A 72,089-nucleotide genomic window follows, 5' to 3' on the forward strand; every position below is an offset into this window, starting at 1 on the left:
GTTGCGGCGCGCAACCCGATCCACAAATATCATCCAATGCACGGCATCACCCTTCGTGCTTTAACACTCTTCCTTACCCAATAAAAAATCACAAACAAGGGTAAGGGAAATAATAAAACAAGAATAGAAGCCCTGGCAAGGGTACACAAACCAACAAATAAAAACCCGGTAAGGGTACAACATCAATAATCACAACGTCCCGGCAAGGGAATAAATCATTAACCCTTCTCTTTCTTTCACTTTCAACTCATTTTTCACTTTATCACTTGAGCCCAAGCTCCATGGAGTTACTTATCTCATATACCTTCACAATTTTTATTTCAAGCCGAGCCAACGCTCCACGAAGTTCCAAGATTACAATTTCTTTCACAAGGTTTTTACAACATATAGGAGTCATCAATTAAACATGAAAGGCATAACAACAACCAAACTATCCGCAAATAAGGACTCACGGTCATGCTAGACACCAATGTATAGATACTCATCACCATGCCTATACATCGTACTCGATCAATTAGCAAGTAGCAAACAAGACTCAACTCCTATTCCCTCAAGTTAGGGTTAAACCAAACACTTACCTCAACTTCCACGGCCAAATCAATCCACAACAACCGCTTTCCCTCTCGAATTCGGCTCCAACTCAATCAAATCTATACAATAATGACTTCATAATATCAAAATATGCTAAACAAATCAAACCCAATGTCTAATTATAGATTTCCAAGCTTTCTTTCCAAAAATCCCAAAATCGCCCCCGGGTCCGCTTGGTCTAAACACAAGGTTCGGACCAAAATCAAATCCCCCATTCACGCACGAGCCCGAATATATAATTTGTTCTCAAATTCGATCCCAAAACGAGGTCTAAATCAAGAAAAAGTAAAAAGCCTTAACTCTACCCATTTTCCCCAATTTCTACCCTAAATTACATGTTTTAGGCTTAGGAATTCATTAGATATTGATGAAAAATGAAGAAAACGAGTGGAAATTTACTAACCCAAGAAGTGTTGGTGAAAGAGAGCTTTCAATGGATGCCTAAGGACCTTGGAGAAGAAGGAGCTCGTGTGAAACTTATGAAAATCCCGTCACTGTTCTGTTTTGGAATTAAATATAACTGGGCAAAAATTGCCCTTCGCGTTCGCGGAAAGAGGGCCGCGTTCGCGAAGGGTAAACTTGGCAAGGCATCACGTTCGCGATGGGAAGGATGCGAACGCGAAGAGGAAAGGCTGGGAGTCCAGAAATTTGGTCTACGCGAACGCGTGGGACCACACGCGATCGCGATGAAGGGAGGCTGGGAAACTACGCGAACGCGGTCCAGTGTATGCGAACGCGATGAAAAAAATACTCAAGGCTTCGCGAACGCGGAAGAGGCATCGCGAACGCGAAGAAGAATTTGTCTGCAACAGCTGAAGCTCATTTTCTGCAATTTTTCTAAGTCAAAAACCATCCCGAAACACCTCCGAAATACTCCCGCCCTCGGGGCTCCTAACCAAACACGCACACTAACTCAACAACCTCCTACGAACTTAACCGTGCGATCAAATCGCCAAAATAACATCAAAAACAATGGAATCAAACCTCAAAATCAATAGTTTTTCTTCAAAACTTCATAAACTTTCAAATTTAGAACTTATAGTCCGAAACACGTCAAACGACGTCCAATTTCAACCAAACTTCACAGGAAAATTCTTAAAATCACATATAAGACCTGTACCGAGCACTGAAACCAAAATACCGGCCCGATACCAACACGTTCTAATCAATTTTCATTTCAATTTTCCTTAATAATTTCCAGAAAACATTTTCACACCAAAATTCATTCCTCGGGCTTGGGACCTCAGAATTCGATTCCGGACATACGCCCAAGTCCCATATTTTCCTATGGACCCTCCGGGACCGTCAAATCACGGTCCGGTCCGTTTGCCCAAAATATTGACCGAAGTCGAATTTAATCAATTTAATATAAAATTTAGCCACTTTTCTCACAGAATTCATATTTAAGCTTTCCGGCTACGCGCCGGACTGCGCACGCAAATCGAGGTAACCCTAAATGAGGTTTTCAAGGCCTTTGGAAGCACGGAATTAAATAAGAAACAGGTGATGACCTTTGGGTCGTCACATTCTCCACCTCTAAAACAACCGTTCACTCCTCGAACGGACAAAAGAAAGAAGTACCTGAGTCGGGGAAAAGATGGGATAAAGGCTCGCATATCAGACTTGGACTTCCCAGGTCGATGCCTCAGGAGGCTGACCTCTCACTGAACACGAACAGAAGGGAAAACTCTTGGATCTCAACTGACGAACCTGTCGGTCCAGAATAGCTACCGGCTCCTCCTCATAAGACAAATCCTTGTCCAACTAGACAGTGCTGAAATCTAGCACGTGTGATGGATCGCCGTGATACCTCCGAAGCATGGATACATGAAAAACTGGATGCACGGCTGATAAACTAGGCGGCAATGCAAGTCTATAAGCCACCTTCTCCCACTCGATCAAGAATATCAAACGGACCAATGAATCTACGGCTAAGCTTGCCCTTCCTCCCAAACCTCATCACGCCCTTCATAGGCGATACTCGGAGCAATACCCGCCTCACCAACCAGAAAGCTACATCTCGAACCTTACGATCTGCATAGCTCTTTTGCCTAGACTGCGCTGAACGAAGCCTATCCCGAATGATCTGACCTTGTCCAAGGCCTCCTGAACCAAATCCGTACCTATCAACCGAGCCTCTCCCGGCTCGAACCATTCAATCGGAGACCGACACCGCCTACCATATAAAGCCTCATAAGGAGCCATCTGGATGCTCGACTGGTAGCTGTTGTTGTAGGCAAACTCCGCTAAAGGCAAGAACTGATCCCACGAACCTCCAAAGTCAATAACACAAGCTCGGAGCATATCCTCCAAAATCTGAATAGTCCGCTCGGACTGGCCGTCCGCCTGGGGATGAAATGCTGTGCTCAACTCAACCCGTGTGCCCAACTCTCACTGAACTACTCTCCAGAAGCGCGAGGTAAACTGCGTACCCCGGTCCGAAATGATAGATACCGGCACACCATGAAGGCGAACAATCTCCCGGATATAGATCTCAGCTAACCTCTCGGATGAATAGGAGACTGCCACAGGAATGAAATGCGCTGACTTGGTCAGCCTATCAACAATGACCCAAACTGCATCGAACTTCTTCCGGGTCAACGGAAGTCCAGTAACGAAGTCCATAGTGATCCTCTCCCACTTCCACTCGGGAAGCTCAATCCTCTGAAATAAACCACCAGGCCTCTGATGCTCATACTTAACCTGCTGACAATTCAAACACCGCGTTACATATACCACAATATCCTTCTTCATTCTTCGCCACCAATAATGCTGCCGCAAATCCTGATACATCTTCGGGGCGCCCGGATGAATAGAGTACCTGGAGCTATGGGCCTCCTCTAAAATCAACTCTCGAAGCCCATCCACATTAGGCACACAAACTCGCCCCTGCAATCTCAAAACTCCATCCATATCTAAGGTAACCTGCTTGACACCTCCTCGCTGCACCGTGTCTCTAAGGACATACAAATGGGGACCATCAAACTGCCGATCACGGATACGCCCCAATAATGAAGAACGTGCGACCGTGCAAGCTAATACTCGGCTAGGCTCAGAAATATCCAGCCTCACAAATCGATTGGCCAAAGCCTGAACATCCAAAGCAAGCGGCCTCTGATTGACCGGAATATAAGCAAGACTGCCCATACTGGCTGACTTCCTACTCAAAGCATCGGCCACCACATTGGTCTTCCCCGGATGATATAAAATGGTGACATCATAGTCCTTCAACAAATCCAACCATCTCCTCTGCCTCAAATTCAACTCATTTTGCTTGAACAAGTACTGAAGACTCTTATGATCAGTGAACACCTCACACGCCACGCCATACAAATAATGCCTCCAAATCTTCAATGCATGAACTACGGCTGCCAACTCCAAATCATGCACTGGATAATTCTTCTCATGAATCTTCAACTGCCTCGAAGCATAGGCAATGACCTTGCCATCCTGCATCGACACTGCACCAAGCCCAATACAGGAAGCATCACAATAAACTGTATAAGGCCCTGATCCTATGGGCAAAACCAACACCGGTGCCGTAGTCAGAGCTGTCTTGAGCTTATGAAAGCTCGCCTCACACTCATCCGACCATCTGAACTGGGCACCCCTTCTGGGTCAACCTGCTCATCGGGGCTGCAATAGATGAAAACCACTCCACGAACCAACGATAGTAGCCTGTCAATCCCAAGAAACTCCGAATCTCTGTAGCTGATGCTGGTCTAGGCCAGTTCTCGACCGCCTCAATCTTCTTTGGGTTCACCTGAATACCCTCTGCTGATACGACATGACCCAGAAATGTAACTGAACTCAACCATAACTCACACTTCGAAAACTTGGCGTATAACTGACTATCCCTCAAAGTCTGAAGAACCACTCTAAGATGCTGCTCGAGATCCTCCTGGCTGCGGGAGTATATCAATATATCATCAATGAACACTACCACTAATGAATCCAAATAAGGCCTGAACACTCGGTTCATCAAGTCCATGAAAGCTGCTGGGGCATTTGTCAACCCAAATGACATAACCAAGAACTCATAATGCCCATACCGAGTGCGGAAAGCTGTCTTAGGGACATCGGATGCCCTAATCCTCAACTGATGGTAGCCAGATCGCAAGTCAATCTTGGAGAATACCCTGGCACCCTGAAGCTGGTCGAACAAATCATCAATCCTCGGCAGTGGATACTTATTCTTAATCGTTACCTTATTCAATTGCAGGTAATCTATGCACATCCTCATCAATCCGTCCTTCTTCTTGACAAATAACACTGGCGCGCCCCAAGGTGAAACACTGGGTCTAATAAAACCCTTCTCTAGCAAATCCTGCAACTGGTCCTTTAACTCCTTCAGCTCCGGCGGGGCCATACGATATGGCGGGATAGAAATGGGTTGGGTGCCCGGAGCCAAATCAATACAGAAATCAATTGTCCCTGTCGGGTGGCATACCCGGCAGGTCTGAAGGGAAAACATCTGGAAACTCCCGGACAATAGGCACAGAATCTATAGGAGGAACCTCAACACTGGAATCATGAACATAGGCCAAATAGGCCAGACACCCCTTCCCGACCATACGTCGAGCCTTCACGTACGAAATGACACTGCGGGTAGAATAACCTGGAGTGCCTCTCCACTCTAAATGAGGCATACCTGGCAACGCTAAGGTCACAGTCTTGGCATGGCAGTCCAAGATAGCGTGATACGGTGATAACCAGTCCATCCTTAATATAATGTCGAAGTCAACTATGTCCAACAGCAACAAATCTACTCGAATCTCAAGACCTCCAATCACCCCAATACAAGAACGATGGGCTCGATCGACCATAATAGAATCACCCAATGGTGCAGACACATAAACAGGAACACTCAATAAATCACTAGGCATGACCAGATGCGGCGCAAAATAAAACTGAAGCTTCTCTACCACAAACCAGAACAGTACCTGCACCTCCACCTCTAATACCTTTACCTCCACAAAACCTCCGAAAACGTAGCTGATCTATCACCGGTTCGCTGCTGCTCGGCTGAAGAAGCGGTACATGACCTCGCCATTCACGAAAGGACAAGAGTGGAGGTTTCAATTTAGCATTAAGAGAACAAAATCGCACGACAGGGAAGAATAGAACAAATGTGAAACTTTTCCTAACTCGGTAGCCTCTGGGGATAAATACAGACGTCTCCGCACCGATCCCTTAGACTCTACTAAGCTTGTCTGTGAACTGTGGGACATATGTAACCTAGTGCTCTGATACCAACTTGTCACGACCCGGATTTTCCACCCTCGGGAGTCGTGATGGCGCCTACTCGTAGAAGCTAGGCAAGCCAAACTTAATTACTTTTCGCTAAAAAAAAATAATATAATTTTCCCTTTTTAACAATTTATGGCAACAATATAAAACAACGAATTTAAATAATAGCGGAAGTCTAAATTATGGAAACTGAATAAAAACACGAGATAGTCAATACAAGCCTCTACCCAAGACTGGTGTCACAATACTCACGAACTGCTAAGAAATACTAAATACAAATGTTTGAAAGAACACATAAGCTGTTTGTCTCGAATACAAGGAGGCAACAGACTAAAAAGAGAGAATAAGGGAGACGCCGGGTCTACGGACGCCTGCAAGGCTACCCGGGTCTCGCTGGACTGAAGGCCTGCTCCCGTACTAATGCTGCTGCAGCTGCTGCTCGAAACCTGGACCTGTGCAAATAGCACAGAGTGAAGCATCAGCACAACTGACCCCATGTGCTGGTAAGTGTCTAGCCTAACTCCGGCGAAGTAGTGACGAGGCCATATATACAGCGGAATCGAAAATACAAGACAAGTAAACAATATGGGAGGGGAGCATGCTGTTGGGAGATAACAATATTAATAGTAAATCCAGAATAACAATCTAAGGGCAGCTTGGAATTTTACAGCGAACAAGAAACCAATCCCCAAGATAAACACACTTGTATCAATAATTGTTGCGGCGCGCAACCCGATCCCAATATATAACAACACTGTTGCGGCGTGCAACCTGAACCATAAATATTATTATTGTGGCGTGCAACCCGATCCATATCATTTAACATTGTTGCGGCGCGTAATCCGATCCATAAATATCATCCAATGCATGGCATCACCCTTCGTGCTTTAACACTCTTCCTCACCCAATAAACAATCACAAACAAGGGTAAGGGAAATAATAAAACAAGAATAGAAGCCCCGGCAAGGGTACACAAACCAACAAATAAAAACCCGGCAAGGGTACAACATCAATAATCACAACGTCCCGGCATGGGAATAAATCATTAACCCTTCTCTTTCTTTCACTTTATCACTTGAGCCCAAGCTCCAAGGAGTTACTTATCTCATATACCTTCACAATTTGTATTTCAAGCCGAGCCAACGCTCCACGAAGTTCCAAGATTATAATTTCTTTCACAAGGTTTTTACAACATATAGGAGTCATCAATTAAACATGAAAGGCATAACAACAACCAAACTATCCGCAAATAAGGACTCACGGTCATGCTAGACACCAATGTATAGATACTCGTCACCATGCCTATACATCGTACTCGATCAATTAGCAAGTAGCAAACAAGACTCAACTCCTATTCCCTCAAGCTAGGGTTAAACCAAACACTTACCTCAACTTCCACGGCCAAATCAATCCACAACAACCGCTTTTCCTCTCGAATTCGGCTCCAACTCAATCAAATTTATACAATAATGACTTCATAATATCAATATATGCTAAACAAATCAAACCCAATGTCTAATTATAGATTTTCAAGCTTTCTTTCCAAAAATCCCAAAATCGCCCCCGGGCCCGCTTGGTCAAACCAAAATCAAATCCCCCATTCACCCACGAGCCCGAATATATAATTTATTCTCAAATTCGACCCCAAAACGAGGTCTATATCAAGAAAAAGTAAAAAGCCCTAACTCTACCCATTTTCCCCAATTTCTACCCTAAATTACATGTTTTAGGCTTAGGAATTCATTGGATATTGATGAAAAATGAAGAAAACAAGTGGAAATTTACTAACCAAGAAGTGTTGGTGAAAGAGAGCTTTCAATGGATGCCTAAGGACCTTGGAGAAGAAGGAGCTCGTGTGAAACATATGAAAATCCCGTCACTGTTCTGTTTTGGAATTAAATATAACTGGGCAAAAATTGCCCTTCGTGTTCGCGGAAAGAGGGCCGCGTTCGCGGAGGGTAAACTTGGCAAGGCATCGCGTTCGCGATGGGAAGGATGCGAACGCGAAGAGGAAAGGCTGGGAGTCCAGAAATTTGGTCTACGCGAACGCGTGGGACCACACGCGATCGCGATGAAGGGAGGCTGGGAAACTACGCGAACGCGGTCCAGTATATGAGAACGCAATGAAGAAAATACTCAAGGCTTCGCGAACGCGGAAGAGGCGTCGCGAACGCGAAGAAGAATTTGTCTGCAACAGCTGAAGCTCATTTCTGCAATTTTTCTAAGTCAAAAACCATCCCGAAACACTCTCGAGCCCTCGGGGCTCCTAACCAAACACGCACACTAACTCAACAACCTCCTACAAACTTAACCGTGCGATCAAATCGCCAAAATAACATAAAAAACAATGAATCAAACCTCAAAATCAATAGTTTTTCTTCAAACTTCATAAACTTTCAAATTTAGAACTTATAGTCCAAAACACGTCAAACGACGTCCGATTTCAACCAAACTTTACAGAAATATCTTAAATAACATATAAGACCTGTACCGAGTGCCGGAATCAAAATACGGGCCCGATACCAACTCGTTCTAATCAATTTTCATTTCAATTTTCCTTAATAATTTCAAGAAAACAATTTCACACAAAAATTCATTCCCCGGGCTTAGGACCTCGGAATTCAATTCCGGACATACGCCCAAGTCCCATATTTTCCTACGGACCCTCCGGAACCGTCAAATCACGGGTCCGAGTCCGTTCGCCCAAAATGTTGACCGAAGTCAAATTTAATCAATTTAATATCAAAATTTAGCATTTTTCTCACAGAATTCATATTTAAGCTTTCCAGCTACGCGCCCGGACTGCGCACGCAAAGTGAAGCAACCCTAAATGAGGTTTTCAAGGCCTCGAAAGCACGGAATAAATAAGAAAACAGGTGATGACCCTTTGGGTCGTCACAATTATTGGATGCTATACTACAGTTAGGGCACTATTGGAAAGAGAAGAGAGTGATAAAAGGAAAAGGGTGCAACTGAATTCCATTATTTAGGGCACTAATAATTGATTGTATATAAAGAGAGGTGACAAAGAATAGGAAAAGAGGAGATGAGAGAAAAAAGAAAATGGTGTAACTGAATCTACTAATTTAAGGCACTAATAATGGATTGTATATAAATCGTAAGTAATCATTGTTTAGGGCGGGTGATATACAAAATTAAGACAATTTTGATAAATAGTTTTCAAATATTGTATAAGAACGAAAAAATCTATTTTCCTTATTAGTTCGTTTAAAAAAGATTGGTACATTTTTATATTTTCTTAATGAGAATCTTTATAGCCACACAAATATTATGACTTATTCCATATAATAAATTTAATAGTTTTATAATCACATAAATATTATGGCATATTTAAGCCCCCAAATTTCAAAAATCTTTCTTTCTTAATTAAACTTTATGCTAAGTTAAATTAAGACAAACAATTTGAAACATAGGGATTACATTTTAGCTTCGAAATAATCTTAACTCATAAGGAAAAATTTACTTTGAAAGGTTCCTCTATACGGCAAATTATGTATGACAGAGCAAATAAAAAAAAAATCTTAATAATAAATACTTTGAATTTTTCTCCACCCTCTATAGCTCTAACTGACTCTCTCTTTTCCAACCATACTAAAAATAACTTTTGACTTTCTCTAATATCGAAATTTATTGCAAAAGTTTGATTATTCAACAGCTTATGCATCGTCAGCACAGACGACATAACCAAATCCACTCTTTTAAAGTCGTACAAGTGATCTACCTGACTACCTTTTACATAAGCCTCTTTGACCTTGGTTTTGTGATTGTCTATCTGGTCCAAAAGAGAAACAATATTGAACCTGGCCCAACATAATAGCTACTTTGGACAGAAGAGATACATATTCGTATAAACTCAAACTGATTAAGACAAGCATCCATAGGTCATTTTCTTTACCTAGACATCTACTAGAATATCTACTTCTTCCTTTTTCTATTCAGGTTTTCATGTGATGTACTAATCATGTAAAGAAATTTTACATTATATATAAAATCACTTAAAATATAATTACAGTTAATTATTCATTATAAGTAAAATTAGTTACTTGAAAGATTAAGATAAACAAATTGATATAGCATGTGAAATTACACTTATAATATAAAACTTATTTATACTGTTGATATATATATATAATAAATTATTTCTATTTTTTATAATATTTCAAGAGCAATCTTAAACAAGGTTAGAACGTCTTTATACTGTGTACACAAGCAGTTAGATATTGAAAAGGGTGTTCGGGCAGTTCGGGTTGAATATGATAATTTAGATTAGGCTTTTCGGCTTCAGATTGAATAAATTGAAATTCAAATCCAATCCAAATAATTGGATTTAATTTTTTGAATTTAATTTCGGATTAATCGGATTGAATATTTCAAATTTTTGGTTTTGAGTCGATAAGTTGAGTTTCTTCTTTTGGTTATAAAATATAAACATTCAAGTAAAGTATTCATGTCAAATTGTCTTAGTGAGCGTTTGGGCATAAGAATTGTAAAATTTCAAAACAGGATGAAAAAAAATTTCAAGTGAAAATGATATTTGAAATTTAGCTAGCGTTTGGCTATAGATTCCCAAATTTGTTTTGAAAAATCTAATTTGAGTGAAGTTTGGTTTGAAGATGAAAATATGTTTGGACAGCAGTTTTCAAAATATATTTTTCAAATTTATTTTAGAAAAACATGAAACATGACTTTTCCCAAAAGTTCTAAAAACTATCACAAATATACCCAACAATACCATTATCAATAACATTGATTATATTATAGCAAATCACAGTCCTCAACATGAATAGATTTGGTACAAAAATATCTTTGTAATAAACTACATAATACACTATCGGATGACCGAGAATGCGAAGCAACCCCTGTATAGCTTCTTAGATTTCTCGATAAAGAGCAATATGACCAACAGTGGTTCGAATGTATATAAAAAGGATTTGTTTTTTTAGACTTCTTACTATTACAAAATAATAAATGGTGTGCTCTTTTATAAGCAATAAAAGTTTGGGGCAATTTTAAAAAAAAAAATATAATAGTGATATTTTGGCCCAGAACCAGCTATTGAGCTGGTTCTAGGATATGGGATTTGGAATTTTGCCAAAATGTAGGCAAAATCTATGGCCAAACATGTGTGCCAAATAAAACCCAAATTTATTTTGGCAAAATCTATGGCCAAACGGGTCCTTAGAGTTGTGTTTTGACATGAATATAATTTTGGGTTATTTTTTAAGTCTTGTGAGTAATTTGAGTGAAAATTTTGAAAAACAGTTTTTTGGAGTTTATCAATTTTTTGAAAATTTTCAAAATACATTTTCAAGTGAAAATTAGAAATTTTATGAACAAACGCTGATTTTGAAAAAAAATGAAAAAATTTTGAAAAAAAAATGAAAAATTTTCTTATGTCCAAACGGCGCTTTAATAGTTCCTCATTTCCCCACCATAATCCAAATAGAGTATCCATGCAAGCAATGGACAATGGAACCATTATTAAGAAAATACAATATAATCATTTATAAGGTCCTAAGAATTAACCAGTCCAACATAGTATAACCATGCTAAATATATAGTATTCTGACACTAAAAGAAGAATTGTAACTTCAAACATAGGTGTTCACAAACACAAAAAACAGCAATTGGCATTGCTGAGAAAAAGAAAATCATATATTCGATTGAATAGGGTATCTGATGTTGAACTAAGTAATTAGTACTCCTTATATAAGCTAATGTCTAAAGAGTGGAGTATTGGACATGCATAATAGTATTCACCATATGAGAAATGATTGCCTAATTGGTAAGGCTAATTAAGTTTAAAAATTTAGGATTTTCGATTTTTCAAAAATTTGAAGCTCCAAATCCGAAATCCATTCGAAGTTCCGAAATTCAAAAAATTAAATCCAAATTCAATGTTTAATCCTAAAATCCAAACCAAATATTTAAAATACAAACCAAAAATTTAAAAATATAGATTGTGATTTAAATTTCGAATTTATCCAAATTATGCTCACCCCTAATTAGATAGCTTTCGATTCTCGTCATGGTATTTTAGAGTACCATAAATAAGATTGCATAGTGGCAATTAAGTTTGAAATCCATGAATCATGGCATCATGCCCTAGGGCCTGGATTAATATGTCTTGTCCATTTGACACAATCTAGTGAAGCGATATACCATCCAGCAGGAGTCCGGAACCGAAATGCTAGTATTTTGGACTCAAAATACTTTTTTAGGTGGAAAAAAACTTAGTTACTAAAATATGTAAAACGCGGTTTATTACTGCATTTTATATAAACCGCGCTTTACTTGGAAGCTGATAAGACGTCAATATAAAGCCGGTTCATTAACGTGTTTTATATAAAACGCAGTAATAAACCGCGCTTTACATATATAAATAATCGTCCCCTTCCCTTTCCCCCACGTTCTGGACAGATCCCTTCCCCCCATTGTTTAAAAAATTCCAGCGGTCCCCCCATCCATTTACGACCCAAAAAGCTCGTGTGGACCCCACCCGTCCCGTAAAAAGTAGATATTGCTGGTCCCACATCTTAGTCTAAGCCTTCTCTCGTTGTGGTTGCTCGTTTCGGAGTCAATTTTTCAATTCTTCAACTTTCCGAAAAACATAAATCGAGGTATTCCGATTTAGTTTATGTCGAAACTCCTATAAATAATGCATATTAGTTGTTTTGAATGTGTTCCATGTTGTTTTGTGTTTTTTTTTTTGCGATTAAATTGGTATGTTATTTTTATCCGGACTAAAATATTAATGTTCTAAAAAAATATGTAAAAATTGCGAAATCGTTATTATTTGTTAATATAAATGTTAATAAGTTACTATTCCTGTTTAGATGTATTTTTGTGAATGTTTTGCGATTAAAATGTATTTGTTGTATTTTATCTGGTTTATATTATTTTTGCTTAAAGACTAGTAATATAGTGCCCTTTTAGGGTAGTAAAATGTAGTGTCTTTTAGCGTAGTATAATGTAGTGCCTTTTCGCGTAGTAAAATGTAGTGCCTTTTAGCGTAGTTTCCCTATAGTTTAAGTATCTCTTATACTCAAAAATACGTCAAAATAACCGATAGATCAAACACAAACTCTGTTCAATTATAGTCAACATATAATTGGTGCTACTGCACCGCAAATATCGAGCCTGGAACTCATATATGAATATTTAATAATTAAATATTGTATAATTATAAAAATTAATTATTTTAATTTACAAAAAAACATATAAAATTATAAAACTAACATGTAAAATAATAAAACTAACACATAGAAGAATTCAGGATAAATTGGTGCTACTGGCTCCAAAATTAATTATTTAATTTACAAACTAACATATAAAATTATAATAAAACTAACACATACAAGAATTCAGGATATCTTGTTACTACTGGGCCTCAAATATCGAGCCTGGAACCCATATATGAATATTTAATTATAAAAAATAATTATTTAATTTACAAACTAACATGTAATATAATAAAACTAACACATAAAAGAATTCAGGATATCTTGGTGCTACTGTGCCGCAAATATCGAGCCTGAAACCCATATATGAATATTTAATTGTAAAAAATAATTACTTAATTTACAAACTAACATGTAAAATAATAAAACTAACACATAGAAGAATTCAACATAAATTGGTGCTACTAGGCCGCAAATATCGAGCCTGAAACCTATATGTGAACTTTTAATAACATTGTACAATTATAAAAATTAATTATTTTAATTTACAAACTAACATATAAAATTATAAAACTAACATGTAATTAATGTTGTTTAATTTACAGTAGACGACATGGAGGTGCCGCCTATTCATCCCGGACCTTCCAGCGATGAGCTATTGTCTTTACAGGGCGATCATAGGTCCGCTCACATATGGGAGGGAGAGTTACTGACCCAGACTCTCCACGTCAGGAGAGTGGGCGACATGTGGGACTTTCTGCATGACAGAGTTCTCCATGCTCGTGTAGTCACACGCCTGTAGGAGACGGGTTTCTACAGGATTTTGGAGATCGGGCGGCTGCAGCTCGATTGCTCTTTGGTCACGGCCTTGATAGAGCGGTGGCGACCGGAGACGCACACATTCCACCTGCCCCATTGGCGAGGACACCATCACACTGCAGGACGTGGAGGTTTTATATGGGCTGCCCGTTGATGGACACCCCGTTGCTCTGCCGCCTGGCATAAGAGATATGACACGTGTGCAGTACCTGGACATGCTGCAGTGACTCACTGCTTTCCGGCTAGAGGATGAGAATGTATTTGCTGGGACCAGTCAGTTTCTATTGACGACTATTCAAAAGTGTTTGGAGGCATTGCATCCTGAGAGCAATAGCAATACACCGGATTATCATGTTGACCGGTATACGAGGTTGCTGCTACTCCTTATGTTTGGAGGGGTCTTGTTCCCGAATACTTCGGGGAACCTAGTCAGCTTGAGATTTCTTCATCATCTTGAGCTGCTAGATGATTTACCCCAGTACAGCTGGGGTGGTGCTTCTCGGCTACTTGTACAAGCAGATGTGCCGGGCGAGCATGGGCACCCAGCGTGACGTTGCTGGATTTTTGCCGCTACTATAAGTGAAAACATATTCGAATACTCTATTTATTTTTAACATACCTAGTAAGAATATATCTTGAATTTTACGTCAACTTTTTATGTTAGGTTTGGGCCTGGGAGCGGTTCCTGTAGTTGCAGCCACCTCTACCACCATTAGATCCGGATGTACCACCTCCGTTTCTCCCTATAGCTAGGAGGTGGGTTCTCCGGCGGGGATATATGCGCGAGTATGAGGCTCGGCATAATCTCTCCTTGTTTAGGGATATATTGGATTTGCTGGATGGCGCACAAGTCAATGTATATCTAATTTTACTTGTCATAGCTTCAAACACAAGTTGCGTATACTGATGTTTTCTGTTCTTACTTAATAGTTCATCTGGACGCCATACAATAACGAGTTGATAGCTGGCTTGTCCTGTTATTGCTGAAAACACATGACATGGGAAACATAAAGATAAACTACTACACTCAACACATACATGTCATTGTTTAGTCACCACCGCCTAGTATTCTCTGCTCCAACCACTTAAATTTTTCTTCCAGCTTATTTTTTCTTCTTCCACCTCTTTGACTTTCTCCTTCAACTCCGCAATTTCTCGTTTATATTCTCGTTCATATTCCCACTATTTTTTGGTCAAGTCATGAAGATATTGCAAAGATCGTTTGTAGCATTCCTGCTCACAGGGTTCATCAATCCATACCTCAAAATTGCAAAAATTTTCGTTGTTGCCTCCAAACCTGTTCACACACATCCAGTATCTGCGCCCAACTTGACCATCATCCCAGTAGTCCGCTGATAACTTGGGATTTTGACGCGTTTCATGCTCCTTCTTACTTATGCTTTGATTATAAATTCTTATAAAATAGTCCCAAAAGGCTCATAAGTTGTGCTTGATTGCAGGTTTGATCGACAAAGTGACGAAATGTCAAACATCAGCTCAAAAGGAGTGAAACCTGCTCAAGTACCTAAGACAAGGCAAAACTCAGGAGAACAGGCCTAGTGCGGCCGTACTACTCTTTGTGCGGTCCGCACTAAAGAGATTCAGAGAGTCAGAAATTAAGGCTTCAAGCAACGCGACCGCACTCCATTATGTGCGGTCCGCGGTGAAGGCTCCGCGTCCGCACTACCATTTTGTGCGTTCCGCGAAAGAGAAGTTCAGAGAGGTGAAAATTGCCATGGTTCAAGCTGCGCGGTCCGCGGTCATATTTGTGTGGACCGCATTAGAGACCTCCGCGGCCGCGGTCCATTCTGCGCGGTCCGCGGAGCCTGAGTTCAGAGAGCCAAGACTTCAAGATCAAGAGCCTAGTGCGGCCGCAGTCCATTTTGTGCGGCCCGCACTGACCCTGCAGGGGTATTTTTGTCCAGTTTTTCCAGCTCAGTATAAATAGAACCTTTTTCCATTTTTAGGGCAACCAGTTATTTTATTTTAGCAGTTGCGCTCGTAAGAACATCATCTTTAGCCATTTTTGGCATCTTAGCTTAGTTTTAACAATAGATTCTTGTGTTCAACTTTAGTGTTTAATTAATATGTCTTCTTCTTCATCTATTTCTCTATTTTCTTGTTCAAGCATGAGTAACTAAACCCATTAGCTAGGGTTGTGGCTCAACCCTAGTGTGGGTAATTGATGGGTGTTGTGATTTAAGGCCAGATTGATTATGGGTATTTGTTATTTGGGTCAATTTTATAGTTTAATTTATGAATTGGTGGTTGCAAACACTGGTTTGTGCTAAGTGGACTTGGCTCTTCTTGAGAGAGAGAGCCTAAGTCTCCAAAATCGACCCAACAAGGAATTGGGATGGACTCAAGAGAATTGATAGTCCCAATTAAAGGGTTAAATCTCGAGAGAGTAATTACCCGACTTGAACCCTAGTTGTTGAGCTAATTTGCCTACCCATTTGGTCTCGAGAGAGTCAATTGGGCAAAATCACTCTCTCGACCGAGAGGTGTGAGAGTGGACAAAATTGTGCAACGGTTATACATATTTCCCCAATCATGTCAATCAAGCTTTAGAAGCAATTACCCGTCAATTAGCCACCTAGGTGAAAGTCACTACCCTAGTGCCCCTTAATCTATTAGATACAACTTGTAGCAATTTACTCTTAGCTTAATCTAGTTGCATTTTCAATTAGTAGTTTAATTATAGTAGAATATAAAGAAAACTCCAAAAATTATGAGAAGATCAATTAAGAACACATACGCAATTCTAAGTTAAATAGATACTCAACTTCAATCCTAGCTCTCTGTGGATTCGATCCCGACCCAAAATCGGGTAAAAGCTATTGCGACCCTCTCTCGCTACTTTTTAGTGGTGCGGAGTTGGAAGCGATCATCTGCCATCATATAGCGTTTGCCACATTGGCACATTGGTACATACATGCTGTCAGACATTTGTTAAAGCGAAAAAAAAACCCCTGCTTTTAGGGAAAGTTTTGCTATTTGTTATGGTTAAGCGCAGAAAATAACTAGAATGCGCCCGTTATTTATAGGCAAGGCAACACACATAACATAGTATTTAACCGCGCTATATATATTCACACAAAATATATTTTTTAACAGTGCTATGCTTCGCATGTCAAAGATTCTTTCTGATACAAAACAACTTTTTTGCAGTCGGACAGCTTTTCAGATCGACAAGACAACACACATAAAGTAGTATTTAACCGCGCTATATATATTCACACAAAACGTGTTTTTTAACCGCGCTATGCTTCGCGTGTTGAAGATTCTTTCTGATACAAAATAGCTTTTTTGCAGTCGGGCAACATTTCAGATCGACAAGACAACACACATAATGTAGTATTTAACCACGCTATATATTCACACAAAACGTAGTATTTAATCGTGCTATGCTTCGCGTGCTAAAGATTCTTCCTGATACAAAACAGCTTTTTTGCAGTCGGGCATCTTTTCAGATCGACAAGACAACACACATAACATAGTATTTAACCGCGCTATATATATTCACATAAAATGTAGTATTAAACCGCGCTATATATATTCACACAAAACATAGTATTTAACCGCGCTATGCTTCGCGTGCTAAAGATTCTTCCTGATACAAAATAGCTTTTTTGCAGTCGGGCAGCATTTCAGATCGACAAGACAACACACATAATGTAGTATTTAACCACGCTATATATATTCACACAAAACGTAGTATTTAATCGTGCTATGCTTCGCGTGCTAAAGATTCTTCCTGATACAAAACAGCTTTTTCGCAGTCTGGCAACTTTTCAGATCGACAAGACAACACATATAATATATATTTAACTGCGCTATATATATTCACACAAATTATAGTATTTAACCACGCTATATATATTCACACAAAATATAGTATTTAACCGCGCTATGCTTCGCGTGCTAAAGATTCTTCCTGATACAAAACATCTGTTAGTTTATATGAGTCCACCAAACTATAGAGTACCTGGTCCTCTATGACATGATGCTTAGAATGCCTGTAAAGACTGAAAGTAAAGAAGGCAAGAGGTTTTTACGTGGAAACATCCCACAGAAGGGGATTAAAAAACCACGACCTACTCTTGTTGGCTTTTAACTCCACTAACTTGCAATCTCCCTATTACAAGCCACTTTGCAAAATCCTATTGCAAAGACTTCACTAACTTGTAAAAACCCTATTACAAGCCACTTTGAAAAATCCTATTGCAAAGACTTCAACTAACTTGTGATGCACCTACCACAAGCCACTCTATAACTATCCTAGTTACAAAGGCTTTAAACTTATGACTATCCCTAGTCACAACATAAACTCAGAAGTTTACGAATTTTGGTTTGTTCCTAAGATAACGCTTCTAAGAAAGCAAACTAAGAATTACAATGACGGACAAATAACAGGATTATAACTCAACTACGGATGTACATAAACTCATTAAGAAACTGATCCTTAGTGGAGTTGTCTTCTTGTTCTTGACACACCAGTGACTTCAATGCCGGATGATTACTGTTGTTTCTTGAGAGAATAACACTGAATGCGCAAAGAATGGTGTGTCTTGCACCAGGTTATTTTATCACAAAAGATAACACAGTGGATAGTGATGTCAACTCTTGGTGTACGCTTCTTCCCAATGAGAGGTGACTGATGTACTGTCTGCACAGCCACTTCTGGGCAGTTGCGTTCCAGCTGGATAGTGGACTTTGTACTTCTTGTCAGGATATACCAACGAACCAGGTCCTAGTTGTGTTTCTCTTCTGTGATAGTTGCTAGATGGTCACATTCTTCTGCTACGTTACAGCTGTGCATTTGACTTGTACTTCTGTCAGAGAACCCTAAGGGAACAGGTTACCAGGTCCCTGTTGTATTCCTCCCTGTGGTTGTTCATCCATTTGCTGATTTTCAGATTTGGACCAGTACAGTTGAAATGTGGATCAGGTTCTCTATCTGGTTCTTCACAATAAGTTTGTTAGATCATCAAAACATCAGAAGCATAAGGCCAAGACATTGATAATCTATCAATTTCCTCCTTTTTGATGATGACAAACTTAGACATGGACAGTATTAGTTTAGAGCAGAAATAACTAGATGAGATGCCAGAACTACACGAAGTTCCCCCTTAGTCTCAGATCTCCCTCCTTTGTGTTGATAGTTCCCCCTTAACCTCAGACTTGATTTTCCCTCACTTACATACACAAAGCATATTACATATTACCCCTCACCTCTCACCTACACACTTCTTTTCCCCCTTTTGGCATCATTAAAACGAACAGGTAATTAGCAAAAAGAAGAGCACAAGCAGGTAATAAGCATAAAGAAGTCTAACACAACTAGCTCATGCCACATATGTGCACACAATATGAAAGAAAAGAGAAGCCAGAGGAACACAGTATTGTACAGGCAAAGAAGGAGAGCTGTTTTATTAATGTTTACATTGGACTGAGCAAGTCAGGAGCAGTAATGGTTAAGTTCACATGCCATCACAAAAACAAGTAAACAGCAGCCATAGGATTTTGGAGCAAAAATAGCTGGACACTAAGAGGATCCTAGGGGACACTAAAGGAAGGAGGCTTGGAGGAAGAGACAACAATGGTTTTGAGAACCAGGTCCAGTCTAGCATTTGCAGACAGTTGTTCTTCAAGTAATTGAGCCCGAAGTCTATCATTTTCCTTTGTCAGTCGTGCAACTTCCTCATTGACAGAATCAGGTCCTTTAGCTGCTTGACTGAGCTGAGTTTCCAGTATGGAATTTCGAGCCCTCAACCTTTTGATTTCCTTAGAAGCTACATTTTGAGCGTTGATCAACTGAGAAATAGTTGAGATGCTTCCACCAACTCTTTCTACACATTCACATTCTTCTAGAGTGGTCTTAGAGAAGGTCTACTTGTGTGTGCCTACTCTGGGATTCCCCAATGGGACCTTGTAGAATCTGAACACCTGAGTGAGGAGAAAGCCATAAGGTAACCCATGATTCCCACCCTTAAAGTTTGCCACCTTTTGCATATGATCTATCATGATTGTTGGCAAATTGATTGGGACAAACTCATCAAGCGCTTCCATTAGGACCATATCCGATTTTGTAGCAATAGATCGCCTCTCAGAACGAGGTAAGAGCACTTTATTGATCAGTTCAAAGAGAAGCTGATACTCAGGAAGCAATACCTTCTTATGCACCTGTTCCCCCTGTTGAATAGCTTGCTCTTTCATGATAGCTCTCCTAAAGTTCACCCCGCAGACACCCTTAACTGAGGACATACCTTCACATGAAATTTTGATAACCTTTCCCAATGTTGAAGCATCGAGTACAATGGCTACTCCATTTACAAGCGAACAAATGTGATCCCCCTCAACAGTGAAAAGAGATGCGTAAAATTTTTGTACTACATCTTCGTACACTAGAGGCATGATTCCTTCAAACAAGTGTTCCCATTGTTGAAATTCCACAATCTCCAGAATTTGTCTCATGCCTGCCATCTCGAAATTGCTGGATCAAATGTACGACCCCACAACACTTTTTGAGTTCTTAATCTCTGCTGCCAAAGACCCCCATCACAGGGCATGGACCTCAGCGAACCAAGTTCTTTAACAGGTTCCCGTTTTTATTTTCTAGGCCCTTCGGCAGACTTTCCTTTCCAAATTGCTATTCCCACAGTATTGTTCTCAGACACGGCTAGCTTAGTTTGGCACCGTTTAGACTTGCTGCTGTACTTCACGGATGACCCTTTCTGTTCCTCAATAGTTTCATCGGATGCCTTTTTCATAGACTTTTGAACTTTCATAGAGTGTTGTACTAAGGAACCAGGTTCCCTGGGAGCATCTTTGTCTAACTGGTTTACTGACACACTCTTATTAGTGGCAAAATCCTTTGGATTTATTTTCCTCCTTTTCCTTGACTTGACACTCCTCTTACTTTTCTGCAATATGGATTCAAAACTCTCTTGCTGCTGTGACCTGATAGTGGGTGATTTGGAGGAAGACTCTACAAGCTTGGAGTGATCAGGAGGTGCAGGAGCGAGTTTGCATGGAAGATAATCAGGTTCATCAGAAGGTTTTTCTGAGAATATCTCATGAGTCAAGGACTCGAGGAGTGCTATGGTTCTTACATCTTCTAGGAATGGAATTTCTTCCCCCTAGTACTCAGACGAGAGATATGCTCCTTCATTCACCAGACTCTCACAGCTATAGCCGTGATTTTATGTGCTGCTTCCTTTTCTGGTGACTCCTTGAGAGTCACTTAGTCCAACATGGAGGAGTTCAGATACTGATCAGGATCATCCTCAGGGGCTTCTAACACTTGAGGAGTAAAACTTCCTGAGTGTTCTTTGATGAGATCATAGGAGTGACTAGACATAGGATTCTCAAAATGATGGTAAACAGGGTTTATCAGAAAAGGGAAAACTGTAGGAATGGAGGAGGAGCCAGGAGTGGGTAAGGTGGTAGAAGGTGTGAAATAGTGACGCTCTGGGGATGATTTCAAGGATAATACCGAAGTGGGAGCGGTGTTAATGGTAGGGAAATGAGACGATTGTTCGATCTTCATTAGATGAGTACTTGGTAGACGAGTAGAGAGAGAGAGAGAGAGATGAAGAGAAGGTCCCAGTTGTACAATGTAGATGAAGGTTCATGACTTGCCGTGAGAGAGATAGAAAGTTTTATTGGAAGAAGGGCTAATGATGAGTGGAGAGAAAAACAGGTTCTGAATACGGCGGTAGGTTTGTGGGAAAGTGTTACCATGCAGAGGGGATGAAAGGATTTGAAAGATAAGACATGACACAAAGACTTTGAAAAATCGGATGATGTGGCAGTTGAGTTAATTTTGTTAAACACAGAATTTTTTTTTTGTTTTTGAGAGGGCATGCATAATAAGCATATTACTACTAACCTGAGGTACAGGAACCTGATGCCAGATCAATTTTTTTTGAAAAGGTTTTAGCAGCTCCTCTCTTCGCAGTTCATAACTGTACCTTTAGCTTCTTTGATTGTCATGCGTGTTTACCTACAGCGGTATTGATGTGAGTTAGGCTTGGTCAGAAAACACTTTAGCTACCTTTACCTGACGGTGTCTTACATAGCCAATTGATAGAGGATCAGGTTCTTCATTAGACTCTTGTGACCCTATCTTCACCTTGATTGATCCAGAATATTCTCTACTCGAGGCTTTGATGCAAATATCTGGAATTTGGTCTTCTGTTCTGCAGTACTTTCCACAGATCAATCCCTTCTTCATATTGACCCTTAGAAGATGATCTCATCCTTCAATGTGCTCGATCCTCTTGTTTTTGAAATTCTTCTTCAGTTGTTGGTGAGGCTATTGAGTTTCGCTTCCTTGTCTCCCAAAGAATGAGGCATGAATCATGACAAGTCAACCGTTCCAGAAGTGCTTTTCTTTCCTATAGAAAAACCAGGTTCTTTGTGAGACGTGGAAGATGATGTTGCATTGTCTTTTCGCCAGTCTCCTTCATCTTACTCATTTTATCATCCTCCCTATTTGAAGCCTCAGATATTTCCCAGAGACCAGAGTTGGTTCATCATATTGATCATCACCATTTCTTTCTTGGCAAGAGGAGGTGTCTTGTTGAATACCCCATGAGCACCTCCTACCATTCAGTGTGCCCTTTGTTGGAGACTTTGAGGCCTTGTTTTGTGGATTGTACCCCAGAAGGATTCCTTCGCTCATCTTTTTGCATTGAGCATCCCAAGCTGATCCTTCCGGTTGTCAAGAACATGGCATTTTCTTCCATTTGGCAACTCATGGTGGGTTTTGATTCAGGAGGGACCTAATCAGACACCTGTTCTCCAAGTAGAAAGCAGTATTTACTTCTTTTGCCCAGAATTTCTTGGCGATTCCATAGTCCATGAGCATTGTCTATGCAGCATTTTCCAGGTCCGTTCTTTCTTTCAGCAATACCATTTTGCTGTGGAGTCCTTGGTGTTGAGAAATTGTGCGTGATCCCTTCTTCCCCCTCCCCTTTTTTGTTTCGCTTGAATCCTTTTGGCAAGAACCACTAACTCTCGAAAGTCTCCTCCTTTGTTTTGTGAACTCATGTCCAGGTGACACTTGAGTTTGGTAGGCTACGGACCAGGTTCTGCTGAGTTAATTTATTCGGAGGTGAGAAGCTTGCATATACCAATCCTTCATGCCAAGGTTCCGACTTCACTCATCTCATACCACCAGCTTGTGGATATTCATAATTAATCGGAGTGGATGTTCTTGTTTCCTTTGTCCACTGCGACCACTTATCCAGTTATCAGATTGGTGACAGTACTTTTCAGGCCATTCACATAGTACATGTTCCCACTTGAGTGCCAAAAGAACCTTTCCACCTTTTAATTCACTGAGAATGTACCCTTTACTTCCTTCTTAAGGATACATTCCCTTCCTGCAGGGCTTTTAGTGAGAAGAGATTCATGATGTTTTCAGCTTCGTGCTTTTAAGCATCCGTGGTCCATAGTCTATCGCAGTCCGCTTCCTCTCACTGTTCCCTGCTCATGCAATTCACCGGTTAGATTTAGGAACCCAAACTAGTTCGGGTCCCTTGTTATGATAGAAAGGATGAATGAGGGCTTTCCTAGTCCATGTAGGCAACATCCGCTTTTTGCGAGTGGTACCTGGTCCTTTGTTAGTAGTCACTTCATCAGTAAACACTTTCTTTTTCTGAGCAGACTGAACCCTAGTCTGGCAATTTTCTTTAAAATGCCCATTGTTCCCACAGTGGGTACATAGCCAGTTATCAGATACAGTGACATACTTGCTGTGAGGGTTGTAGGGAGTTTTCTCCCTTTGGAACCCGATGTGCTGCTTGTTCTCACTATTGCTGAGATACATGGCAGTGACATCATCTGATGACCAAGTCCACTTTAGAGATTTCTCAAGATCATTTCTTACTTTCTCCAATTCAGCTTGAAGTTGCTGATTCTTCTCGAGTTCTCTACAGAGACTGGTTTTCACAATAGTTAATTCCTTTTCAAGCATGATGTGCGTCTCACTGGCTACTTCCTTTCATTTGCCAAGACTTACATTCCTAGCTCTCTGTTGAGTCCCTCAATGGTTTCCTCTAGAGGAGTGCATATTACTTACAGGTCATCCCTTTCTTCTTCAGTAGATACAACTTTTTCTTCTAAGGTCTGTTTCTCATTGTTAAGGCCTTCTATTGTTTCTTTTAGATCAACAACTACTACCATCAGATCTTCTCTCTCATTTTCCACACTAGTTATTTTTTCATTCAAGGCTTCCTTTTCTTTTTCAAGATTAGCTATGGTCTCATTTAAGTCCACTACACAGACCACTAGATCATCTCTAAATTGTTCGGCCTCTCCTAGTTCTATGGTCAGGATCTCTTTATCGTTTATAAGGCTATAATAGGCATCAATTAGGACATTAGATAAATACTGTAGCTTCTTAGAAGAGTAGGATTTCAGATTTCTCTGAACATCCCTGAAGTTTACCTCATCGTCTTCATCTTCTTCTTCATCATCATCTGACTGAGCCAAAGCGCGAACAGTGAATCGTACTTTGTTGCTTCAGTTTCCGTTGCCATCATGGAACTGTTTTCTGCATCTGATTCCCTTTCAGATTCACTCAAGGAGTCTCCCCAAGCAGCAAGAGCCTGCTTAACAATATTGTCGGCAGCACTTTTTCGATTGAATCTTTTATCTGGAACCAGGTTCCTTTTTCCTGCTTTGTCAGGATTTTGCTTGTATTGCTCCTATTTCGCGAGTGGACAGTCTTTGATGAAATGCCCTGGCTTTCCACATCTGTGACAGAGATCGTTGTTCCTTGCTTTACTTGAACTGCCCCACTTTGGTATACCACCATTTCTTGGAACCATCTTTTGAAATCTCTTAGTAAGATAGGCCATATCAATATCTTCATCACTTGAGTCACTGCTTTCCGCTTTGAGTACCAGGTTCTTCTCCTTCTTAGGCTCTCTTCTTTCGCTGTCTTTCTTTCTTTTCATCTTGTATGTCTTTAGATTACCAATCAACTCATCCATGGTCAGAGTTTGTAGATCTTTAGCTTCAGTGATGGCATTTACCTTACTTCTCCAAGACCCAGGTAGGGCACTGAGGATTTTCCTTACAAGCTTATTTCTGGGAATGACATCTCCAAGCGAATGAAGCTCATTTATGATGGAGGTGAATCTAGTGTGCATATCTTGTATAGATTCATCATCCTTCATCCTAAAGAGCTCATATTCTGTGGTGAGCATGTCAATCTTGGATTGTTTGACCTGAGTGGTTCCTTCATGAGCGGTTTGCAATGCCTCCCATATTTCTTTGGCAATGTCACAAGCTGAGACTCTGTTGTACTAATCAAGTCCTATGCCACACATCAAGATTTTCTTGGCACGATAGTTCTTTTCTACAACTTTTCTGTCAATGTCGTTGTACTCTTTTCTGCTTTTTGGCACCATTTGTCCTGTTTCTTCAATCTTCTTCATGGGAACATGTGGACCATTATAAATAATGTCCCATAGTTCTGAATCTTCTGCCATTGTAAAATCATGCATGCGGGTCTTCCACCAGCCATAGTATTGACCGTTGAATCTGGGAGGTCTATAGGTTGATTGTCCTTCTTCAAAGTTTGGTGGAGCAGCCATTGAGGATCCTTCCTAGGTGTTAGCCTGATAGGAGAAAACCTGCTCTGATATCAATTGTTAGTTTATATGAGTCCACCAAACTATAGAGTACCTGGTCCTATATGAGATGATGCTTAGAATGCTGTAAAGATTGAAAGTAAATAAGGCAAGATATTTTTACGTGGAAAAATCCCACACAAGGGGATCAAAAAACCACGACCTACTCTTGTAGGCTTTTAACTCCACTAACTTGCAATCTCCCTATTACAAGCCACTTTGCAAAATCCTATTGCAAAGACTTCAACTAACTTGTGATGCACCCACCACAAGACACTCTATAACTATCCTAGTTACAAAGGCTTTAAACTTATGACTATCCCTAGTCAACTCAGAAGTTTATGAATTTTGGTTTGTTCCTAAGACAACGCTTCTAAGAAAGCAAACTAGGAATTACAATGACGAACAAATAACAAGATTATAACTCAACTACGTATGTACATAAACTCATTAAGAAACTAATCCTTAGTGGAGTTGTCTTCTTGTTCTTGACACACCGGTGACTTCAATGCCAGATGAATACTGTTGTTGCTTGAGAGAATATCACTGAATGCGCAAAAGATGGTGTGTCTTGCACCAGGTTGTTTTATCACAAAAGATAACACAGTGGATAGTGATGTCAAATCTTGGTGTACGCTTCTTCCCAATGATAGGTGACTGCTGTACTGTCTGCACAGCCACTTCTGGGCAGTTGCGTTCCAGCTGGATAGTGGGCTTTGTACTTCTTGTCAGGACACACCAACGAACCAGGTCCTAGTTGTGTTTCTCTTCTGTGATAGTTACTAGATGGTCACTTTCTTCTGCTACGTTCCAGCTGTGCATTTGACTTGTACTTCTGTCAGAGAACCCTAAGGGAACAGGTTATCAGGTCCATGTTGTGTTCCTCCCTGTGGTTGTTCATCCATTTGCTGATTTATAGATTTGGACCAGTATAGTTGAAATGTGGATCGGGTTCTCTATCTGGTTCTTCACAACAAGTTTGTTAGATCATCAAAACATCAGAAGCATAAGGCCAAGACATTGAAAACCCATCAACAGCTTTTTCGCAATCGGGCAGCTTTTCAGATCGACAAGACAACACGCATAACGTAGTATTTAACCGCACTATATATATTCACTTATTTATCAAACGTCTTCCCCCTCTGACAGTGTAGTTTTCTAATAATTTTAGAGTGAAACTCGAAAGTGAATGTAAAAGTTTTCCGTTTTTAATCTAATACTATTTTTTTATTACATGAATGAGAGGGAGAAATTCATTAATTTACACAACTAAAGTTTTTTAAATATCAGTAAGGTGTAACGACAATGAAAACATAATTTTATTTGATACATTTTGCAACATAAACAAGTACACACTTATTACAAAAAATATTACGAAAACAAAACACTATGTGTATCCTTGATAGTTGGGCACATTAGATGAACTTGCACCAGGAGCTGGATTACCTCTACCATCCAAACCAGCTGAAGGACATTTACGACGGCCGTGTCCTGTTTGCGAGCATATGCCAGATTTACGCGCATAAACGGTATCACCAACATCCATTTGGTTCCGTATACGCCTTCTCTTTTGCACTTGTAGCTTGCGTAAATAGTCCTTGTTACACAGCATTTTAAATGTTTCTGGCAGCCAATAAAGCTCAGCACCCACTGGCTGCAACTGCCCACTATATGTGTTTAAGTATGCAACAACACTGTATTGCCTATCAACATAGTTGGTTGCCCATAAAACTGTATGTTGAAAGCACTTCATGGCATGTGAGCACGAAATTTGGTAGATGGTCCATTTCCCACATGAACACAACCTGCTGGCTTCATTTACGGTTTGTATATTATTTCCCCGGTGTTGATGGATAGCGGTGCAAACTTCAAAAACTCCCCGATCGTGATCATACTGTAAATATGAATGCCAATGTGCTCGCCTCCTGTATTTCTCAAATCTTTTCATCGGTATTGGCATAAATTTAACACCCATATCCATCAATTCTGATGCACCTCTATGCCTTTCAATAAACCTCTCCGTCATTTGTTTGAATGTCATCCGGACCATGGCAGTGACAGGCAATCCACGTGTAGACTTCAATAACCCGTTGAAAGACTCCGACACATTGTGGGTTCCGCATAGTCTGCCACCATCAGCATGCAATGTCCACTTGTGAAGCTCATGTCGCATAAACCAATTATAGGCTCTTTCATCTAAGTGTCGGGTCGATTCCATGCGCCTCCTGAATTTGCACTATTGGTGATCAGTTGCAACCATCCACATTATATCATGCAAGTCCTTGTTGGGATATTTCTTCTGGAAATTGGCCATCAAGTGCCTCACACCGTAACGGCGGTATGCATCGGGTTTCTTCCATTCAGGCAAATGCTCTACAGAACTTAATATACCATCATGCCGATAAGATGTTAGACAAATACTGAACGTTGTTTGACAACGTGCTGCTTCAAGTGGTTCAAAAATAGCGTCCACGTCTCTTGGCTTTCATTGGCACAGATGGCAAAAGCTAGCGGAAATATTTGTCCATTGGCATCTACTGCAACGGCGATCAACAACTTAATATCATACTTTCTGTGAGCACGTGATTTTTGCCCTAAGCAATAATTCCCAAAATTTCAAACAAAACAATTTTTCTAGTATTTTATAAATTCTTGTGAATTTTGTGGCGTTCTTTGGTAATTGTTGCATTTTTATTTGTGCATTTTAATTCATATGAAAAATATAAAAATACATTCCGCATTTGTTTTAGGTTCTAATTTCACATTTTAGAATTAATTAGTAAAGAAGAAAATAACAAAAATTGTTCTTTTGCATTTATACTTTTAATTTGTCTTATTTTACTTTTGAATTAGGAATTAGTGTAATCTTGGAGTTAATTTGGGGTTTTTACTTTTAATTTTGCATTTAACAAATTTCAAAAAATATATAAATGAACAAAAATCAAAAGAAATAAAATGAAATTGACTTGAGCTTAAATAAAAGAAAAATCAGGCCACCAAGATTGGGCCACTGTCAAATTAATCCCAGCCCAATGCCCCAAGTCTTTGCCCAGACCAGCCCAAATCATCAACCCACGCCCAATTCACCCCGATCCAGTCCGGTCCGAGAGGAGCCCTAACGACGTCGTTTGGACCTAGTCAATCCTGGCCGTCGAGGTTTCATGATCTAACGGCCAGGAAGCTAGGATCAATTAATATATATATGTCCAAACACACCCCCCTACCCCCCTCTCCACACCTCTCTCACCCCCATCCCTCAGAGACGCATATAGCCGCCGGCACAACACCACCGTGGCCCCGCCTTCCTCCGCCGTCCTCCGCCCTAGCGCCGCCGGCCGGAAATCGCCGCCGCCGGCGGCGATACTCCGTTGACCTCCAAAATTACACCATCGGTCCTCCTCGCTCCCCTCTTTCCATCCCTGCCCTTAGTTTCCCTCGAATCTCGCCGGAGCTCGTCGAATATCCCGACAAAATTTTCCGGCCAAGTCGCCGGTTATGCCAAACGGACCCAAAGCTACACCATGGAATCCCCGTCCCCTCCTCTTCCCAAATCCCCAAATCCCATCCCTCAAATCCCAACCCAGCCTTTCGAATTTCAGATCACAAATCCGGTGAAAACCCTAACCCACCCAAACTGGCCTAAATTCGTACCATAGGTCCCTCATCCCTCCCTCGTCATTAAGCCATACCCAGAAACCTTCGAATTGGCCCGGAACATTACAGATTTTGAATCTCAATTCCGGCAGAACCCTAGCTCAGAAAATCTTGGGGATTTTAGACCGTAATTTCCCTAATCATGTGTGTTCTCTTGAAAACACACGATTAGGGATGTTACGTGTCAAGAATCCCGGCGGATTCAAACAACAAATGGCCAGTCGGAGTTCGTCTCATAGTCAGTCAAATGATCAGTAAGTTTGATCCTGTCTTTGACTATGTGTATAATTTCATCTTGTTCTTGTTCAGATTTAGTTAATTTTGTTGGTTCAAATTAATCTTGTTAGTTTTAATTTCTGTTCGTTCTGAATTTGCCCTGTTAAGTGCTTAGTTTATGATTCATTAGTCATCTTGATCAATTTTGTTAGGATTTGTTGGTTGTAATTTTGTTCTTGTTTGAGTTAATCTGGTCAGCTAATCCCGTTTAGTCAGCTGTCATTAGTAATGCCTTAAGTCAGTGTTTAGAATTGTAAGGTTTTTAGTTTAGGATGGTCTGGTTTAGCTCAGTAATTTCAGGAAGTTCAAAGGGTAGTTTAGGCATAGGAAAAGGGTACTTTTATCAGATTTGGTAATTTTTTGAAGAGGGGTAAGGATAAAATAGTGATTGTAACAGGCATAGAACTTTCTAGGAGGGACTATAGTGTAAGTCCTAATAAACTTAAGGTAGTTACTTGTGACACAAATCAGAAAATAAGAAGAAAGGTCATAAAATCAGGGACCTAAGGGGTAAATTAAAATCTGAAAGGTTGCCCTATTAGCTTGCCTATAAAGGCACTCTTTCTTGCCTTAGAAGGGGGGAGAAAAAAAAAAGAAGAAAAAAAAAATCCAAAAAACGATCCTGATATAGAATCTGATCTGCTACCTTGAGTTCCAAGTCAGAAATTTCAAAATTCCTCATTCTAAATCTCAGTCTTCTACAGAAAAACCAAAAATAATAGAAGATCTAATAGAAAAACCAAAAAGTTACTATTCCATTAGAATTTCCATTTTAATTTCCAGTATTCCTAAAGTTCAAGGTCTGGAAGTAGTATCTACTGATTTCGAATGGTTTTAAGTCTGATTGAGCTAGATTTCGATTGAGTTTGGGTTTGACTGGAAGTTGTGACCACTTGCTGAGTAATTGTCAAGGTCATCTGGTCTATTTCGAATTGGATCTCTCAGTCTGTCTGGTTTCAAACTTCCTCCCGGGCTATGTTTTTTTTTTTTGAGCTGAACACTATTGCTGCTTGCTTTGTGAGTGCTGATCTGCTAAGGACTGACCGCTGTTGCTAACTTACTCTTTGCCTTCATTGTTCTTCAACTTCCAGGTACATTTTTGTACATCTTTGGCCATTGGAATGAAATGAAACATGATCCAAGTCTCTGTTGCTGCTTAAATGTTGATAGCTAGTGTTTTAGTTTCATTCAACTAATTACTGCCTAGTTGTTATTTTCAATGGTTTTGAGTTGTAGTGGACAGAGATTTGCTTAATTAGAATTATGTTCAGTTAATGTAAACTTCCTAAAAACTGGATTGATAAATTTACGCATAGGTTGTTCATGTGGTTGTTAATTAAGTGATAGTGCATTATATTCCTGTATGTGATAGAAGCAGAAGACTATTAGGTGGATATTTGTCTTTCAGCAATGTTATAGCATAATCTCGATTGGTATAGTTTATTTTGGAAAAACAGAGCTGACTTGGAACAGGGAAATGGATTTGGAGTACTGGAAATGTGTAGTGATAATTAAAGTTTGAGCTGTTAGTTGTTAATGTTAGTTTAAATGATAGCTTTTAAGCTATTGATTTGTTCCAATGATCGTAAAAAAAGAACAAGTTCAAAAGAGGTCCGTGTAGCATTTGATTCAATTCTATAATTCAACTAATTTGAAAATTACTGATTTGTCTTGAGCACTAGTCTACTATTGAACATATGTGGAATAAATTTGAAAACGAGAGTAATAAATCTAATTTGCTTTGTTATTGGGCCTTAATAGATAAGGCTGCTGAACAACCCAATCTCTGGATGCTTGATTCTAGTTTAAGACAAATCATGGTTTGGCCAGATCAAGGAATCGATCCCAATGACCTCCTCCCCCAAAAGACGCCGACCGGTTGAGGCATTTGGGTCACACAGCCGGGCCGTTTGGGCCTGAGAATAAATAGAAGTTGGGTTAATAATACCCAAATGATAGATTATGGCCTTCCTCTACATGATAAAATTAGTTATGGTTTTTTTTTTCCTCTTTTCTTCTTTTAGCTTAGAGACAAATAAATATCAAACCATAGTCACTTTAAGTTTGACCTTTTAATAAAATGATGAGACGAGCCTCACCAAATAAGCGCACAAATTGCGGGGCCCTCATTAATTGCTTATATCAAAATATTTAGACCTCGGGATGTGCCATTTAGCGAATTTCATGGTTCCCCACACAGTTAATAAACGCGTAGTTGCTTTAGGCACGTATTTTAATAAATTTACCTTCCTAAATACGGGTGCACATTTATGTGACCCAAATTCAAATCTCAACGAAGTCGAAATGTGTTAACAATCACGGGTGCACTGGTGCGACATGGTTCGAAATGCATTTTTACGACGTTGCAATTCTTATTAAACATAAAAATAAAAGCGGTTTACTAATAAAAGCATAAATTAGAACATGTCTTGAAATCAGATAAATCAAATACAACAGTTGGGCGACCGTGCTAGAACCACGGAACCCGGGAATGCCTAACACCTTCTCCCGGGTTAACGGAATTCCTTACTTGGATTTCTGGTTCGCGGACTGATAACAGAGTCATAATCTCCTCGGGTCGGGATTTAACCGGTGACTTGGGACACCATTAATTTCCTAAGTGGCGACTCTAAGAATTTAATAATAAATCCCGTTCCGATTGTCACTTCAAGTTGGAAATAACTCCCTTTATTATACCCTCTTCTACGGGCGTAAGAAAAAGGAGGTGTGACACTTTCCATAGACATGAGTACCTTCTATGGAAATTACCGGAAGGCAATGCACAAAACCATCAATTGATGATTTAAATGCCTAGAACACGTATCTTAATGTATATTCCGGTATTCCTGCACTCTGCTCAAGCTTCCATTCAACAACAGTCCCGGGGTTAAAGTGTTTTAGTGCGGCCATGTACCTGGGTAGAGATGCAAATGACTTATCCCAGTCACCATAAACAATTTCAAATGCACGTTTGCGCCCGAGATATGCCATTCTTTTGGTAATAGTACACCTATATTCCTGGTTGATGGATGTAATACACTCTTTGATCTTGTACCTAATGGACACTTCCAAGTGTGGAATCAGTTGAAGAGTAATCAAGTAAAGATCCAAGTTGAAGTGATTCCCATTGAATGTGTCCATTTCACAAACATGGGTGCCAATATATTTACCCATTTTCCACAACTCCGTTTCCTTCTTGGTCACACGTAGCATCCAGTGATAGCCGGTAAACCATATACGGCAAACAACCTTGTATACCCCCGGACTTGACTTCCATACTATCATCTCACGGCACTCTCTTACGTTGTACATTTTACAAGCCCTGGTTAGGCGAGCTTTATCGGGAATAAACATGCCCTTTGCCAGCACTGTTGGTCTAGTCTGAATTTCGTCAAGATCCCTTGTGAGGGCATCCACATCCGGCATACTTGCAAAATTATCAAGGTAGGGAATATGCCTTGAATGAAACGGCACGTGGGACTCATCACTCTTGGTCTAGCGGGGGGTGGAGCATGCTCCCTCGTCAGCTCAGGTTAGACATTCACTTCCTCCTCATCATCACCCTCGTCAGGGAAGGGTGTGTCATCTCTAGACTCATCGGCATTGTTGTCATAATCACTATTATCTTTCTAACTCTGCGCATCTGCCAAATCCCGAGTAAATATGTCGTCTACGGGCAACTGAGTGGGGTCGGGACCATCAAGTTGCTCATTTTCACTGTACAAACAACAAAATGATAAGCTACTCAAATTGATAAATACTTTACATATAGCTATATCACTTCACTTACAAGTCGTAATGTGTTGACATTCCATGATGGACATTATCCTATTGGTGATGACTCCCGGATGGACCACGGTGATCCAACACACCAAATATTCCAACTGGGCGTGGGATCATAACTTGTAAAATTCATATCTGGACGGTAACCCAAGTGGAATATATGAGTGTTAATACTAATTCAATACAACAAAAATAAACATCGTAACGCAAAGGAAAATTGAAGTTTACCAGTCATCTTTTGGATTATGTAAAGTAGGAGAGAAATTATTTCCTCGCTCCTCGTTCGCCCGTGGAGATAAGTTTAGATCCGGCCAAACTCTTTCAGCCGGAACCTGTTGGGCTAAAATTGCTCCAGAATAACCACCCGATGATTGAGGGTTATCCCTGCTTTGCGCAACATCATTATTGCGAACGTATTCAACCTTCACGTACATTTCCAATATTTTTATCAAAATAAGCTCTCGGTATTCATCCGGAGTCCCCAAAAAATCTTTCAGAGTTTCATCATCCTCGATGTTAAACTCAGCGTAACAAGCAACCCCTTGCGGAGTCACAGAATACGGATATCTTCCGGTTATTTTAAGATTTACCGAACGATTGCTAAACCTCATTTTATCGCATAACAACGATACCAATCTATCGTACTCCATTGTAAGTGGCAACTTAACATGACACTATGGAGATAAACTATAGCTCACTGAGTTATTCACCACCACAACCTCACACCCCCCCCCCCCCAATATAATGAAACCCTTACTTTTCGCTCTTCAGACATTATGAAAAAAGCTTGAGAATTTAATAACAAGAAAAATTTATCACGAAGTTAGAGTATTTCTGAATGATTTTTCTCAAAACCCTTAATGCCTTTAAATAAGGCAATACCCAATCCGGGGAGGGGGGGGGGGTCAAATTTTTGGAAGTAAAATGAAGTTTAAAAGGGCGTTTACATATTTGAATTATTGTTATGTCACTTAAGCACAAAAGAGTTATTGGTGGGCCCACAAAACATATAAAACGCGATTTATTACTGCGTTTTATATAAAACGCAGTAATGAACCGCACTTTACATAGCCGTCTTATCAGGTTCCTGGTAAAGCGTGGTAGTAAAACGCGTTTTATGTAAAACGGGGTTAACAACCACGTTTTACCTTAACGTCCCAAATGGCCGTTAAGGTAAAACGTGGTTGTTAGTTTTACATATTTTGGTAACTAAATTTTTTTTCCACCTAAAAAAGTATTTTGAGTCCGAAAAGACAACATTTCGGTTCCGGACTCCATCCAGCAGTAATATATTTTACTTGAATACTTAGCCCTTAATGTGTTTTTCCACAGCGAATTACTCCCCCATTTTAGTTTAGATGAGGTAGTTTGATTCGGCACGGAGTTTAAAAAAAAGATCTTTGAAACTTGTGATCTTAAAAGCTTAAGGGGTAAAAGTTTTATGGGACCATGACATTTGTGTGGCTATAAAAGTTTCTCATTAAGGGTAAAATGAGTAAAATGAAGAGTTTAAAGTTGAATTATTTTTAAATTTAAAAATATATCATTTATTTTAGAACAGACTAAAAAGAAAAGTACCTCATCTAATTTAAAACACGGGAGTACTATTTATTGTCATTTTCGAGTCTCCACTCTCCATCATAGAAATGCAAGGAAGTGAATGATTTTCCTTTAAGGAGTTGTATTAACCAAGACCCCCGTTTTTTTTAATTTAATTTTTTGTGTATTTGGTGGACAAGTGTATTCCAATTTAAAAGATGACATTTCTTTTCTTTCATAAGTACTACCTCAATTTCTCTGAATATACAATTAATATTATTAAAGGTAACTGCGGGTAATGCACATATTTGCATAAAACATGGTTCGTGAGAGCAGCCGATCGAAGTGAAATTGATAAAGATAGTTGTTTAAGCCATAATGTCACGATTCAAATCCCACAATAGATTGTGATGGCGTCCGACAATATTGTTAGGCAAGACAACGGGCGTACCTCCAACTTAATTATCCTTTTTAGTTTTTAAAATCAGAAATGGCATTAAATACTTAGAATTAAATCTAAAACCCATGGAAACATACATATTTCCTTACCAAAATACTGAGTACGAATAATACATAAAACGAAGTGCTAATAGTAATTACGAAGAAGTACTGACGAGGAGTCGACATCGACACTTACTGTTAATCCAATAATCAAAGTTCAATAAAAGTAGACAGGTATGAAGCATGGGAAGTAAAACCAACGAAACAGATATATATGCATAACAATGTCCTCAACAGAAGAGTAGACACAAAGCTCTCAAATACCGAATACTACCTCGAACTGAATAAATAATGATCAATAATAAATAAGATGTCAAATCTCAAGTAAGGAAGACTCATAGGTACGCTGACTCTCTATCAAATTTATGCACGATTATGTCGAGGTGGTTCGACCCGATCGATAAAATAGTGCACAATGTTGAGGTCGTACGACCCGATCCGTGATGCACTGTAAAGGTCGTACGGCCCGATGCATAATAATATTGCTGAGACCTTCAGCCCGACCCCATAAGAATAGTGAGACTCTGACGGGTCACTAGCCCAACTCACGAATATATGTGTAAGTTATGAGATTCAAGAAACATTCGGACAAATATGCACAACGCAGGAGAAATATATAACAAAAGGCATAATTTCCGCGACTAATCAAGTATCCGCAATAGCAAAGTTTTATATTCTATGCAAGTCTAGTCACAGGCAAAATATAACTTAAAGAATCTAAACAGGCAAGAATAACTCAAATACAATTAAAATATGGTGTGAGTCTAAGTTTATCCGGACATAATCAAGAATCTATCATACGCACAGATACTCATCACATCGTACGTGCGTAGCACCCATAACACATAGCACATAACAAATATAAGCACCTAAATTCCCTTTTACAATGTTAGACAGGAGACTTACTTCGCTCCGAAATCCGATAACCGGCTCCAACGCCTCTCTAACACCTTAAACTAATGCAAACGATCCGAAACTAGTCAAAGAACGTGCAAACCAATCAAAATATACTCAAAGACTCGTAATTTAACAACTAATATTAAATTCCAAACTCCATATAAAAAGTCAACTCCAGGATCGCGCCTCCGAATTTCAAAAATTATCGAAGATAATTATTACCCATAACTTATATAGTCTATATCTAGAAAATTATACAATTTTGTCCATGAATTAACCCTCAAATAAAGGATTTACCATTATCAACTTTGGGGCTCAAAACCCATATTTCTACAATCCAAACATAGATATAAATGATAACCAACAGAATTAATCATGAAAATATAAAAATAAAGGTTAAACATTTACCCCTTGTTGATACGAGAACAACGCCATGAAACTCAACTCAAACAGAGTTGTAGAACCCAAGGTATACTCAAAACACTAAAATGCTCCGTTTGCCAATTTAAAATACTGCCCTGGTAAGTTCTGTTCATCGTCTTCGCGGGACACCATCGTTGTAGAGGGATTTTTCGTGTTGAATGGTCAACCCAAAATTCCTTCTTCGAGTTCGCGGGACCTCCCTCTCATTCGCGAAAAACAAAAGCTTGCACCAGAAATCAGCAATCTTTGTCGACACGAAAATGAGCATAACTCTCTCATACAACCTCGAAATTCAATGATTCTTATTGCTATGATTCCACAATCATGATACAGATCTAATGGTTCAATCGAATCACAAAGAAAAAGCCGTTTGCTCAATATGTTACCCTCTATGCCAAAAGAAACTACGCCGAAATATCAAATAAGAGCGCGACACAACCCAAACTCATCCGACCCATCGGAATCTAACCAAAACTTATGGAAAAATACAAAATTATCATAGAAATCTATTGATACTTTTAAATCATGAATCCAAGCTCGTTAAGTCTACTATTTGACCGTGGTCAACTAATTTTCTTTAACTTAACTAGTATGCAACATAAGTATCCCAATCACTATTAAACATTCACGGATCACAACCAAAATTCAAACACAAGTCCCGATAAACTAAATGAACCTATTCAAGGCCTCGAAACACAAACTGGAGTCCGATAACACTAAAGTCCACTCCAAGACAAACTTAGAAAATTCAAAAATATTCCAAATGCGAACTTCTGACGATAAGCGTTGAATCGCTCTCGGACCATTCGATACTCAAACTCGAATATACGCTCAAGTTCGAAATCACCTTACAAACCTATAGAAACCTTCAATTTACGATTTCGAGGCCATCTACTCAAAAGTCAAACCTTGGTCAACTCTTCCAACTTAAAGCTTCTGAATGACAATTATTCATCCAAATCAACTCCAAACTTCTCGAAAATCCAAACCGACTACACGTGCAAGTCAAAATACATATAGTGAAGATACTCAAAGTCTCAAACCACTGAACGATATGTTAGAGTTCTAAGCAACCGGTCGGACCCACTAGAATCATTGTTGAGAGGCTCCCACTCTAAGCTAGTCATGAATATATAATCAAACAACTAGTGCTCCGTTAGCACTCGAACACTCCAAAAGAAGCAACCGAATGAAACTTTTCCCTTGCACATCACATTCACAAAAAGTATAAAATCTGAGTCATCCACGATCTTCACATGAATCGATAAGGTGAAACTTAGCACATATCCATCAAATTCCTTGCTCAAATTACCCTTGATGTCCTCTTCCACAGTCGTAACTAATCCACCAATGCACTGATAACCAGAAACTAGAAAGACACATAACCATGTGACCCAATCATCGCAGGTAGGCTCCGTCACTTGGATTTAAACCACAATTGCAAAATCTAAGGACCCAAAATGACTTCTCCTCCTAGATAAATGATCTCACACAGTTACTCAGCCAAATTTCTCCTGGGCTCTTGCTGCACTAATCATAACACATCTCGAATTATCGACCGCAATGTACACTTGACCTCCTGACAGTCACACCATCTTCTTCATGCGATACATGCATCCCATTGGATAGAAGGCAGAACTCTTGAAAGGAACTTCATCACAAGTCATGCAACCCTTAGCCTTCTCACTGGAGATATCCCACCTGTGAACCTTATATCAAACATCCTCCAACGGCATAGCCATAGTCACATCCATTATGAAATCAGTTAATCTCCTGGGTCCACACTCATCCGCCATCCGTAAGAATCCGTTCATCCCATTAGCATCAACTGAAGGTCCAATAATATGTTTACAGCTCGAAGCTATATTGCGTACCCACTCCGGTTCAGCCATCTCCCGAAGCAAACTACTCGATCTCTATTGTTCATATTTGACCTGTTAACAATTCAACCACTACAAGACATATCCAATAATGTCATTTTTCATCCTCTGTCACCAATAATGCCGCTCCACATCATGATCCATTTCCCTAGCACCCGAACAAATAGATTTTCATCAACTCTAAGCCTCCTTAAAGATCATCTTCCTCGAGCCATCAACATTGGAAACATCAACCTGACCCTAAAGTCACAATACACCGTCATCTCAGATAACCACCTCTTAGGTACCACTTCGCAACACCGTGTCCTCAAAAGCAGACAAATAAAAATTTTCATACTGACGAGCCTTAAGGCGTTCAACGAGGACGATGACAGAACAACATAAGAATTCGACTAAGTTCGAAAATATCCAATCTCACAACTCTGTCAACTAATGCCCGGACATCTATAGTCCAATTGTCTCTACTTCGCTGGAATTAAATATCGAATCTCGTAATCATGAATCGAATAATCCTCCTAACGAATCATTCAATGTCGTGACACATAAGTAAGCACCCTACCATTTACACCAGCACTGCGCGATAAAATGCATGAACATCACAATACACTGTGCATAGCCTCGAAACCATGGCAATATTAACACTAGGATGAAATGATAAAACACCCCTTCACAAGGCGATGATAATAGTCTGCCTGTATATGCAGGGAAAAGCATCCTACACCATATCTGTAGCATCTCCACCATATCCTGCACCAAATCTGTAGCATCTTCACCACTCACTGTTGCCAACATGATATCGAATGCTCGACATCACGGACGAATGAGTAGGAATGAACTGAAGGCATAAGCTTCAACGAAATCAAAGCGCACGACCAGGAATCAAGAAAGGGAAGTTCTCCTAACAGTCTTATAGCCTCTCTAAGGTAAGTACAAATGTCTCTGTACCGATTCACAACACTGTACTAGACTTGCTCATGACTCGCGAGGCCTAAGTTAACCTAGAGCTCTGATACCAAACTATCACGACCCAAATCCCATAATAGGTTATGATGGTGCCCAACAATGCTCGTAGGCAAGCCAACATGTGTACCTCCAACTTAATTATCCTTTTTAGCTTTTAAAATCATAAATTCCATTAAATACTTAGAATTAAATCCAGATCCCATGGAAACATACATATTTCTTTACCAAAATATTGAGTATGAATAATACATAAAACAAAGTAATAATAATAATAATAAGTACAACTGTGAACATCCACTAGAAACCCCAAAACTCGATGTTACAAGTGCATGTGCATATAGAATATACAATACTACTACATCAACTGTCTGAAAATAAAAAACTAGACAAAATACAATAAATGAATAGGATGGGGACTACGTGTACTGCGGGTCGTAACATGGAACATAACTCTCCACAAAGTCTCCTTAGCGTCGTGCCTACGTGCCTGTGTGGCCACCAGAAGTACATGTCTCAATACCTACACATTTAGTATAGAAGTGTAGTATGATTATGCAAATCAACGCGTATCCAGTAAGCATCTAGCCTAACTCCGAAGAATTAATAACGTAGTAACGACCCGGCCGGTCATTTTTAGAATTTACACCCCGATCCCCTATTACTGCTTCCGCCGTGTCTATTTCTGCTATTGTGATTTGATGGGATGGTTCATTTTGAGTTTCGGAGTGTTTTGGGACACTTAGTCCCTAAATGTGAGCTTAAGACTTAGAATTTAGACTGTAGTTGGATCAGTGCGAATAAGGCTCCGAAATGGAATTCCGTTGGTTCCGTTAGCTCCGTTGGGCGATTTCGGGCTTAGGGGCGTGTCCGGATCATGTTTTGGAGGTCCGTAGCTTATTTAGGCTTGAAATGGCGAAGGTTGAATTTTTGGAGTTTCGGGCCGATTGTGAAAATCAGATATCGGGGTCGTAATCCGATTTTGGAGTTGGAATAGGTCCATAGTGTTGAATATGACTTGCGTGCAAAATTTGGGGTCAATCGGACGTGGTTTGGTTGGTTTCGGCATCGGTTGTAGAATTTTGGAATTTCAAGTTCATTAAGTTTGGATTGGAGGGTGATTTGTGGCTTTAGCGTTGCTTGATGTAATTTGAGGACTTCACCGAGTCCGTATGATGTTTAGGATTGGTTGGTATGTTTGGTTGAGGTCCTTGGGGCCTTGGGTGAGTTTCGGATGCTTAACGGATTGGAATTTGGACTTAGGCAACTTCTGAATTTGCTGAACCTATTGTTCTCGCACCTGCGAATTTTGGACCGCAGGTGCGCCGCCGCAGAAGCAACTTGGTAAGCGCAGATTCGGTCTGAGGCATGAAGACCATTGGTCGCAGATGCGGCTCAAGGATCGCAGAAGCGGAACCGCATTGGTGAGGAGTGGAGTGCAGGTGCGGTGTTTGGAGACTTAATGAATTTTGCAGGTGCGGTTCCATAGCCGCAGAAGCGGGACCGCAGATGCGGTAATCACTGGGCAGAAATATGGAATTTCGAGGGTTTGAAGTTCATAAAATCAAGTTTGATTTTGAGTTCAGGAGAAGGCGATTTTGTGAGGTTTTTGAAGGGGAAATCAGTGGGTAACGATTCCTAACCCTATTTCGTTTACATTTCATCAATCTATTATTGTTTTACTCATCTAATCAAGGAATTTGAGTGGAAAAAATGGAAATTTGGGGGAAAATTTCCCCAATCGAGTTTTTGGGTTTTGATCGGGTTTTAGTTGTCGGAATTGAGTAATTTTTGGACGAGTGATCTCGTGAGTGAATGGATTTTCTAAATTGGTAACTTTTACCCGATTCTGAGATGTGGGCCCCGGGAGGATTTTCAAGCGTCTTTCTAACTTTTCGCCGTAGCTTTAAATTCATTAGTTAAATTAGTTGCTTGTAGTTTTATTTACGTTATGTAATTGATTTGATTAGATTTGGGCCACTCGGAGTTGGATACTCATGGCAAGGGCGTCATATCGCATTGATTTTGAGCCGGTTCGAGGTAAGTGGCTTGCCTAACCTTGTGTGGGGGAACTCCTCTTAGGATTTGGTACTGTTGTTATATGAAATGTCGTGTACGTGAGGTGACGAGTGCGTACATGTGCTAATTGCTGAAAAACCCCATTTTCATTAAGTGAATATCTATGTTTTCCTTGAATTGAGCAATACTAGTATATGAAGCCTCCTGTTTAGCTTAGGAAAGCATGCTTACATGACTCAACTGTCTTATCTGCTTTAGCTGTTTACTTGAATTCTATGTAGCATGTTTAGGGTAGAAATTACCTATTTTCCTTTATACGAACCTGAATAGAACTGTAGACTTCCTTCTTGCGACTGTTATGTATATTGATTTGGTTGTGTATTTAATTTGGGACTTCGAAACGGTATTCCGGAAGATCCCCCTGCATTTGGGACTACGGATTGGTATTCTGGGAGATCCCCCTGCACATTTATATTTGGGACTACGGGACTGTATCCCGGGAGATCCCCCTGTACTGGATATTTACGTTTGGGAGTACGGGACGGTATCCCGGGAGATCCTCTGCACATTTACATTTGGGACTACGGGACGTTATTCTGGGAAATCCCCTGTTGCTATCTCTGTGTACTGAGTTATTTCTTTCTGTGATTTCATCTTTATTGACTGTTAGTATTTTATTATACTGTCACATTTCATACTGTCTTACCTTGTTATATATATAGCAGTAGGGCCTTGACCCGATCTCGTCACTACTCGACCGAGGTTAGGCTTGGCACTTACTTGGTACTGCTGTGGTGTACTCATGCCCTTTCCCGCATATATTTTTTATGTGCAGATCTAGTTTCTTCTGCTCAGCCATACTATCCGTGAGGCGAGGCGATCCAGAGACTTCGAGGTATATCTGTCGCGTCCGCAGACCTAGAAATCCCTCTCTATTCTCCCTTCAGTTATAGACTTCTTGTATTTTCTTTCGTTTAGACTTCTGGAGTTAGACACTATGTATTTCTTTAGCTTGTGACTTATGAGATTCCGGGTTTTGGGAGTGCTATGGTTAGTTGAGAGTGTTGTAATTGTATATGCCGAGCGGCATTTTAAACTCTTTTATTATATCACATACAAATGGTTTGTTTCGTATCTTTATTTTATTTTTCCGCAAATTGTTAGGCTTACCTAGTCGTAGAGACTAGGTGCCGTCACGACAGCTCACGAAGGGAGAACTTGGGTCGTGACAAACGTAGGATCGAAATCAATACTTACTAGTGGTCCAATAATCAAAGTACAATAAAAGTAGACATATATGAAGCATGACAAATAAAAGCAACGAAAAATACACACACACACACGCACGCACGCGCGCGCGCGCGCGCGCACACACACACACACACACACACACACACATATATATATATATATATATATCAAGATGTTAAATCTCAAATCAGGAGGACTCATAGGTACACTGACTCCATATCGAATTTTATGCACAATTCTGCCAAGTTCATTCGGCTTGACCCATAAAATAGTGTACACTACCGATGTCGTATGGACTGATCCATGATGCATCTCATAACACTACCGATGTCATATGGTCCGATCCATAATAATACTGCTGAGGCGTTCAGTCCAATCCGATAAGAATAGTGAGACTTTGATAGTTCACTGGCCCAACTAACGAATGTATGTGTGAATTATGAGATTCAAGAAACTTTCGGACAAATATGCACAACGGGGGTGAAATCTATAACAAAAGGCATAATTTCCACGACTAATCAAGTAACACATAAAGTATCCACAATAGCAATGTTTTATATTCTATGCAAGTCTAGTCACAGGCAAAATATAACTTAAAGTATCTAAACATGCAAGAATAACTCAAATACAATTACAATATGGTGTGCGTCTAAGTTTATCCGGACATAATCAAGAATCTAGCATACGCACAGACACTCGTCACATCGTACGTGCGTAGCTCCCATAATACGTAGCACGTAACAAATATAAGCACCTACGGGGCAAATTCCCTCTTACAAAGTTAGACAGGAGACTTACTTCGCTCCGAAATTCGATAACCGGCTCCTACGCCTCGCTAGCACCTCAAAGGCTCAAACCAGTGTCAAACAATCTGAAACTAGTCAAAGAACGTGTAAACTAATCAAAATATACTCAAAAAAATCGTAATTTAACAATTAGAAATAAATTTCCAACTTCACACGAAAAGTCAACCCCGGGCCTGCGCCTCCGAATTTTGAAAATTATCGAAAATAAATATTATCCATAATTTATAGTTTATATCCAGAAATCATCCAATTTTGTCCTTGAATTGACCCTCCAATCAAGAATTTACCATTTTATCAACTTTGGTGCTCAAAACCTTAATTTCTACAATTCAAATACGGATAGAAATGATAACCAATGAAAATAATCATTGAAAAATATCAATTAAAGGTTATATATTTACCCCCTTATTGAGACGAGAACTACGCCGCAAAAGTTACCTCAAACAGGGTTCTAGAACTCAAGATATGCTCAAAATACTAAAATGCTCGGTTTGACAATTTAAAATACCGCCCAAGTAAATTTTGTTCATCGCCTTCGTGAGACACCATCTCATTCGCATAGAGTGATTTTTCACTTTGACTGGTCAACCAAAAATTCCTTCTTCGCGTTCGCGAAGAACAAAAGTCGCACTAGAAACCAACAATCTTTTCCGACACGGAAATGGGCATAACTCTCTCATACGACCTCGAAATTCGACGATTCTTGTTACTATGATTCCGTAACTACTACAGATCGAATGGTTCAATCAAATTACAAATCAAAGGTTGTTTGCTCAATATGTACCCTTTATGCCAAAATAAACGATGCCGAAACGTCAAATAAGAGCGCGACACAATCCAAACTCATCCGAAACCCATTAAAATCTAACCAAAACTTGTGAAAAAGTCCAAAGTCATCATACAAACATGCTAATACTTTTAAATCATGAATCCAAGCTCGTTAAGTCTACTATTTGACTGTGGTCAACTCATTTTCTTAAACTTAGCTAGTATGCAACTTAAGTATCCCAATCACTCTTAAATATTCTGGATCACGACCAAATGTCACACACATGTAATGAACCTATCCAAGGTCCCGCAATGCCACCCAGAGTCCGATAACAGTGAAGTCCATTCCAAGTCAAACTTAGTAAATTCCAAAACCTTCAAAAATGCAAACTTCCGACAATAAGCACTGAATCGCTCCCAGACTATCCGATACTCAACTCGAACATACGCCCCGATCCAAAATTACCTTACGAACCTATAGGAATCTTCAAATCACGATTCTGAGCCCCTTTACTCAAAAGTCAAACCTTGGTTAACTCTTCCAACTTAAAGCTTCCGAATGACAATTATTCTTCCAAATCACCTTCAAGCTTCTCGAAAATCAAAACCGACTACAGGTGCAAGTTGATATACATATAGTGAAGATACTCATGATCTCGAACTGCTGAACGGCATAGTAGGGTTCTAAATGACCGTTCAGACCGTGACATAATGAAAACGTTTACTTTCCTCCCAGTTAACCTAGTTAGTAATCGTTTAGTAGTAATGAATTAGATGTAGGGTTAGACATTCTTTTTTGGATTAACAGTAAATTTGACATGCTACCTCCTTTTACCGTTGCTTTGACTTAGAAGATGAATATTGGACATGTCGTTTTCATAACTAAACACGAAATGACTTGCAAATAAATAAACATTTCTCTATTCTCTTCTTGAAAGAATTAGGATCGTACTGAAGATCTAAAGAGTAAAGCAGATAAAACACATAGGCGGATTCAGAATTTCACGAGGATAAGTGCACCTAGTTTTAACATAAAGTTGATGCTAGCAATAATATATCTGCAAGGGTATATGTGAGTTTCGAAAGATTTTGAATTAAAGCAGCTCGATTTATTCATTTTTTTGTTCCTTGGTATATGGTTCAATTTTTTTTTCTTTTCCTGTTAGGACAAAGAATGTTCGAGATTAACCCATCAAAAGTACTATTAATTAGCAACAAAAAAAAAAAAAAACCATCAAAAGTATTAAGAAAAGAAGAATCTTCAATTTCCCTTAGCTAGCATGATTGAGAACTTCAAACCTATGGAATTTCATTGCTTTAGTTCCTATTCCAACATAGGGCCTAGGGGCTTCTTCATTTACTAAATACTATATGTTATTTTGGGAAAAAACTTCAAATATTATGGCTAGTGCACCTTTCAAGCCTTCGTATACATGGGTATACAAGCCTATATTCTTTAACCGTTTTTGATAGATATCTACCCTGATAAAACAGGCAACAACATCATGTTCATCAATCTCTTTTAAAAAAGGTAATATTCAGATCAATTTGTATACACCTCGGCTATTTCACTGCTATGCGGCTATTTCCCACCGGTGCATGTGTTAGATCACTTTGTCCATCAATGCTTTAGAAGGTTCGTCAGTTTCTTTTACTTTGTCAAGCTATTTAAACTTTACTTTTAAGATTATTCTGTGGCTAAATTTTAAATATAGGACAAAAGTGGCTGTACCATGTAATTCATCATATTCAAATAAGGTCAAACTGACCCAAAGATTAAAGAATAAGTATTAATATCTCAAGAAAACATCAACTCTCTCTTAAAAAGAAATCCAATAACATAATTTTTTCAGTAGAATTGTTTTGATACACTAAAATTTAAAATTAAACGAAAGCCAAACCAACACATTGCCTTATTCAAGTAAATTTTGTGTTTCAGCAGAGATATAGAAAGTCTGATTGCTAAGTCATGAAGTCCTCCCTTAAGATTTAAAAAAAGGAGTATTATCACTTTTAGCCCGCACCAAATACTATTTACATCTGGTAGTCGACAAAGTATATAAAATTTGTATATATAATATACAAAAATTAGACATATTTTATACATTTTTTTGATTCAGATCTTATATATGTTAAAAATCTATTATATATATATATTGAACACAACAATTCAAATGATCAATGGGTTAAGGGACTTACTGAACCAATGGAATTCAAATTCTGAATCTTCTTAATGTCTGAATTATTTCACTTAATTAATTGTTCACTTAATACTATATATATAATTTATTGTAAAAATAATTTAATAATTTATTCTCACTTTATGCCTGTCTCTCTCTCCCACCCATATCAATGTTTCGAACTCTTTGACCTACCTTTGACATAAGCCTCTTTGACCGTGGCTTTGTGAATGTCAATCGTACTGGTGAGAGACAACCTTATACCTACTTCACCATAAAAGAAACATACTCACCCTCAAAAGTCGGCGCTATCTTCAAACTGATTAAGACAAGCATCCCTGTGCCTTTTTCTTTAACTAGGCACCTAATCTTTTCCTTTTTTACTTTTCTTTTTTGGTCATTTTGAAATTACTCCATAAAAATGTCTAGAGGTCTTTTTCAAACACGATTTCTTATGGTGCATCTTCCATCACCAGGAAAGTTACAGGCCCAAAGTCTCTTTTTTTTTTTTTTTTTTTAATTTCTAAATAGGGTACCCGAGACACTTCCTTCTCATTTCGTTGTTACTCATTCTCGTTAGGTCGAAGTATTTGGCCTTTACATAAGAATTAGACCATAACTTTGCACAATTATCTGTAGTTATTTCCTGCAAGTTTAATTAATACTCGTGATAATTTTGTTGATGGCCCTTGAATTATAGTAAGAGCGGCATAAATAGTTGTACCAGGTGCCCGTCTCTAGAACCTATTGAAATGATGAATTTGTGTGACGTTAGCGATGAGAATATTTATATTGTCTATCAAAGTTGTCCAAAAGAGTATGGATGCACAATTTAATTATGTGACATTGACAATTGAACATGAACTAAAGATTGCAAGAAATCAGGTCTACAACCACACTTATTTATTAACTTTTGTAATAATGATGGTTTACCTTGAAAATACGAGTAACAATTAAATTTGATTTGTAATTTTAAAGATATGTGATTAGATTCAATACCAATTAATAATCAAAAAATATGAAGTAGAAATGAAAGAAATAAGCGAATCAAACCAATGTAACTCATCAGCAGTGACCTCGAGCTTAGTGTCCTCAAGATGGGTTAAGAGCAATAAGAATAATGAAGCAAGAAAAGTAAAGTAAGAGCAGTAGAACTAAGGGACAATTCTGATGAACAGTAGGCAAAAAGCAGAGAGTATATTCTTTTTTCAATGATTAGCTGATGTTACGAATGATTGGCGTCCCCTTTATATAATAGGGGAACCCTAAATAAGGTTTATTTCTATTTACAGTAAGGAATATTCTTGGTACAGCTGTCTAACCGTCTGCTACGGAATTGCACGATCCTACTTCGGGATTTGCGCCATGATTTTGGGGACGTGGCAGGAATCTAGCTCATTCTGTTGTAAATGCATAACGGTGTAATTTCGGGGTCGAGCATACTCAGACTTGGAACTCTTCGTACTCCTATCTCTCGAGCATTGCATTCTGTCTTCGAACTCGAATCTGGTCTACCGGGCTCGAACTCGACCTCGCTCGGACTTGGGCCTAGGACGGACCCTCGAGCCTATAAATCGGAGGCATATGATTTTGACCGTATACAGATAGTCCCCACGTTTCTTAGAGTAAGATGATAAGAAATGATTTGATCCTCGTTTTTCCCGGAGTCTTTGACGTCATTTCCGTGACGTAGGCGCTCGAAGTGACTGAAACGTCCCGTCGTTCCACTTCCCTAAAATATTGAATGCACGCCAGTACTGGTCGAACACTAGCGCCGCCGAACCGTTGTTGCCCTTCTATAAATATTAGGCTATTCCTTTGAGTAAAGAACTTTACTCTTTCATTACATCTTTTCCTTCTTCATCTCTTTCTCTGATCGTCTGCTTCCACCGCCTTTTTAAGCGCCGAAAAATGCCTGGTTCTTGTAAAAATACCAAATTCCGACACAGTCTGCATTCTTTAGCCTAAGATCATGGCTAAAACTTCCAAAACGGTCCCCAAAAAGGATAAAGCGTCGACTTCTTCTACCTCTCAGCCGACCAAACCAGTGGTGCCGCCGACTCTTAAAGAAATCACCCTCGATCCTTGCATAATTAAGAAGGATTTCGGTATAGAAAATCCCCCCGATGTCCCTAGCCAATGCGAGCATGCATCTAGATATATTAGTCTGATATGGAGAAGAATCTCGAATCCATGAAGAGGGACTGCGGCTGGGGCGACGAGGTCTTGGTTCAGATCCCGAGCCCCGAGGAAAGCATTACTGCCCATGTGGAGGGGTTTTTAAGTGTTTGAACTTACCCCTTCACACTGGGTCCCCTCCATTCGGTGGTGATCGACTTCTGAAAAACATACGAAGTCACCCTTGGCTAGATTCACCCCTCGTTTTGGCGCATCGTGATCATGCTGCGCTACTTTTCTGAGAAGGCCGAGGGGTTGGAATTCACCCTCTACCACCTGATTCGGTTGTATCGACCCCAGCTATTTTGAGGACTTATCAAGCTGCAACGTCGAACAACGAAAGCCTTCTTTACCAGCAATGACGAAACCAAAGATCGAGGCTGGATGAGCTAGTTCGTCAGAGTAAGAACTTCGGACGTCATCTCCGGGGATAAAATGCCGTTCCCGGAGAGATGGAACTTCAATCGTAAGTGGAGAATTTCTTCCCAGTATTTATTCATATTCATTTTTCATGTCTCACAATGCCTTCACCCTTTCTGTAGCCACTGCTTGGGCACCTCATGCGGTACCCTACCTCGAGGATTGGGTCCAAAAATTAGCTGCCACCTCCTTCTAGGATGAGCGCAAATGGCGTGAATTATCGAGGGGCAAGTGGGAGGTCAAACATCATGGTAAATTTTCTTCCCAAGTCTCAGATATTTTTCATTTACTGGTGGCGTCAACTTATTCGCGTTTACTTGTGCAGTCATCGGAGATGTATCCGAAATGAGGCCGGCTCCGCCCGGGGAAAAGACTGCGGCTTCGATTTCAAAATCGGGGAAGGACAATAAAAGAAAGAGGGCTTCAAAGCCCGAAGACTCCCAAGACGAGGTGGTACCTGCCTGGAAGCCGAGGAGAAAACTCATTCGTGTGGACCCTGATTCGACCATCCAATACCCGGAGGATGAAGAGAACGATGGTGGAGAATCAGCGCTCGTACCCCGAACTAGGAGGCGTTCGCGCAAGCCCTCCGAACTAGAGACCTCATCCCGTGGTGAGGGAACCCCTAAGAAAGATTTGGGCAAGGTCCCTGTGTTCATGGAGATTGAGATCGTTCCTCCATCTTCAACAAATATACCCGAAGGGGAGAGTGCGGGAACCCTCGAATCCAAACAGAACGCCCCGAGTGAAGAGCTCGGGGCCATGACAACAGGTCACTCCCTTTCTCTATCATCTTATTCCGAGGAGGCAATCGAAGATGCTAACGCTCTGCGTGTGCCCGATCCGAGCAAGGTCCTCGAGGAAGATCCCTTTCATGGTTGCTATGCTGGGATTGAGGATACCACCGACCTTAATGATGCATCCACCATCTACGAAGAGGCTAACATCTCCTTTCTCAGGTAAATATTAACTTTCATTGATGTAATTTTTTCTTTCTTTCCTTTCCTTTGACTGACATATTTTCACTTCATGTATAGGCCATCGTCAAGTTTAGAGCCGAGCTGAGCCAATGTGAGGCCGAGCTTAGGAAAGTTTCGGGCGAAGAGAAGGCCCTGAGGCTCCTCTGTAACCACAAAGAGGAATAGCTTAGGGACCTCCGGGCTGAATTGGCCAAAGCTCAGAAAAACGAGGCCGAGCTAGATGAGCAGGTAACTGTGATATTAACAGGGTATGGTCTTCTTGGCCCTAGTTCAGAGGCTAACACTTTGCTATCTCAGCTGCAATAAAAGTTGGAGATGATTGGGCAGCTTCGGGGCGAGGTTGATCAAGTTAAGGCTGATTGCCATATGTGGACAAAGAACATGGATCAGCTCACTACCGATAAGGAAGCTGTTACAGTCGAACTGACCTCGGCCGAAACTCAACTCCGAGGCATTAAAGCGAACGGTCTGGCCAAGGCTAGGAAAATTGAGGAGTTATAGGCGGAGTTTGCTGGAGCCCAGGCTGAAGCTGAACAAGCTAAGGCTCAAGTTGAGAAGACGAGGGCCACGACTGATAAGACCATTGCCGTGTACTTAAGAGATGCCGCAACTGTTCAAGCGGAGCTGAGGGAGGCCTCCGACAGGGACGGCTAAATGATTTGGCCAAGTGGCAAGCCCGGAGGGAGACTCTCGACCACGCGCGAGGGTTCGACTTCACTGAGGAGATAGTCGAAGCAAAGGCGCAGGAAACCGATACCAAGTTTCTCATCTCTTTAGATGACGAAGATGCTGTGAGTGGCTCCGAGGGCGGGGAAGGTGAGAAAGGTGTTCCCGAGGAGAAGGAGGCTTTCGAAAATATGACCTCCGAGGGTGCGGTTCTCGAGGAAGCTACTTCCGGGGCGGTAACCCCAAATAGATTAGGTTTTCTATTTCTTTTTTGTGTAAGGGTTCCTTGTGGGAGTTGTAAATATACTTTTTGTAAAACATCCTTTGTGAATACAAAGAACCTTTGAGTTTCATTTTGTTCTCATTTATGTAATATTTTGATGGTATAGTTCAAATGATCATTTCGAGTACTAGTTTGGGACCAGAACATAATAAACCCTTAAGTTTTTATTGATCAATATAATACCCCTTGAGGTTTCGTTAATCCTCGAGCTAAGTTTGATTTGATATGATCTCGAGGTGTCGGGACTCTTGAGTCCGAGTTGAGTGAGAGCATGTTCTCGAACTCTATGTACTTCGGCCCTTAGGCTCTTTTAGATCGGCCCTTTGGCTCTTTAAGTCTAGAATGGCTATATAATTTTTTCCCCTTTTCGGCTAAAAGACTTAGTGAAAATTTAATTATGCCTTGGCATGTGGCTTTTGTACCCATTGGATTTTTCAAAGGTTCGATGAATCGGAACCTTATTAATAGTTTGTTTGTGTAATGATGATCGAATACCTCCTGGGGTGTTTTCGAAGGCTGAAGTTATCGAAGCCTTTAAGTTATTCGACGGCTGAATTTATGGAAGCCCTTTTGCTTTTGCCAAGGGTAGCCTGATTTAACCGGTTTTTTCAAAGTTTTTGAAGGCCTTTAATTTATTGCGGAATTCGGACGTCTCCGAGCTGCATTATTTTGGCCGTAGCCTTTTATATGACCGTAGTCTTTAGTATGGCCGTAGCCTTTTCATATGGCCGTAGCCTTTAATTTGGCCGTAGCCTTCGGCTGTGTCTCTTGACTTATTTCCCGATAACCTTTCGAAATTGTTCGAAAAGTTAGTCCCCGAGTATATTGGCCTTGGCCTTCGTTTTGGGAGGATGCCTCTTTGAGGTCTTAAGAGTCCGAGTCTTTTGATGGCTCGGATATGTTGACTGTCGATAACAGTCCCCGAGTATCTCGGGATTGCATTCGTGCTTCGGCCCTTGAGCCATTTCCCCTAGTATTATAAGTGTAGAGCTCGTATAATAGTAAACTTTCTTGAGGCACAAAGTGTTTTTGATATAAATAGGAAGCTTCTTCGAATAGTTGATACATGCGTACATGTTGCCGTCGAGGCTCGATTCTATGTGGACACGGTTCATCTGACCGTTTGGCCCAACAAAGTTCTCCTATCGAGATCCTCTTAGGTCTGAAGTATTTTCCTCGAGAATATGACCTCCGAGGGTGATACCCCCAGTATTCGAGGTTGATTGAAAAGAAGCCTTGGATACTGTTGAGTCCTCCTTAGGTAGCATATAGTTGTTGCCTCGCTAATAACCTTGCCGGTAAAACCCGTTTGGGACAAAATCTGATAAGGAAAAAAGAGTGCAACGCATGCTTTGAAACCTAAAGCCTTCGTGCAGAAAGGGTGTCTTCGATAGCTTCGGTCGAGGATCTACAATGAGTTAGTTTTAAACTCAAATAGACAAAAGGATAAATCCATACCTTAGCAGTAGTATCGCTCGAGTAATGATATGTACCAATTGTTTGGTAGTTGTTCACCTTCCATCGTGCAAAGTTTGTAGGATCCTTTGCTGACAACCCCGAGGACTCAGTACGGTCCTTCCCAATTCGGGCCTAGTTTCCCTTCGTTTGTGTCTCGAGTATTGAGGGTAATTTTCCGTAGAACTAAGTCCCCGATTCCGATGTGTCGGAGATTGGTCCTTCTATTGTAGTATCTTTCGATCCTTTGCTTTTGTGCGGCCATTCGAACAAGTGCTGCTTCTCGTTTTTCATCTAGTAGCTCGAGGTTAGCATTCATGGCCTCGTGATTTTATTCTTCCGATGCATGTCAAAACCGGGCGCTGGGCTCTCCGACTTCGATAGGGATGAGGGCCTCGGAGCCATAAACTAAAGAGAACGGAGTAGCCCCGGTGCTAGACTTTGATGTTGTTCGATATGCCCATAGGACCTCAGGTAGAACTTCTCTCCATTTTCCCTTCGCATCGTCCAACCTCTCCTTTAGGTTTTGAATTATGGCTTTGTTCGTGGACTCGGCCTGTCCATTTCTAGTTGGATGGTATGGTGTCGATAAAATCCTCTTTGTTTTGTGGGCCTCGAGGAACTCCGTCACCTTGCTGCCGATGAATTGTTTTCCATTGCCACATACAATCTCGGCAGGTATCCCGAATCGGCATATGATGTGGTCCCATATGAAGTCAATAACTTCTTTTTCCCGGACCTTCTCGAAGGCCTGTGCTTCCACCCACTTAGAAAAATAATCAGTCATAAATAAAATAAACTTAGCTTTACCTGGGGCCGTTGGCAGGGGGCTGAGTACATCCATTCCCCATTTCATGAAAGGCCATGGGGATACGACCGAATGGAGTTGTTCTCCAAGCTGATAGATCATCGGTGAAATCATTGACACTTATCGCATTTTTTGACAAATTCTTTGGAATCTTTTTCCATGCTATCCCAGTAGTAACCTGCTCTGATGGTTTTGCGAACCAAAGACTCGGCGCCGGAGGGATCCCCACAAGTTCCTTTGTGGATCTCTTGAAGAACATAATCGGTGTTCCCCGGCCCCAAACATACCGCTAATGGTCCATCGAATGTTCTTCTGTATAACGTTCCATCCTCGTCGAGGGCGAACCTAGCAGCCTTGGTTCGTAGAGCCCTCGATTCTTTGTGATCTGAGGGGAGCTTTCCATTTTTCAAATAGTCGGTGTACTTATTCCTCCAGTCCCACGTCAAACTTGTTGAATTTATCTCGGCATGACCCTCTTCAATCACTGATCTCGACAACTGAACGACAGTCCCTGGGACGATGTCGTCTTCTTCGACCGAAGACCCCAGGTTAGCAAGTGCATCGACCTCACTATTTTGTTCCCGAGGCACATGATCCAGCATCCACTCCTTGAAGCGGTGCAAAGTTACCTATAGTTTATCCAGGTACCGTTGCATTCTATCCTCTCAAACTGCGAAACTTTCATTCACTTGATTTACCACCAATAAAGAATCACACTTGGCTTCATGACTTCTGCTCCCAAGCTTTTAGCTAGCTCGAGACCTGCAATCATGGCCTCATACTTGGCCTCATTGTTAGTTAGTCTAGAAGTCTTAATAGATTGTCTAATGGTATCACCCGTGGGTGGCTTCAAAACTATGCCAAGTCCGGACCCCTTCACATTCGGGGCATTGTCTGTGAAAAGAGTCCATACCCCCGATGATGTACCTGAACTTAGCAGGAGTTCTTTCTCCACTTCGGGTACGAGGGTCGGCGTAAAATCGTCCATGTAGTTAGCTAAGATCTGAGACTTAATGGCCGTTCAGGGCTGATATTCGATATCATACCCGCTAAGTTTGACGGCCCATTTGGCCAATCGGCCCGATAGCTCGGGCTTATGCAAAACATTTCGAAGGGGTAAGTGGTTAATACACATAAAGGATGACATTGATAATATGGTTTTAGCTTTCGAGATGCGCTTATTAATGCAAGTGCTAATTTTCCCAAGAGAGGGTACCTAGTTTCAACATCCCCTAGAGTTCGACTTACGTAATAAACAGGAAATTGCGTACCTTGCTCTTCTCGAACTAGCACCCCACTTACCACTATTTCTGACACAACCAATTATAGGTAAAGCTTTTCATCTACCTTCGGGGTATGAAGTAAAGGCAGGCTCGATAGGTATCGCTTTAGTTCCTCCAGGGCTCGCTGGTATTCGGAGGTCCATGCAAAATCCTTTTTCTTTTTGAGCAAGGAAAAGAAATGGTGACTTCGATCTGACGACCTCGAAATGAATCTACCCAAAGCAACTATTTTCCACGTTAGCCTTTGCACGGCTTTCACCCTATTCACGACCTTGATATCCTCGATGGCCTTGATCTTATTGGGGTTAATCTCGATACCCCGATTTGACACCATGAAGCCGAGGAAGTTACCCGAGCCGACTCTGAAGGCACACTTCTCCGGGTTAAGCTTCATGTTGTATTTCCTCAATATTTTGAATGTTTCCTGCAAATGAGCTAAATGGTCCTCTGCGCGCAGGGACTTAACCAACATATCATCAATATAAACTTCCGTTGTTTTACCTATTTTTTCTTTGAACATTTTGGTAACTAGGTGTTGGTATAAAGCTCCTGCATTTTTAAGCCCGAAGGGCATTACGTTGTAACAATAAGTTCCAAATTTGGTAATAAATGAAGTCTTTTCCTGGTCCTTCGGGTTCATCTGTATTTGATTTTACTCGGAGTAGGCATCGAGAAAAGTTAGGATCTCGTGGCCGGCCGTGGCATCGATCATACGATCGATGTTTGGCAATGGGAAAGAATCATTCGCACATGCCTTATTCAAGTCCTTAAAGTCTACACACATTCTAAGTTTGTTTCCTTTTTTCGAAACAACAACTACGTTGGCTAACCACTCGGGGTTTTTTACCTCCCGAATGGATCCTATATTAAGAAGTTTGGTTACCTCATCTTTTATGAAGGCATGTTTTACCTCGGACTGAGGCCTCCTTTTTTGCTTTACCGGTTTAAACCTGGGATCGGTGCTCAACCGATGTGTGGTGATTTCCGGTGGAATTCCTGTCATATCTAAATGGGACCAAGCAAAGCAATCCATATTATCAATAAGAAATTGAATGAGTTTTTTCCTGAGTTCGGGGGTCAATCTCGTTCCCAGGTATACCTTTCTCTCACGCAAGTATTCGATAAGTATGACCTGCTCCAGTTCCTCGACAGTTGACTTGGTTGCATCAGACTCTTCGGGAACGACGAAGGTTGGAGGAGTAAGGAGATCCTCTTCTTCATCTTCGATTACCTGTTGTTCCGGCTCCATCGAGGCTCGGGGCTGTGATGGCTATTTAGCAGCCTGCTTACTTCTGGTGCTCGATTGCAAACATCTCTTTTGCAGCATGCTGCTCTCCATAGACTGTTTTCACTCCTTCCTCTGTTGGGAATTTCATCATTTTGTGAAGAGTTAAAGGCACTACCCTCATGTTGTGTATCCATGGTCTCCCGAGGAGTGCGTTATACCTCATGTCACTTTCAATGACATGGAATCTAGTGTCTTACATGGTTCCACTATGTTTACTGGCAAGATAATCTCTCCCTTTGTTGTTTCGCTCGCCATGTTGAAGCCATTCAGGACCATGGATGCAGGTACAATCTGATCTTGTAGGCCGACTTGTTCCACGACCCTCGATTTGATTATGTTTGCTGAGCTACCTGGATCCACTAAAACACGTTTAACTTGAATTTTATTCAAAAGGATAGAGATTACCAGGGCGTCGTTGTGAGGATGAGATATGCCTTCTACTTCATTGTCATATAATGATAAGGCGTCCCCAGGCACATAACTTCGAGTCCGTTTTTCTCTTGTGATAGACACTTTGGTGCGTTTAAATACAGGTCGTTGAGGGACATTGACTCCGCCAATGATCATGTGGATTACATGTTGTGGTTCTTCTTGCTCGTTTTTCCTTGCATCTCTCTCCCTGAAGTGATTCTTAGCCCGATCTCTTAGGAATTCTCAAAGGTGGCCCTCGTTGAACAACCGAGCCACTTATTCCCTTAGCTGCCTGCAATCTTCTGTTCTATGACCATGTGTGCTATGATACTTGCACATCAAATTCGGGTTCCTTTGAGAAGGATCGGTCTGTATAGGCCTGGGCCACTTGATGTATTTTATTCTTCCAATAGCTGACACAATCCCTGATGCATTTACGCTGAAGTTGTACTCCGACAATCGAGGTGCCTCTATGGTATTGGGATACTTATCGAATCCGTTTTTACTCATAAGTCCCCGAGAACTTTGACCTCGATCGTCTCTCCGATCGTTCCAAGGAGCGTTCCGACCTGAACCGTTGTTCCTTCGATCAACATACGATTGATACCGTTGCCTGTTCGATATTGATTCCCTGTTCGTATCCCTCAGGGGCTTGACTGCGAACCTGTTAGGATGAAACGAACCCGAGGGGCTCCCAACTGATCGTCCTCGACCTTGATTTTTGATTGGTAACGATTGTGCACATCTGTCCACGTCATATCTGGATACTCGATCAAGTTCTGCTTTAATTGTCGAGATGCAATCGAGCTCCATCCGTTCAAACCCTGCATAAAGGCCAGTACTGCCCAGTCGTCGGAGACCGGTGGTAATTCCATTCTTTCCATCTGAAAGCTGGACACGAACTCCCTTAACATCTCGTCGTTCCTTTGTTTTGTTTTGAAGACATCCGATTTTCTCGTGGCCACCTTTATGGCCCCGGCGTGTGCTTTCACGAAGGCATCTACTAACAAGCAAATGAGTCAATAGAGTTCGGTGCTAAGTTGTGATACCAAATCATAGCTCCTTTCGATAACGTTTCTCCAAACTTTTTTAACTAGATTCGATCTCATCGTCATTCAAGTCATTTCCTTTGATCCCGTAAGTGTATGAAGTAATATGCTCGTTGGGGTCGGTTGTTCCGTTATATTTGGGTATATCGGGCATGCGAAAATTTTTGGGAATAAGCATCGGAGCCGTACTTTGAGGGAATGGTTTTTGTATGTATTTTTTGGCATCTAATCCTTTCAAAACTGAAGGTGCCCCTGGTATCTAGTCTACACGGGAGTTATACATCTCCACCTTCTTATCATTGTCTTCAATTTTCATTTCTCCGGACTCGATCCTCTTAGTGAGATCTTCAAGCATATTCATAATCATGGGGTCAGTCCCCGAGCCGCTTTCATTTGACCTTTCTGGTGTTGGATCAGTACGTCGATTATTTTCATGTTCAGCTATACTCGGAGTCTTATTTTGACTTTGAAGTTGAGCGATGGCGATTTGCTGAGCCTGCAGCATCTCGAATATTACTTGGAGGCTGACTCCCCCATCTCCTATTCTTGGTGTTCCTTGGTCCCCTGGTCGGGCTTCCTTGCGTACACTCCCTTCGAGGTTTGTGCCTATGTTGGTTTTTAGAGCAATATGAGAACTAACATCAACTGGTTCCATGTTTGGCACTTCCCAGGGTTTACCGGTGGAACATCGATCCCTACATTGTTGTTTTCACCAACACCTTCGTTGTCACGAGATGGTGCATTTTGTGAGCTAGACATGTTTCAGCCTGAGAATAAAAAATTCTTGACAAGAAAAAGTGTAAAAATAACGTGTGTAATAAGAATCAGTAAAGAAACAATCACTATTATCTTTAGCCCCATGGTGGGCGCCAAACTGTTTACCTCGAAAATACGAGTAACAATTAAATTTGATTTGTGGTTTGAAAGATACGTGATTAGATAAAATACCAATTAATAATCAAGAAATATGAAGTAGAAATGAAAGAAATAAGTGAATCAAACCAATGTAACTCAGCAGTAGTGACCTCGAGCTTAGTGTCCTCGAGGTGGGTTAAGAGCAATAAGAATAATGAAGCAAGAAAAGTAAAGTAAGAGAAGTAGAGCTAAGGAACAATTCTGATGAACATTAGGCAAAAAGAAGAGAGTATATTCTTTTTTCAATGATTAGATGATGCTACAAATGATTTGAGTCCCCTTTATATAATAGGGGAACCCTAAATAAGGTTTATTTCTATTTACAGTAAGAAATATTCTTGGTACAGCTGTCTAATCGCCTAGTACAGAATTGTACTCCGGGATTTGCACCATGATTTTGGGGACGTGGTAGGAATCTAGCTCATTCTATTGTAAATGCATAACGGTACTATTTCGGGATCGAGCATACTCAGCCTTGGAACTCTTCGTACTCCTATCTCTCGAGCATTGCGTTCTGTCTTCAAACTCGAATCTGGTCCACCGGGCTCGAACTTGACCTCGCCCGCCTTGGGCCTAGGACGGACCCTAGAGCCTATAAATTGGAGGCATATGATTTTGACCCTATACAATGATGCTAAAAATTAAATTTCTTGATATTTTTAAAATAAACATCGTAAATATGAAACAGTTAACACTACTAGAAATCCGGGCAAAACCATCCAAAAAAACCGATCAAAGTTGGTCGGTAATGGCCAATAACCGTCCAAAACACGACCATTTACGTATGGACGGTATTTTAATATTCGAGATGCTGCAGGCTCTGGTCAGTCAATTAAATTCAAAAAAAAATATTACCGAAAAAACCGACCAAAGTTGGTCAGTTTTTTCCGACCAACTTTGGTCGGTATTTTAATTATGTAATGAAAAAATGCACCATTTTGGAATCAAATCGGGGTCTATACTGTAGCATGATACTATTCTACCACTAGACTATTGGTGTATTTTATTTTAAGACTGTCTTTTATTTTATTTATACTCTTTAATTGTATTTTTGCACGAAAATAACCGACAATGTTGGTCGATTTTATTAAAAATAAAATTACCGACCAATGTTGGTCAGTTTTTAAAATGACCGGGCGAATTAACCGACCAAAATTGGTCGGTTTCTTGAAAAATAAATTTTCCGGGACTCAAAAATAGTTTCTCGCATTTTTTGCGCCCAAGAAAATCGACCAAAATAGGTTGGTTTCATAAAAGAAATTAAAAAATAAAATATTCTGAAAAACCGACCAAAGTCGTGGTTGGTTTTTGCCAAATATTTAGTAGTGCAATGGAAACTATCTTAGATTTTTTGTGACTTTTGATTTAACTACACAATATCAACCAAAATTTGACCTTTATAACTAATTTGTAATGACTCAATCAGTCGTATTGAGCTCTAGCACATTTTTCCTTGATTGAAAGCTTTTTTGTAGGTTCATTTGTTGTTTTATAACTTGCAGGAATTAACGACCTGACCGGTCGTAATGAGTATTATAGTCTAGTTTTTCCTATTTGATGCTTTACATATATGTGCTTGTCTGTCGTTATGCGACTTGCGGGGCAGTTGGTTTGATTTTGGAAAGTTTTGGATTGAATTGGGACACTTAGTCCCAAGATTGGAAACTTAAGTTGTGAAGGTTGATCAGAGTTTGATTTTTGTGAAGACGATCCCGGAATGGTATTGTGATGGTTCTAGTAGGTTCTTATGGTGATTTTAGACTTAGGAATATGTCCATATTTGGATCTGGAGGTTCCTCAGTTGATTTGGTTCTGTTTGGCGAAAGTTAAAAATTGAAGGATTGGAAGGTTTATAGATTTGATTGGGAGTTGAATTTAATGATACCAAGTTCCAATTGTCGTTTCGGAAGTTGAAATAGGTCTGTTGTGCCATTTGGAACTTGCATGAAAAATATGAGGTCATTCCAAATTGTTTAGGCATGTTCGACGTAAGTTTTGAATTTAGAAATTTGGATTAGTTCATTAAGTTGAATTGAGGTGCGATTCGTGGGTTTGATATGATTTTGTGTGATTTCAGGCCTCGGGTAGGTTTGTGTTGTGTTTTAGGACTTGTTAGTATAATTGGATGGGGTTCCAGAGGCCTCGGGTGTGTTTTGGATGGATTTCAGATCATATTGGATTGAGATGACATTTCCGTAGTTGCTGAGTTCTGGTATTTTCACATTTGCGTAATTTTGGTCGCAGATGCGAAGCTGCAAAAGTGGCCTGTGTTGAGCAGAAGCGGTAATAGACTGGGGCAGGGGAAGTCCGCAGATGCAGAGATTTTTGCAGAAGCGGATGCGCTTCAACGATGTGGAATCCACAAAAGGGGAAGGTCGGTAAGTAAGTGACTTCCGTATCTGTGATGGTTTTTCCGCAGATGCGGTACCGCAGAAGTGGAATTTGGTTGCGCAAATGCGGAATCGGTTTGCAGATTATATCTTTCGAGGAGTTTGGTCATTTTTTATTATTTAGAGTTGTGGAGCTCGGCTAGAGGTAATTTTTGGAGGGATTTCCACTACAATTGAAGGGGTAAGTAAGCTTTACTTGATTTGAAGTTAGATATTGATTTTCCATGGATTATTACGCCTAGTTTATGTAATTTTAAATGAGAAATTGAGAGTTTTTGCTATGGCTTTTGGAGAGTGAAATTTGGTGATTTTTGGCCGATATGAGGTTAAATTTCGATGAAATAGACATATTTGGACTCGTATTGGAATATAGAACATGAACTGACAAATTCAATTAAAGTATATAAGAAGAAACTCCACAATGGAATATAGAACATGTAATGAAAAATTCAATTAAATGTATATAAGAAGCCTAAGAGTCTAAACTAGTCAATTCTCACATATAAGACCGTGTACACACTCTTCAATTCATGTACACATCTTACACATAATCCAAATAGTGCAATTAAACCAAATCCTACGGGGTAATTTTTCCACACAAAGTTAGGTAAGATACTTATCTTAAAGAAGCTAAATGAATACACTAAGAAGCCCTTCCTGTGTGAAACAACCTCTTGACGACTTGAATCTAGCCAAAGTAACTTCATATCATAAATAAAAGCCGTAGGAAACAATTTCGGATAATAAAGTTTCAATCTTTAATGAAACTAAAAGTCAAACAAAAAAGTCAACCCCGGGCCCGCACCTTAGAACCCAGCAAAACTCACAAAATTCGAACATCCATTCGATACAATTCCAACAGTACCAAAATCGTCCAATTCGGACTCAAATCGGCCTTCAAAGCATCATCTTATGTTTTAGAAAAGTTTTTACTAAAATTCCTAATTTTTCCAATTCAAATCATGAATTAAATAATAAAATAAAGATGGATTCATGAAATATAACCAAACTCGAGTCAAAAATACTTCCCCAATCCAAATTGCGAAAATTTCCGTCAAAATCGCCCAAAACCAAGCTCTCTAAATCAAAATGTGATTAAATAACAAAACCCTCGATATATATTAAATCTGCCCAGCGATTTCCGCATTTGCAGACAACAGCGCATCTGCGCACTTGCATCTACAAGCAAAAACCCCGCATTTGCAGCTCAACTTACCAGACCAGGAACCACACCTGCGGAAAAGCTATCGCATCTGCGACATTGCAGAAGCACCAATACAACCGCAGAAGCAGCCTCTCAACTCAAGACTCCTTCCCGCATTTGCGATCCATATATTGCATATGCGACCATCGCACCTACGCTCCTTCACCCGCAGAAGCGAAATACCTACCCAAGCCACAATATTGCAGAAGCGATTCGATCTCCCATAAGCGGATCCGCATCTGCATTCCAACATGCGCATATGCGAAACACCAGAATTAGACCTGCCTAATAACATGGAAATGATTTGAGACTCATCTGAAACACACCCGAGGTCCTCGGGACCCCGTCCAAATACACCAATCAATCCTAAAACATTACATGAACCTCCTCGAGGCCTCAAATCACACCAAACAACTTCAAAACGAATTACACCTTAATTCATTCCTAATGAACTAATGAACCTTCAACTTCTACAACTCATACCGAACCATATAAAATCAACTTTGAATGACCTCAAATTTAGCATGCAAGTCCCAAATGATACAACAGGCCTATTCCAACTCCCCAAACCAAGATCCGAACCCGATATCAATAAAGTCAACTCTCGGTCAAACCTCTCAACCTTCCAAACTTTCAACTATCCAACTTTTGCTAAAAAGCATCAAATCAACCTACAGACCTCCAAATTCAAATCCGGACATGCACCTAAGTCCAAAATCACCATATGAAGCTATTGGAATCATTCAAATATCATTCCGGAGTCATCTACACAAAATTCAAACTCCGATCAGCTCTTACCACCTAAGCTTCTAAAATAAGAATCATTCATCCAAATCAATCTTGAATCGTCCGAAAACCAAAACCGACCATAAACACAAGTCATAATGCAAAATTTGAAGCTGCTCAAGACCTTAAACCACTGAATGGAACGCTAAAGCTCAAAACGACCCATCGAGTCGTTACAATAACAAATTTCTTATTCTGTTTCCCAAAACCTCACCCCAAAATTAATTTTTCGTCCCACTCCTTCACTTTTTCATATTTTACGCTTTTCACGCCCACATGCATCTCATCAAGACAACTCTAAAATTTGGAAACATATCAGCTTATATGAATTGGCAATATATATGTTGCCAATTAATTTGGCACAAATGTTTATTAGTACATTTGTTTAGCTTGATCCGGTATACGAAATTTAAAAAAAAGGAAGATTTCTTAAAACTTGAAGCATAACATAAAATTTGTGTGGTTATAAGATTTTTAAAAACATCTCATCAAGCATAAAATGGGAAGTTAAAGTTAATTATTTTTAGATATAGAAATATGCTTTTTTTTTAATGAACTAATGAGAAAATAGTGTGAAACAAAGTAAAATGGAAGGGTATGTGTTTGGTGAATTTGCAAGTACACTAGGTGCGTTATTTACTTCTTTTATATAGTTCGAATTTCACTATAGAGACCTAAATTTTTTTATATTTGAAACAAATATCTAAAAAAGTTAAAATGAAACTTTATTGCAATGCGGTTGGTAATCCGAGCAAGCAAAATTGCAGCAACCCTCATCCATCCACGGTTAAAAAAACCTTCGAAAGGCATAAAGTGAGAAGAATTGAAAAAAAAATTCGTAAAAATGAAGAATATATCTAAGAACCTTATTTTGAAATATTGTTGCACTGCAGTGCTTCAATTATTTATCTTTAATTACAGTTGAAGCTTACACTGATTGAGACAAAATTGAATTAGAATAAAGTTTATAAGATGTTTTGAATATATCATTTAAAATTGAATGATATTTTAAACTCAGATCTCAGACTTGATGATTATTTTGGTTTGAATAATTCTTGAAGATAGTTTCGATAAAATATGGAATTTACTTACGTACCTCGGCCATAGGTATCCTTCTCCCCGGAAAATTCTTTGCTTTAATGTTCCTAATCAAATGAAAATATAACCACTCCAAGGAAGACGTTAAAAGACAGAAAGATTCAGGCATTAAAAGTTGTATTATGTGCATTAATAATGTCTTATGGCATGTCCGTACCATTTTAATGACTAGTACCGTAAGATTAGAAGCGAGAATGAATGGAGATGAGCGGAAGGGAAGAACTACACGTATGTCTCCTTCAATCTAACATTTAAAAGTTTTCCTTTGAAAGAAAATAATTGGCTAGACCTTGGAGGCATGGACTAACCCACAACTCTATTGGGGATAAGTTGAACTAGCATTTTGGGAACCTTCTCAAACAATCAAACAGATAAAAGAAAAGTCTACAAGAGAAATAAGAAAAATTTAAAATAAAAAATTGAAACTCTGATTAAGTGCAATTCCGTAAGGACATGGGAAATGTCCATGTTTGCTTCTGTGCCACACTCCAAATTCCGCCATAGGAATCGTAATGGCACCTAGTCTCTAAAACTAGGTAAGTCGATCACTAAACAACATTTAAATCAACAAGACATGATATAATAAAAGAGATTTTAATATAAAAGCGGGAATAAAATCAATACAAGCCAGAGTGGCAATACTCAAACACCTCCCTATAACTAGGTAGTATAGAGGCACGAGCTCTAATTGAATACATAAGGATATCTCAAAATACAATACTATTTGGATATAAAAATGATAGTATCAATGTAAGGATAGGACTCCAAAGGACTGCGACGGTCAATGCAGCTCTACCTTGAATCCTCTCGGTTAATGTGAGCTTTCACTGCCTAGGTCCGCTGCCCCAACACGTATCTACATAAAAATATGTAGAAGTATAGTATGAGTAAACCACGATCGGTACCCAGTAAGTGTTAAGACTAACCTCGGTGAAGTTGTCACGAGGTTCAAGTCATGTAATACTCACTAGTCAAATAAAATGTGCAATATATCAAAGACCGACAATAGAATGCATAACAAAAAACAGTAACAAAAATCTCTTTAGAACAAGTGATAACAACTCAATGCAAGTAAAGGTTCAGCTTGTTGCTCCGAAACGCACACGCAAGTATACGTGGTCGACAAGTAATATAGGATTGTAAGTCCAGATATTGTACCCACTGGGACTCGTGATTAACTATCGACTAAATTAAATCAAACAATTAATCTATTCAAGTGAATCTTAACGTATGAACATTTAACTAAAATTAATCTAGAGTAACAAGTTAAGAGATTAAACAAAACAAGTTGGTGAATTATAGAGACGAATTCAATGTGAGTGAATATTCTAGAGCTATGGGTTAGCTAACAATCCCGTTGAGTTTTCTACCTAAATTGTCTAATTAATTTATCTAATTTATTGATTAACAGGGTTAATATCGCTTGTAGCCTTCTCCGGAAGTACAACTCGCCTATTCAAGCTAACCTAACGCCTATATTCCTATGGAATTAGAATTAACAAGAACGAATTGATAATTCCTGTATAGTAACCAAGCAAGGCGATTATGTATATTCCTATCCTAACCGCAAATTCGCTCCTCCTCAGAGTTAAGATCTTTCTCTACTCAATCTTATATGCAATCTAGAATTCCCTCTCCCGAGTTCAATCCTAGATTCGTAAATAATATTCAATTGGTGATCGAGCAATCAAATAATTAAGCGCAAGATTGAATAAATAAACCAATACGATAAAGTAATAAGAACAATTCAAGCTTCAAACCACAACGTTCATGTAGCACCCAAAACTCTAGAACTAAGAAACTATGAAACTAAATGAAGAGAAGAGAAGAAAAACTAGTTAGAAGTCTCCTCAAAGCGTGGTGTGTGTTCCTCCACGTGAATTCCCCTTCAAAGTATGCTAGATCCCCTCCAAATTAGGTTTAGGACTCCTTATATACGAGTTGGGGGGAGGGGGGGGTCTTGGGCCGAAATAACCTTGTCCCGGGCGAAGTAGGACAGCAATCACTCCACCAGCACCCAGCTCAGCGCTAGGCGCTGTCCCTGGCGCTGGCAAATTGGAGACACTGCCTATGGCGCCACAGGTAGCGATAGGCACTGGCTGTGGCGCTGGAAATTCTATTTTTTGCTTTTTCGTCCGTGTTGGCTCTAATCTCTCACCTTCGCCTCCAATTGCTCCCGAATCATTCCTACACATAAAAACACCTAAAATTAATATAAATCAACACATTTTACATACTAAATCCACGAAACAAAAGTAAAATATGAGGCGGTATACATATAAATATATATATATATACTTTAAGATAAACATCAACACCCCACACTTGGACTCTTGCTCGTCCTCGAGCTATGGGAGTATCAAATAAACCCCAAACTACGTACAAGTCTCAACTATAGAGGAGCAATTAAACTTTTAACTATACACTCTACCCTTGACTATGATTGGTAGCAACAATTAAACTGTAGCATATGCAATCACTTACACTTCCCTTTACTTATGCCATTCTTCGCATATTCACAACAAATACAACGTGCTCATAACAATCCTAGCTTCAAAAGTCACTCAATATATATCACAATGCACTCATGGCTTGAACACCCAACATCACGGAGAAGTCTAATAACGTTACCTATCCCTTGTGAACATGTGCTCTCACAACAAGAACAAGAGAGTAAGTTGAATCCACACATTTGAATCTCATGATCAAATATAGTTCAAGGACTCACATATATCAATGAAAATCTCTCACTCTCACAAAGAAGTCACATGCATGCAAAAAGTACCATATGCTTGCCCATAATGTAAATCTCCACTAATGTAGGCTCACTCGATCTAAAATCAATTAGGACTTATATGGTTGTAATGTGGGCAAAGAGACGGTTAGTATATATTTAGGAGTAGTGGTTCACTCTCTTAAGCACTTTAACACATCGCATTATAGACTTTAAGCGCAATTTCTTCAATCCACTTCAATTTCACAAACAAGATCATTCCCCAAAATTATTTTCTCTTTCTTTAAGAACTACTTTAATTTATACCCCACTAGCAAGAACAAAACAACAATTTATTCCTTTCAATTTTTCCTTCTCTTTTTTTTTTTCGAATTTTTCTTTCAACTATTCTTTTTCCTTTTTCAATTTTTTTACTAGTGGTGTATTCTTTTACAAAGTAAGTGCACCTTCCTTCTTCCATTGGTTCCTCTCAAATGCCACCCCACACTTAGTCCTTACTTCTTCTAGCGCTCATTTTACAATTAAAGTGTCACAAGAGGTAATAGGATCAAAATAATATCATAATATCAATTAAGAACAAAAGGATATAGGCTCGTAATGTGGGTGCCAATTAAAAGTGTATAGGCTCAAAAGGGTTTACTAGGATTCAATTTTTGTTTGTGATAAGCAATTTATCTCAAAAAGATCAAAGAAGGCCTAAAATCATTTTTCAAACCGAGCATCGCCTAAAATTCCGCTTCAACTCACATACCGGGCAAGTTCTAGGCTCAATCACAATAACATGGACTACACAAACCTCACTTCACACATGACACATGACTCACTAAGGACGGTCTCGTTCCGACTCTCAAACAATGCAAGTATTCATGGAGCCACAAGATATTAAGCATTAAGCACAAAGTGAATATAAGTCAAGCAAAAGAGACATAGGCGTCACAAAACATGCTATCCAATTTCATCAAGGGATCATGAACAATTTCAAAACATTGGGAAGATACTCCACATGCCAAAGCTTAAATAAGCTACTATCAAACAAGTTAAAGGATCCTAAGTTCATCAATCTTCCTCCTTTTATTTCCTAAAGTGCTAATCTAATAAAAAAACGACTACCCGGTTCAAACTACATCCCATGGAAAAAAACCGATGCACAAAGAAAAACTACGGGGGTTTATTGCTACCTAAAGAAAATTAAAAGACATATTTTTTTTGATCTTTCTATTTTTTTTCCTTTTTTCATTTTTTATATTGGACCTTAATCCCTCAAGAAAGCTGTCCACAAAATCCATCGTCGGGAAAAGTCTAAATTTTTTGATTTTTCTTTTTTCGCTTTTTTTTCTTTTTTCTTTTTAACAAAAACTACTACACTAAAAATGAGTACTACAACTAAGCTAAGATAGCACAGAAAATCATCCAGACAATCTCCTCACCCCACACTTAAATTGTGCAATGTCCTCAATGCACACTGAAAATAACAATAGGGTAAAAACTTGTTGCGGCCAAACGCACACACAAGTACACGCGGTCGTCAAGTAATAAAGTGACTAAAAGTCGGATGTCGAACCCACGAGGACTTGTGATTAACTATTAACAAAATTAGACTATCCTAATTTTCTAAACAAGAATTAAACCTAGAAGTATTTGATTCTGAACTAATTAAAATAAAGAAAAACAAATAATGAACCTTGAATAGAGGAAGAGCAGATTTTTATTTTATCAATGTTATGAAAGTGATCTAGGGTTATGGGCTAACTAACAATCCTATTGTATTCTTCAATTGAAATGACTAATTAATTTATCTGGTTTATTGGTTGACAGGGTTAATATTGCTCATAAGAATCTGTCGAGTTCTTACTCCCCTATTCAAGCTAACCTAACGCCTATATGTCTATGGAATTAGAACTAACAAGAACGCATTTATAATTCCTGAAAATCAACCAAGCAAGACAATTAGGTATATGTCTATCCTAACCGCGAATCCGTTCCCCGATGCCGAGGTTCAAGAACTTGCTCTACTCAATCCTTTATGCAACCTAGAATTCCCACTTTCGAGTTCAATTCTAGATTCATAGATAGTATTCATTTGGTGATCAAGCAATCAAATAATTATGCGCAAGATTGAGTAAATAAACCAATATGATAAACTATGAAATCAAAGTTAATATTCAAATAACAATAGTCATGAAAGAACCACAACCCTAGAACGTGAAGTTTAGCTCCACATAGACATGGTAGCCGAACAACACATCATACAAAGAAACATAAAAATTACTAAATTTGGTGGAAGAAAGATGAAACCCGAGCTCCACGGCGGCTCCTTGCTCTCCCTAGGTTGAATTCCTTTCAAAAAGTGTGTTAGATCCCCTAAAAGAGGCGTTTTTGGCTTATATTGTGTACAAAAGTCGTGGGACAAAGTTCTTCTCCTAATCCGAATCAACTTCAGGGAGTGATGCTGGGGTGGATGCTAAGGCGGATGCTATGGTCCGGCTTCACTGCTAATGTAACGACCCGACCAATCGTTTTGAGCTCTAGCGCGTCGTTCAGCGGTTTGAGGCTCTGAGTAGCTTCACTTCAGGTATTATGACTTGTACGCATGGTCGGAATTGAATTCCAGGAAGTTCGGAGTTGATTTGGAAAGAGAATTCCCGTTTCGAAAGCTTTAAGTTGGAAGAATTGACTAAGATTGGACTTTTGAGTAAACGACCTCAGAATCGGGATTTTGAAGTTCCAACAGGTTCGTATGATGATTTCGGACTTGGGCGTATGCCCGAATCGGGTTTTGGAAGACCCGGGAACATTTTGGCACCTATTGTGGAAGTTGGCATTTTTGTAAGAATTTCATAAGTCTGGGTTGAAGTGCGTTTCAGTGTTATCGATGTCCATTTGGGATTCTGAGTCTGGGGATAGCTCCGTATGGTGATTCTGGTGTTGGGAGCGCGATCGAATGTGAATTCGGAGGTCTATGGGTCATTTTGGAGTCATTTGGATAAAGATAGAAACTTGAAGGTTTTTGAGGAGTTTGACCGGAAGTGGACTTTTTGATATTAGGGTTATTCTGATTCCGGAAGTTGGAGTAGGTCCGTAATGTCGAATATGACTTGTGTGCAAAATTTGAGGTCAATCGGACGTGATTTGATAGGTTTCGGCATCAAATGTAGAAGTTTGAAATTCTAAAGTTCATTAACCTTGAATTGGAGTGTGATTCATGGTTTTAGCGTTGTTTGATGTGATTTGAGGCCTCAAGCAGGTCCGTGTTATGTTATGGGACTGGTTGGTGTGATTGGATGGGGTCCAAGGGGCCTCGGGTGTGTTTCAGAGTGGTTTCGAATCATTTCAGGCTGTTTTGCAATAGCTGATGCTGGTATCTGGTGTTGTTCTTCGCGTTCGCGGGGATCCTCTCTCGTTCGCGAAGAAGTATTTGGCTTCAGGGACTTTCTTCTTCGCGTTCGCGAAGGGATCCTCGCGTTCGCGAAGAACGAAATCTCTGTTGCACAGGTCTGACTTCGGAGGCTCATATCTCGCAATCTATAAAGAATTTGGAGATATCCAAAAACGTAAGTTGTAGCCCTTTGTGTCTAGTTTTCAGAAAGGTAAATTATTTAGCATTTGGATTTGTGTACAAAAAGTTATGGCCATTATACTAGAGGCTGTCAAGAGTTTAAAAAATGGTTTTTGGGAATTTTCTTCTTCGCGAACGCTACGGTGGTCTCGCGAACGCGAAGAAGTGTCGTCTGGGCAGTGTATAAGTGTAAAGAAATGGGTTTGGCTCATTTCGTCTCATTTCCTCCATGGGAGCCGACCTAGGAGTGATTTTGGAGCTCCATTTTCATCATCCATGTCATGGTAAGTGATTCCCACCTATTGCAAGTTAATTTCTTGGATTATATCTAGATTTTAACATGGAAAATCATGGGAAATTAGTGAAAATTGGGGTTTTGAAGAAAAACCTAGAAATTTGGTATTCTTGGTTTTTTACCACGATTTGGGCAAGAAATTGGGAGTAAATTATATATTTGAGTTCGTGAGGTTATGGGTAGACTTTATCTTCGATAAATTTTGAAATCCGAGCACGTGGGCCCGAGGGCAATTTTGTCAACTTTTTAATCGGGGTTAGAAATTGTTATAAATTGGATTGTAATGAGTAATTGATCATATATTAATGAGTTTACATAATTATTGGCTAGTTTTGGAGCAATGTGCATCGATTTGAGTTTTCGGAAGGGCATGAAATAATGGTTATGGAACTTCGGAGCAAGGTGAGTCTCCTTTATAACCTTGTAAGAGGGAATTGTCCCCATAGGTGAATTAATTGGATATGTTCTGCTATTTGTGGGGGCTACGTGCGCACGAGGTGACGAGAGTCCGTGCCTAGCTACTATTATGCTTATGTCCGGGTAGTCAAGGACCCAAAAGCATGCTTTACTTGTAATACTTGTAACCTTATTGTTAGTTTAAATTGCTTAAATCATATCGAAGTTGCAAATGACTTTCTACAAGAGTTAAACTTCATTTTCTTGACTTGTGAAAGAGAAATTTACACCTCCTTGAATAATTGTTTCCCTGATGAAGTCTTAATTGACTGTTAAAATGTGTGTTTCTATGTGTACCTGCGTCGCATGTATGATTCGCGAGCAGGGCGATTGTTTATTTATATTTGACCGCGTCACATGTATGATTCGCTAGCAGGGTAATAGATGCATCTATGGTTCACGCCATTCGACCCTCTGGCAGTGCACAATTTAGATATTATTGGATCGGGCTGTACGACCTCGGCATGATTTGCGCATGCTTGTAATGTTTGCCTTGAGATTTATAAATGTTGATATTCGTTCTCCCTTGCCTGAGATAAATGTATAAATGATGAAAAGGAATCTGGAAACTTCATATGAAAGAAAGAATTGTTTATTTGCTTTATTCTATTGAGTTGCAACGATGTTTATAAAATCTTTGATTTATTATATTATTGGCGTATTATTATTGGACCACTAGTAAGTGTCGAAGTCGACCCCTCGTCTCTACTTCTTCGAGATTAGACGGGATACTTACTGAGTACACGTTGTTTTCGTACTCATGCTACACTTGCTGTGCATTTTTATTGCACATGCACATGTATCTCTAGTGGCCTAGTGGGCGTAGCAGCACGGATGATACGGAGACTAGGTGAGATGCATTCCTCGAGGCGACCCGCAGCCAGTATAGTCTCTTTCAGTGTATTGTAATTACTTCCTGTCCAATTTGTATTCCGAACAGTTATTGTACTTTATTTGATTTCTTAGTGATTGCTCATGCACTTGTGACACCGGGTTCTGGGATGACTATGGGATTATTTAATATTAAGTTTGTTAAAGACATCAGTATCTATTCAGTGAAATTCAATACTCATTATTTATGTATAAAAGAAACGATTTCAAAAATATTAAAACAAGAAATTACTAGTGAATTGGTGTTGGCTTGCCTGACAAAGGTGTCCGGCGCCATCACGACCCTTAGTGGATTTTGCGTCGTGACAGCTAAGGGTGCACGAAATATAGTTTTTCTCTATGTTGGATGCGACGCATCCAACCCCTCCTCCTCTAGCTAGAGCACCGTTTCTTCATATTTTGCACTCCAAACACCCTAAATCATCACACACAACTCCATTAGTCATAAAACCAATAATTAAACCATGTTGGGCATTTTAAAGATGAAATAGCATCA

This window comes from Nicotiana attenuata, unplaced genomic scaffold, assembly GCF_001879085.1.
Source record: "Nicotiana attenuata strain UT unplaced genomic scaffold, NIATTr2, whole genome shotgun sequence".
Taxonomy (NCBI): Eukaryota; Viridiplantae; Streptophyta; class Magnoliopsida; order Solanales; family Solanaceae; genus Nicotiana; species Nicotiana attenuata.